Raw genomic sequence first — 72,089 nt, 5'->3', positions numbered from 1 at the left:
TAATTCAATATGAACAATATAGTTTGAATTAAGAAATATTTTCAAAATTAATAATTGATAGTCATATTTATTATGAAAATAAAAAAATATATAGTCAATTATAATTTAATTTAATTTTTATTTATATTTTTACCTGAGTTAACCTGTAAAATAAATGCGCGCAAATGTAATCACAAGCTGCGCGCAAACGTAAAACATTTTAATCCCCAAATGCGCGCAATCGTAGTGCGCCCCCAATGGGAATCAACGCAGCTCCCGTACCTGGAGGCGTGCTTCAGCTGTTACACATTTCAGTGTTATTTTTTTTATCTAAAAATGTAAGTCTCAAAATATTGGCTTCTGTCCTTTCCATTATTGTTGTAATTTCTGTTATCCTTTAAACTTGTAAGGGAGGAAACAATGCAAAATAGGGAAACATATTTTAAGGGTATCAAATTTTTACTTTAAATGCAAAAAGAGTATCGTGAAAATGGAACGATGGTGGTTCAAATTTGATGGCCATGTCCATCCCTCGCCCTGTGGTATTAATTTCCTGTGAGAACAATCAACCAGGGGACGTGTCAACGACGCTATCCTAGGACTAGGAAATATTTAGGATCGTCTTACTAAGTCAGGTTAACGGAAATCTCGTAAAATAAGATATATCCTAAATTTGGTTTAGGTCTTAAGTTAGGATATATACATGGCTTAGGATGGTTTAAGGATAGTCCTAAAAGTTACGATGTTCAAAGAAAACAAAAAGTCAATAATAAAAATACTAATACAATATTAAAGTATTAGACTGTTTTTATATAATAAAGATTCAATTGTGTTTCGTTACTTTAAATTATTTTTTTTGAAGACTTTGATCTATCAAATACTTCCAGATATTAACAAAGAGCGTTTCTAGTATTCAATTTGGTGTTTGGAATAATAAGCATATTACAAGAACTTTGTCTGGGTGTTCTAGAACGTACATGGTGTTACATATATAAATAGATTAAGATTATCCGGATTTATTTGATTTAAGAACTAAACTAGCTTTTCTTTATACAAAATCATTTACAGGCATCATTCGTAGCTCTCCAAAAAGTATGTTTGTCGATGTCATATTATTACGCTTATTTAGAATAATTCGTGCTGCCCTTTTGGAAGCATGATAATTTTATCATCATTAACAACCCTGTTTGCACCTCACCAAATTGTTCAATAAAAATTGAAATGTGGAAAACATTTAAATTTCGGTTTACAAAAAATTCGTACTTCTTTTTTTTTAATTTTTTTTTTAACTAAGGCTGATTTAATACATGTAGTTATATCGAACCGACTCTAGTTTACTTTGAATTTGGGTGGCGTCACTTTAACCGTTCTCGAATTATGCCCCTTTATAAATGGAAAAATTGCAGAATTGCTGAATTTTTCTCTTCCTTTCGATTACTTTCGTTTGCTCGATCAAATGGTATGAAATTTATACACAATGTTTGTGACCATAAAACACAGATCAAGTTCAAATTTTGATTGCATCACTTCTACATTTCTCTAGTGATGTCTTTTTATGGCGTCATATGCAAACGAGAGTTTCATTTGTGTCCCATGGACACATTCTCTATTTATTAAAAAAAATTATTTTAGGTTATGATTGAAATTATTCCAGTGCATTTTAGGACTATTCTTTCTCAGTAAGACACGATTTTTCATTATATACAATAAAGCTTAAATGAAAACTTTACTTAATAAAAAGATTCTCTAACTTACCAGAGGAGGCTTTAGTTTGTGGATTTAGGCTTTTCAACAAAGTGTATTATTGGAACCGAAAGAATTTATATGAATTCTACCAGGAAGTCCTGTTAAATTTCTAGGTTAAAGTATAATACATTATGAATTTAATATTTTCATTTATTTTATTTTTTTATGCGTCAGCAATTGTAATTATATAGGCGTATACTTTTTGATGGCTTTAGAAATGGAAAGACTTAATATAATTACATTTTAATGTAATATGTATGCATATGTACTAAAGCATGTTACGACCGATACAGTATAAGATGAATTTATTTAGAGATATATCGTGTTTATTTTGGTCTTCTCGGAAACATTTTTAAGGCTAAAGACACGTAGTACTTTTCGTGTAGTAATCTATAATTGCTAAGAGTATTGCTTCTCGAAAGTTAATGTAAAGAAATATATTTTACAATGTATGCGCATTTTGCATCAAGCATTTTTACAAAATCTGAAACTTGCAACAACTTTATAATTGAATAGATAATCTAACATCTACATGTACACATTGATAAATATACTCGCATGAATTCTAGATGGCATTCGAAATTGTTGTCATCCCAAATCTGTCCAGATTATCGCTTCTAACGCGTCAACGTCTGGATTCATTTGCATCGGGGTTATACTTGTATTTTCCTTTCGTTTCGTCTAAGTATAGCGGGAAAATGTTGTATTGACGGGTAAGGGTAGTATGAATACATAAAAGGTCACTTACAGTGACGAATGGGTGTACGTTCTAGGAATAAAGCAAAGGGTCACTTTCTAACTGATAGGCAACGAGTGAACACTAAACTTACATTTTAGATGTATTTAACGTTGATTTTATTATGATTGCAAATTGATTTGCCAAAACATACATCTGTAAGGTGTAGGTAAGAGCATTTGACCCTGGAGACGGGATTGTGCACTTGGTATCCACTGACACAGGTTTCTAGAGCTTTTTAATCTATCATATCGTTTTTATCTCTAGTTGTTCCTGGCCGGCCATGACAGTCTATGAAAAGGTGCATTTACTTAAAGTTAGTTTTGTTGTAATTAGGATAATATATTCATAGGAATTGTTTCATTATGAATTTTGTACGTATAGCGATAATAATAATATTAATAATATTTGTGAATATTCATAATACAATCTGGAGTTCATCGAGCATGGCGGGCTATTGGCAAACTAACGGGATGTTTACACGAATTCATTAAAAGTTAATGCGAAACATAATACTTTTTTTTATTGCAATTTGAAATTGACTTCGCTACATTCAAGTTATACAAAAAATCATGATGTATTTACAAGAAATATTTTATAAATTTAAAATATTTTCCGTGCGCTCATCACAAAATAAATATTATTAAAATGATAACTTGATACTAGTTATGAGTAGTTTTATTATAATGATAATTATATTACATAAATTACTTTTATATAATGATTGTACATTAAAAATATTATGAAACAACGTAATCAAATGACAAAATCGAATGATGAAACACATCAAACAAATGGACAACAACAAAGTAAAATAGCCATCAAGTTTTCTTTGAAAATTGAACATTTTAAGTGCAAATCTTTTTATTTGAGTATATTTATTATCGGTAAAGTAATGGCATTTGTTATAGTAATCAGCACTTCGGTGTTGACATAAATATCAATTATATGGTCATTTTAATAAATTTCCTCTTGACAAAACTTTAAATTTTTCGAAAAACTGAGGATTTTCTTATTCCAGGAATAGATTACCTTAGCCGCATTAGGCACAACTTTTTAGAATTTCGGGTCCTCAATGCTCTTCAACTTTGTACTCGTTTGCCTTTATAACTATTTTGATCTAAGCGTCAATGATGAGTCTTATGTAGACGAAACGCGCGTCTGGCGTATTAAATTATAATCCTTGTACCTTTGATAACTATTACGTGTAAATGTAATTCGAAGTATAGCACAACCTCAGTGATGACAGGGTTGTTCGACTACTAAACCAACATGGCAACTAAGGTCCCAACAAACATTTTAAGACAAAACGTAATCTTAAGAGTAACAAAAACATGTTCCTTATATTCACAGTTGATTGGAATTATATTTATACTAGATATCTCAGTTTAAAAATTTCAGATGAATTCACAACGCGTTATTTAAATAATAAAATGTGGAAATTCAATTAATCAAAATGTTTTGCTTTCCTTTTTCCACGCTTTTGTTTAATTATAACAGAATTGAGATGGAAATGGGAAATGTGTCAAAGAGACAACAACTCGACCAAAGAGCAGACAACAGCCAGAGGGCCACCAATGGGCGGTGCATTACGTTTGCGCCCATTACCATTACATTTGCGCGCAAAAATCATTACGTTTGCGCGCTGCTTTTGATTACAATAGCGTGCATTTTTTTGACAGGTAAACTCAGGTAAAATACAGGTAATAATACTTATTTATTTATAATTAGTTCAATTATTTACAAGTATAAGTACTCATTCCGTTAGTCTTGGCCCCCTACTCACCAACGATGGTTGGAAGTGGGATTTCGAGCAAGATAAGTCCATTTTATTATGCACTAGCACTAAATCCTAGAAATATGTAAAGATAAAATTGTTAAAATGCTAAAACATAGCTAATCATAAAGGTAAAAGTATTGATAATTTCATTACTTTACATGTAGGCACGTGTCGAAACTCCATGTGTGTGCCTTGGTTTAACTTTACAAACTAACTTAAATTATTTACTTATTTTGAAAACGATCACTATTCGTTTAAATCCTTTTCACTCTGAAATATTCGCAATGAAGTTACATATATTAAGCTATACTAAGGAGTTTATAATGATCACTTTATAATTGGTTTTATAATTCAATATGAACAATATAGTTTGAATTAAGAAATATTTTCAAAATTAATAATTGATAGTCATATTTATTATGAAAATAAAAAAAATATATAGTCAATTATAATTTAATTTAATTTTTATTTATATTTTTACCTGAGTTAACCTGTAAAATAAATGCGCGCAAATGTAATCACAAGCTGCGCGCAAACGTAAAACATTTTAATCCCTAAATGCGCGCAATCGTAGTGTGCCCCCAATGGGAATCAACGCAGCTCCCGTACCTGGAGGCGTGCTTCAGCTGTTACACATTTCAGTGTTATTTTTTTATCTAAAAATGTAAGTCTCAAAATATTGGCTTCTGTCCTTTCCATTATTGTTGTAATTTCTGTTATCCTTTAAACTTGTAAGGGAGGAAACAATGCAAAATAGGGAAACATAATTTAAGGGTATCAAATTTTTACTTTAAATGCAAAAAGAGTATCGTGAAAATGGAACGATGGTGGTTCAAATTTGATGGCCATGTCCATCCCTCGCCCTGTGGTATTAATTTCCTGTGAGAACAATCAACCAGGGGACGTGTCAACGACGCTATCCTAAGACTAGGAAATATTTAGGATCGTCTTACTAAGTCAGGTTAACGGAAATCTCGTAAAATAAGATATATCCTAAATTTGGTTTAGGTCTTAAGTTAGGATATATACATGGCTTAGGATGGTTTAAGGACAGTCCTAAAAGTTACGATGTTCAAAGTAAACAAAAAGTCAATAATAAAAATACTAATACAATATTAAAGTAGTAGACTGTTTTTATATAATAAAGATTCAATTGTGTTTCGATACTTTAAATTATTTTTTTTTGAAGACTTTGATCTATCAAATACTTCCAGATATCAACAAAGAGCGTTTCTAGTATTCAATTTGGTGTTTTGAATAATAAGCATATTACAAGAACTTTGTCTGGGTGTTCTAGAACGTACATGGTGTTACATATATAAATAGATTAAGATTATCCGGATTTATTTGATTTAAGAACTAAACTAGCTTTTCTTTATACAAAATCATTTACAGGCATCATTCGTAGCTCTCCAAAAAGTATGTTTGTCGATGTCATATTATTACGCTTATTTAGAATAATTCGTGCTGCCCTTTTGGAAGCATGATAATTTTATCATCATTAACAACCCTGTTTGCACCTCACCAAATTGTGCAATAAAATTTGAAATGTGGAAAACATTTAAATTTCGGTTTACAAAAAATTCGTACGTCCTTTTTGTTTTTTTTTTTTTTAACTAAGGCTGATTCAATACATGTAGTTATATCGAACCGACTCTAGTTTACTTTGAATTTGGGTGGCGTCACTTTAACCGTTCTCGAATTATGCCCCTTTATAAATGGAAAAATTGCTGAATTGCTGAATTTGTCTCTTCCTTTCGATTACTTTCGTTTGCTCGATCAAACGGTATGAAATTTATACACAATGTTTGTTACCATAAAACACAGATCAAGTTCAAATTTTGATTGCATCACTTCTACATTTCTCTAGTGATGTCTTTTTATGGCATCATATGCAAACGAGAGTTTCATTTGTGTCCCATGGACACATTCTCTATTTATTAAAAAAAATTATTTTAGGTTATGATTGAAATTATTCCAGTGCATTTTAGGACTATTCTTTCTCAGTAAGACACGATTTTTCATTATATACAATAAAGCTTAAATGAAAACTTTACTTAATAAAAAGATTCTCTAACTTACCAGAGGAGGCTTTAGTTTGTGGATTTAGGCTTTTCAACAAAGTGTATTATTGGAACCGAAAGAATTTATATGAATTCTACCAGGAAGTCCTGTTAAATTTCTAGGTTAAAGTATAATACATTATGAATTTAATATTTTCATTTTAAATTTTTTTTTATGCGTCAGCAATTATAATTATATAGGCGTTTCTTTTTGATGGTTTTAGAAATGGAAAGACTTAGTATAATTACATTTTAATGTAATATGTATGCATATGTACTAAAGCATGTTAACAGGATTGTACGTAATAAAAAAATGATCAAAAGAACAGCTCGACCATTTTCTTGCAAGTAATAACAAAATATAACGGAGAGAGACGAAAAAGCGAAAAACCAGCAAATTCACGGTGATTTAGAGATTAAGAAGAGCAATACAAGCGGTTTTTTATTTGCTTTTTGTGTGTTTTTGGCTGTTAATGTACTTATTTAGTGTCATGGATTGATATCCTATATCCTTTGCTTTTCTATTACACCAGTAAACGTACTGAGATTTCAGATAATAACTCTAACTGGAACCAAAGTCATAGTTATTATGTAGGGATCTGTTGGGTGTATCCACGCAACTGAAACTTTTGGCTACATTTTGGTATACTCATAAAACAAATAATATCAGAGTTCGTGAAAAGTGCTGGTCCTAAGGATTTTACTATCAAAATTTTACATAGGACTGACACAATTTAAGCATTTTTGAATCGAATTAAAAGTAAAGACCAGTTTATTTTCTTCAAAGACCACCAGGGAAAAAAGATTTCGCGAACTCTGCCAATAATCGAATAAAGTTTTGTGAACAAATACATGACATTCTCTTTATTCATTCGATATTATTTAGATTCCTAAAAAGTAACCATTTGTTATCTTCATAATAAAAAGTATGGATAATAAGGCAGCAATCCAACCGAAAAAAGGACATATATAAAGGGGTACCATACGGTAAGAGTATGTCGATTCTAAAAATTGCACTTAAAAAAAGCCCAGTATTTTAGAAATGTTTCGATTCTAAAAATCGCACTTATAAAAAACTCAGTATTTTGTAATGCTTGACAAACAGGCAAAAACATCCAGTTGAACATCAATGCATACATGCCCAATCTGAATCTTTCTAACGATTTTCAGTAAATAATTAAAAAAAAAAGATAATTATTAAAGATACCAGGTTACAGTACGCAAGATGCGCGTTTCATCAACATCAACCCCTAAGCAAAACAGTTAGAAAACCAAATATAAGAAAGAAGATGTGGTATGGTTGCCAATGAGACAACTCTCCACAAGAAACCAAAATGACACAGAAATTAACAACTATAGGTCATCGTACGGCATTCAACAATGAGCAAAGCCCATACTGCTTCGTCAACTATAAAGGCCCCGAAATGGCAATGTAAAACAATTCAAACGAAAAAACTAACGGCCTCATTTAATGAAAAAAAAATGAATGTTTAGCATAGACGAACGGAATTGTATACCAAAGGTTATAAAACTTTATAACCTTGTGTTTAAACAGCTAAGCACAAGAACAAACGTACTTAATCATTTGTGTTGAAATCACTATTCCACACAGGTGCGAGTCTTTATTTAAAGCTATTATTTTAAAAATTATTGTTCAACTACCTATAGTTGAATTTATTGAAAAATAATTATAGTGATGAGGACATCCTGATACAGTTAATTGAAAATCACTTAAGGTAGAGAAATTAAAACGTATTATCATTATCACTAATGTGATGTTGTGTTAAAATTTATATTATATCCTGTTTGAAGATCTAAGTTAAGACGATTTGAGGTAAATAGCTAAATATTTAGTAATGTATACGTTACATTGAGATATATATGGTAGTTCATCCAGTTATACATTTTTAACTCGTTTCCAATTTATTGATGTTCCGGACCATATGAGTATTTGGACCATACGCGATACCATATGAGTATATTCATATGGTAATAAACGGTATGGACTAATAAGTATTTACACCAAATAGGTATTTTCCAATAAATAATTCTAACTGCTTTCACAGGAACACATGGTTTGACCTATGAACTCAAAACCGATACAATTACTAAATTTTAATTGAAACCCTTTCTATTTGTCATATTTTATATATGATGTCTTGCGTTAGCTAGAGTCAATTTAAGGCTTCTGTACGCTGTATTTGTTCTTGGCGTTTATAGATTAGTTGTTAGTTTATTTCTTCTGATTTGCACTTTACCAATGTGTTCATGTTCTTATTTATACAATTTATTTTCAACATAAGAATATATTCAATTAGCTGTTACTGTAAAATTGTATAATTGAAATAGAAGCATACACGGAATATTTAATTGAACTAAAAATTAAGTTATATTTAAGAAATTTTAATTTGCGAAAAGTAAATTGAAATACAAAAATTAATAAATTATATAAAAAAAACCGGTTCAATGACATAACTGCATATGTATGAGTAAGTTCATTAAAAACTTTGTCAAGTTATTTTAGGTGTCGACATTTGTGTTTCGTCCGGAAAAAAAATCAATCATGACAATAGAAAAATGCTTTTGGTAAAATTTTAACTTTTGAGTAAAATATCTAAACTATTTAATCAATCATGTAACAATGATTATCCAATGATAATATAATTGTGTTTTCCCACGTTTCGTTTAAGTATAGCGGGAAAATATTATATTGACGAGTACGGGTCGTATGAATATACAATAGAGTCACACATAGCTACCAATTGGTATACTTTATGGTAATAACGCATAGGGTTTCTTTTTAGTAGTCATGCAACGAGTGAACACTCAACATTCATTTTTGATGTACATGTATATACGTTGATATTTTTATTGCATTTAATATGCCAATACACGCATTTTTAAGGTGTCGGTCAGATCATCTGCCCCTGGAGACGGGATTGCGCACTTGGCATCCACTGACACAGGTTTCTAGAGCTTTTTGATCGATTATATCGTTTTTATCTGTAGTTGTTCCTGGCCAACCCTGACCGTCTATGAAGGGGTGCATTTAGTCGGAAGTTTGGTTTTGGTGTATTTAGGATAAATGTACATTGTATGATGTTGAATTGTATATGCATTGTAATTGTAATAATGATGAGAATGATATTTGTGAATATTTATTATACAATCTGGCGTCCATCGAACATGACGGGCTGTCGGCAATCTAGGTTTATGTTTGCATTGTTTATATTTGCCACGAGTATGTAGTTAATACGTCAAATTTCACATTTAAAGCTCTTTATATATGGCACTACGAAGAGGCAATTAACAGTAAAGGTAACTGATCAACGTGTATCATATCATTTACCCGAACCATACGCGGATGGTTAATCCATATGAGTGTTAGTATATAATTATATAATAGTTATTGAACAACTCGTCATTATCGTGATATATGGGCTGCCCATAGGACAGTGGTATTGACTAAGATAGTGATAATGAATGAGCCGGAGGCGATGTCACTATCGCTGTCGCAGTTAATACCACTGTCTTACGGGCAATCCATGTATCACGATAATGACCAGTTGTCCAAGAACTATTATGTTTATTTCATTGAGAAACCATGTTTTGGTAAATTCTCATAAATTCAAAATGCCTAAAGCAAACTCGAGTAGTTATACGATTTCTATGGCAAGAGTGAATACCAGTCGTAGTAATACTGCCATTCTTTTAGTGCTATTTTTCAGTATATAAATACTTAATCAAGTTCTCTATAATTTTATAATTAACGAAAACATATAGTAAACAATCTAACAACTTAAATATAATATTGAAAACAGGAAAATGTTATAAAAAGGGACATCTCCTTAAACAGAGACGCAACGCCCCACCGGTCATTAACAGAGAAACCACGCCCCACCTGTCATTATCATGTCAAAAGTTCGTTAACGATCGGTTTTCTGGCCCTTATTTTTCTCTTAATGACCGATTGAATGTATTACTGTAGAATAATGAATGTCATGTGGCCTCTTTTTATCCAATAGTAGAAGCTTACTCTTAACCGAAATGAAATAACATAATAATGACCATACGCGTATGTTTCAAATACTCACATAGTCCGGAACATCCACATGCTTTCAGTAAACTTTTATTTTTTTCAAATTTTTCTAGACAAGAGCATTTAAATAAAGGCAACAGTAATACACAGCTGTTCAAAAATCATAAAACGATTAAGAGAAAACAAATCCAGGTTACAAACTCAAACCGAGGAAACACATCAACTATAAGAGGAAAACAACGGAACAGCCAAAAAATACTGAACTAAAACAAAAACAAAGGCCAACATACATGGAAATGGACTAATTGATAACAAAAGTCATACAATCAACAATTGAAATGTACGAAGAGGTATACTGCTACCCATGTATACAGAGACAACAATAACAACAGCTGAAAAACATACCAACTTGTATCTTAATAAATGTAAACACCAATGAGACATCATCTAAACAGCAAAAACAACCATAATTCATCTAAAGGAACACATTTTTCTACAACAATTAGAGGCCTCTATGCAATATATGGAGCTCTAAATCGTTCAGAGTCTACAGCAGTTTTACATACAGAAACTATAAAGTATACAACATCAACTACCAATTCTCCAAAAGACAACAAATATTCAGATATAATAAGCTTCCTGACATTGGATAGGCATTTTACTATGTGGTGAGGATTAAGTAGTTGGTTGTCGTCTTTGGTTGTTTTTTCTGCTCTTTGGTCGGGTTTTTGTCTCTGTGACTATATTGCTAATATGATATATTTCCTAATTAGCAAACTACAAAGATCGCCCAAGAGACTAAAAACTGTTATATTAGCTGTTTCCATACTGCACGATATATGTACAAAGTTGTTTCAATTCGACGATGTCTTTTTTTTTGTCAAAATTAATTTACCATGTTCAGGTCGAATTTGCGTTTCCATTAGTGACAATTCCTTGATATCAGCGACAAGGCTATAATGGTGACTTATAACGTGTGTGTTTGATGAGATGTCAATGCGTCAGTCAACTTTTTGATATCCGTAAACATTAATATTTAGAACAGCTTATTAAAAGTTTATATGAATCTAGTACAATGACACTGAATAGAAATGGAAGGCTTAATTTTATTACCAGAACAATGTTTGGAAAAAACTATGGAACGCTCAATTAATATGTATATGTATATTTTTGGGACAATTGGAGTCAAATTGTTAGCTCGATTGTGCAATGTATGTATTTACAGAATACGCATATGGTTAATATGATTGGAAGTAATGTTTTGTATTTGACTTTTTTAGTAGAATTGAAAGACTAAGTGTTTGTATTTTGCTTGTTTGTAGGTTGAAACGAATAGAAATAAACAGTTGCAACCTGACAATTGACATACAAGTTGTACAAAAGTTTAGTCCCGAACATTAAATTTTGTCTATGTTGTGTGCATTATAATATTTCTTTGTGTAGTTATTGTTTTAAAGAATGTGAAATTGCATCAACCATGTTAATTCAACCTAATGCTGTTAATAATTATTTAACAATATAAAGTTCCCGGGACATAATCATAATTTATAAATCTTGTGAATTACCTTCTAAGTTAAAAAAAAAAAAAAAAAAAAAAAAAAAAAATAGGCATAATTATATTTATTTAAACCATAACAAATTTAATATTTTTTTACATTTGCGTCAGTTCTAATCAATATAACATGGTCATTTATATCCTGAATCTATATATATTCTTGTGTGAGTGTATGTGTACAATCTGTGTGACGGCGTCGAATGTTAATTTTAAGAATTATAACAGTCGGAAAGCTGACCCCAGTTTGACCCATTTCTTAAAGCAACAATGGACAAAAAAAAGTGGAGCCGTTTTTTGGAATAGATAGTTTTTTGCATGAATTAAAAACTAATTTCCTTTTAAGTGGACATTCTTGAGTATACAAGGAATATATTACTCAACTCAATTATGGGTTAAGCTCATTTTTTTCTCTCAAAATGTGTCTTCAAAGTCAAGGTGTTGACGAAAATTTTCTTTCTGAACTTATCGGGAAGCTATGCTGAATTTAAATTATGTTATGTAACATAAAAGAGGGACGAAAGATACCAAAGGGACAGTCAAACTCATAAATCTAAAATAAACTGACAATGCCATGGCTAAAAATGAAAAAAGACAAACAAACAACAGCACACTTCACAACATAGAAAACTAAAGAATAAACAACACGAACCCCACATAACTTGGACTATAATATGTCAAATTTGTTCCACTTGATACGCTAAGATACGCAAATGTGCCACTCGATGAGTCGATATTTCTGACGAAGCGGGCCGACGGTAATTCACGAATTACGTCCCTTTGCTTGACACTATCATGAACAAACTATTGTTATATCAAGCACCATATGCGGTTATTTACATATTGATATTATTTTAATAACCTTATTAAATATATTTTGATACTGTAAACGTGTGCAAAAAAATTACAGAAACACATTTTATCACTTTTCAGAACTGAGTCACAGTGAAATAGGCCCTACAGTATGTGTTCCTTTTGTGCCATAATAAGGATAATAATTTAATATTAATTTCATATTCCAAGAGTTAATTTGATATTTATGTTTTGGTAAGTATTTCTACTGCTGTAACCAAATTATTTTAACACAGAAATAAACTTCTACTCAATTAATACAAGGGGTAGTCAAAATATTCATGAATAATGATGGATCAAGACAGGATTAAAATGATAAAAAAAACAGGAATTCCTTGTCATTACTGATACCTGGTCCTACCTTTTTCATTTAAACTTAAAAGAGATTATAATGAAAGTATTCTGAATGTAAAATCTTCATTATTTTAAATAAAAGAAAATAATTATGCAATCCTTGTATGAACAAACTAAATATAACAATAAGTGTTGTCTCCTTGATTTCATGAAAGTTAGTTCTAATGAATGGACTCAAATTATAAAGGAACCCATACTAAACCAATAAATAAATGGTGCTAATCATGAACTTGAAAATAAATAAGGACAAAAAAGACTCAGTTATATTTTTCTTCTTCTATTTGAAAAAAAACTATGCATTTTTATATTCATATAAAAGTATTTCAGAGCACAAGTCAAAATTAAGTCACACTTCATGTCAGTATGATCATGCTCTGAATAAGATTGATTAAAATGCTACTCTGAAAGAGAATGTTTTAAGGCAGCAACCATTTAATTTTCGGTGAGGGGGAGTGGTGTGGTAGTGGGGGGGGGGGGCTATGGATTTTTTTCCAGACCAACTTTTTTTTCGCCTTTGGCGAAAAACAATCAATGTTTTGGCGACAACTCGAAAACAATTCTTCTCTTTCAATTTTAGCATTTCATTTAATGGCAGCTGAGGGTAAAACAAACATTTTTTTCTCAGGGTCAAAAACAAATTATTTTTTTATTCAAAAATTGGAAACAAACTTTCCAAAACAATCAATAGGTAAGTCAAACATTTCACCGACTTAAAGAGAATTGTTAATCCAGTCAAATGTTCACAGCTGCACTCACCATTGGTTTTTTTTCAAACAAACACACTAAATGTGTGTACATTGTGTTCAGATGTCAGTTGACATCGATGTGTAAGATTAAAAAACTACAATGTCAAAAAATGTCTTTCGTTTGGAATTTAGTTCCAGTGGGGGATTCCTAAGGGGTGATAGAACTTTAGACTTGTTTTTTTTTAACTTTGAGATACGTATTATTTATCTTTTATATAGGATAGATCTGTATAAGCTTTGTTTATCTGTGAAAAAAGAAGAAAAATAACACTATTAACAGACAATTTCGCATAATTTATAAACGTCGATCAACGGCGTTACGTAATTGTTAAAACACGGCCAATTTAACATGTTTAAGTATTATTTTCGTTAATAAGAAGACCCATGATCAACCATGCTTTAAAAGATCAAATGAAATATATTTCTGACCTTAATGGCAATTTAAAAACAGACAAAAGAAAAAATTCCAAATTGGCGCCAAATTATTTTTTCCATGAAATTAACGCAATTTCAGAATGGCGGGTTTTAATATCAGTCCCATTGTTGTCTTAAGAAAGTAGCAACAACGGTCGTTTCTAAGGGCTTTCTTTTCGACTGATAATAGTTTGTGATTTACACTATTTTATTCGTTCTTCAAGGTTTTTGTTTTTGTTTGTTTAGTTATTCTATTAATGTGATTAAAGGGATGCATTAAAAACCAACATTTTTTTCTTCAATTTTACCAAGTCAGGAATATGGCAGTTTTTATCAAATACCCCGTTTCTATGTATGTTGGCGTTTGTTTTTGTCGCAGTTCAATGTTTCTGTTATAACTTAATTTTCCTCTTATAGTTGATGTGTTTCCATGGTCTTGGTTTTTGACCCGAATTTGTTTTCGCTGAATTGATATATTTTTTATGACTATTGAAACTGCTGATGCCTTTATTTTTTTCTGCACTACTACATTGTGTGCATTATCGGCATAGTTATTAGAATATATCAAACTAAATGTAATACATTTTCTTTGTCAAAATTCCCGTCTTAAATCTAAATAAGGTCATGTTATTCTCTGTTTGTCCGTAGTTTTTATCATTGGAAGATCATTGATCGGATAATGAATGATACCCATTTATGAAGGATATCATCACTAATACACGAACGTAATAACATTATATTATACAAAGTCTTCTATCTTCTATTGATTTCAAACGTTTGATTTTGGTCGTACCTTATGACGAAATTCCCGAACACTATCATTAACGTTTCAATTGTATCTATATTTCCCTCTGATCCATGTGCACAAGACACGTGTAGTGGTTATTGATAAAAAATTACTACGGACACCATTTTAGAAGATAACATGGACCTTATTGACCCAAACTAATAAAATCATCTATTGTGAACTGAAACGTTCATTTTGATGTGAACATGTCTTATAAGACAGGATATTAAGATTATTGAGCTAGGTCAGTCTTTTAGTTGATATTCAGGCGTTTCCCCTTCTGTAGATTTAGCACTGTTTAGAATCTTCGCTTTCAGTCAATTCAAATGTTTTCAGCCGATTGTCAGATTAGTCAGTAGTTTCCATGGCCTGTAAAACATTAACAAAACCTCTTGAACTGTCATGGATTTACAACAGGCAAAATATTTTAACAGAACTTAGTTTCCAGTAAAAAATTATCTGAAAAAAATATTAACTCTTTAAAGGTCTTAACGTTTTTTTGTGATAATATATTTCAGAGTTCGTCGTTGTAAACCTTCAAATCACGGTCAAGACGAAGGACATTATTCATTGGGAAGAAAAGTTTTTCGAAAGTTTTTTGAAAACTACCGATAAAAAATTATGACAATATCAATAATATTTCATTTCAACACAGAAGTGAGGATTACTAGGCTCCATTAGTAGTGGCATCGAACAAGTGCTTTTAAGAGAACTCATAATATATACCACGAATTGTTGTATTTGATACACATATGCTGCGTTGAATCGCTTCTAAAGAATCGTTTATTATATGAAATTGGATCTTTTCTAATATACATCAACACTATATCCTATTTTCCTGCCTAAAAAAAAAATCAATATTTCTTACATAAAACTTCATTTGATGTATTTTATTATTTTATTTATTTGTGTGCATTTCAATCGATTTAAAAAACAAAAACTTCTGTTCCAAAAAACCCTTGTCTACGATACTGGTAACTGTTACTGTTTTAGTTCGAGCTTGTCTTATTTATCCTCTGGGGGATGGGTTATTTTGAAAGAACGAGAAAAAAGATTGAGCAGTCAATAATATGTCTTTCGACGCATACCCCCTACGACGTGTCAGTGTCATAGAGATCGACTTTTCTATATTATGACGCAAGAAATTCTATTATGTATTGGTTAACCATTCTGTTTTACTGGGTCACTTTGGTATTTATGTACATTGCAATTTCCTGTTTGATTGATTATTATTCAATACATTCTAAAATATGGCATATACTCAGAAGAATATTCATGGATAATACATTAATCGACTATCCAATTAAATAGTCAACTTTCAAACCAGGAACGTAGTTCATTTAACAATTGTTTGTTTCCATTTACGTCTAAATTGATTTAAAATTGATTTAGTTCAAAAGCTGCTAATTAATTTTTGTATATTCAAACCGGTCATCTATTGTCACCCTTAAAACTATTTAGCTTTCAATAGATGCTTTTGAAAGGGATAGCATTTCTGTCACTCTTTTCTTTATTAGCAGAACTATGTGCATATAGTTGCCTTTTTTGAGACCTATTACAGTCTTTTTTTTTTGCTTTCTTTTAAAGTCATTTGGAAATCTCAGACAACGAATAATTACAAATTAAAACAAGTATTGTTTTTCGCAAATGTATTAAAACATGTTTAAAACAAAGTTTGTCCTGTTGACGGAAATAGCATGTGTAAATCTATGTTTGTTCAATTAAAACTCGCAACAATATATGGTCAGATCGGTAATGTGCCTTACTACGGAATTTTAATAAGTCCCTGGCCCATTAATTACATTCACCGTAATGCTCATAACAAGTAAATTTCTGGTGACCTTTAGCATTCAATACTGTTGTAAACGATATTGGAGAATGGAATTGTAACTTCAACAAATAGTAATCTATGTGTAGTTATATTGGAAAAATTATTTTTTCTTCTGCTTTAAGACGACATAAACCCAAACGTTACAAACCAGTATCTTGTAAGCAAGAACCATGTTTCAGTGAACTCGTTATAAAACACTATCCATGCATTTGCGTATAAATTGAAGGATATTATAACTATGATACCGGGTTTCTTCACGTGAGATTTTTGTGCATGAATATATGTTTTTCAATATCTATATGTCTGCACAAATTCCCAGTCGTTATATTGTTTTTGAACTATTAAGTGAAAGGAAAATAAAAAGAAATCAATTGATAAACTATTACAATTAAACTCACCGTAGATACCAGGACTAAACTTTGTATATACGCCAGACGCGCGTCTCGTCTACAAAGGCTCATTAGTGACGCTCGAATCAAAAAAAGTTAAAAAGACCAAATGCAACCACACACACTATTGAAAGTAGTTTAATAGACTGTCTATATGTGATCCCAAAGATGAGGACAAAAAGATTTTGTTTGCAGAGCTAGGGACTCGTTTTATAGTGTAAAACATTTTAAGATTTAAAATGCATTCATTTTCTCCATATCGAATACTTCTTTCAAAAAGTAAAGTTTACGGCTATGTTGTAAAAGGAAAAAATTATTGATCATGTTTTTTATGACACCTTCAATATAGATGCAGTGACAAAAGAAATTCAAAAGAACAGTATATGGAAATAATCGATTAGTTCAATTTATGATGATATTATTCAAATGTTTATTTTAGATAAAAACAATCAATATTGAATTGATTAGTTTAAACTATGTATCTATATTGGATTTGTAAACGAGTTATTGCAACTAATATTAATCACATTCCACTTTGCGGGTGCGAGTGCTGCCTTGTTCTGGTATTAGCCTGCTCTTTTTCGAAATTATCAAGGGTGTCTGTTTTACGTGCAAGATATGGCTCTCTCTTAACACGGGCCAGCCATTTATCGTCCCCCTTCTGACGGCCTATCATGATTTCTCAGGACCATACTGGCAAATGTCGTCAAGAGAGAGTCGAAAATTGAGTCCCTGAAATTTTCTCCCCGGAGTAGATTGAATTGATATCAACGCATTTGTCGATGTCAGGTGATTGGAAACCTTCTGATAAGTAAAATAAATCTGTATTGATTCACATTTTTTAATGTCATGGAAATTCCAATACGTACAAATCTATAACTCTTAACAAGGACAACAGCGGCGCTGACAGAAAACAAGATATAAACGACACCTTTGAAATAATTGCAGGATTTCAGTATTATAAATATTATTTTCAATTTCTTTTAGTTCTATTATGTGTACCACCTTCTACTAAATACCAGTATACTTTCTATTATTTAGTGCGACGAATAAGGAATCAATGTTTTGTTTAGAAAGGAAAAACATTTAAAACGTTTACATTATCTAAATTTTATTTTTATTTACATTGGTGAAGAATTTATAGTCGTTAATGGAACAGCAAACCAAAGACACACATGCTAATATAAACATCTAAAAAAGTTAGCGTACTGTTTGTCACAATAAATTTGTTTACATATTATTCCTTAATGTCAAGCCTAAAAAAAAGCAAAAAACAGGTCTGTCGCGCAAAGAAAATCCCCCTCTCTCCCATAAATAAAAGAAAAAATACTAATATAAAATACATTAGAATAAATGTGGATACAAACTAGGAATTTTAAACAATTGTAACAACACACCGTTTAGTTGTGTAAAATAACATTTTAAATTGCAACCTGCACAGAATAATAACACGGTCAATATTTTTATTTGTTTTTCTTCTGAGTTGTATGTTTTACTTAGGTATTTACTTTTTCGGTCTTTCTGTTTATAACGTCTGATAACGTTTCAGACAGTAGACCCTCTCCTGAAAAATTAAGCTATATTGCACCACTTAATCCCATTTTCTTTTCTTCGATTCGTTTATCCAAAATGTTTTTATATTGACAATCTACAAGTTACCCCCCTTTCAAGCTTAGTTAGACAAGGTTAATCATTTTCTGTGAATTAACTGTTTATAAAATGTTGCATTACTCGAAATACTAAAGTTAAACATGAATTGGCTTGACATTATTTTGCACAACATTTAGTAAACGTTTGTTTTTTTATGATTTTCAAGTATTTTATGTGTTCGATTAATTTTGTTGATTCGAGGGTTACTGGTTATTGCTATGCAGATGAAACGCGCGTTTGGTGCAAACTAAATTATAAGCATGGGACTTGCATCTTCGATGAATTTGTATTGTTCGATATTTGAAATGAACAAAATATTTTTATTACACTAGACTGTCAATATTTAGCATGGCAACATGTAGAACGTCTTGTTCATTTTGTCTATAATTTATCAGACCTTAAATTTGGTATATAAATACCTGACTTTTTTTGGGACAGAACTATTTCTTTGAAACCAAACGAAAAATTCGATTTTATTGAGCAGTGTATCAAACTACGAATTTCATCTGATATAAAGAAGAATTAAAGATTTACTTATGGCGCCGTATTTGTAAAAAAGGTTAAAACGAAAATAAAAGAAGAACGTGTCTGGGAGATAAATGCTCCATATCAATATTGCTAAAAAATCATGAAAATACTTTTAGGACGAACGGAAGGACAGACAGTCAAGGCTAACTCTAAATGTCCCCTTCGGTTATATGAATACTGCATCCAAAGTTTTCTCTGAATTTACCATCATCTGGAACGCCTTAAACCAAAACCAATATTAGCCAAAGATGATAGAGAACATTACAATTTTATCTAACTAAGTAGTAATGAATGTGACAATCGAACTCCTAGTATTATTTATATGGTATTACATTTGTCATTTTTTCTTCAGAGGCATCGCATCGTTTGCTTGTCACTATGATCGTTGGTGACTGAAACGTTTCACTTGCAAATTACATAACCTAATGAATTTTCAGTTGTCATTTGTACTACATGGGTATCATTTTTCTTGTCTTTGTAATAGCAATCGTCTCACTTGTTTTGCCTGTACTAAAGCAGGAATATGATATTTGTTTTTCATTCGTTTGATGTGTTTGGGCCTTTCATATTGCCAGATTAGGGACTTTATATTTTGAATTTTCCTCGGAGTTCAGTATTTTTGTGATTTTACTTTTTTGTAAATAACATAATATAATGAAGCAAGTTATATACGAAAGTAAAACATTTACCCCAAAATACTGAAGCCTCTGTTCGTGATCTTTTAATGCTCAACAAATTCTCTTTTCAAATCATTAACAGATAACTGATAAGACTCATCAGTGAACCTTTGATTAAAAAAACACCAACGAAATTAAAGAGTATTAACGAGCATTAACAAAATAAGATAACGAAGCGTTATCTGATATACCGTTAAAACAATCTATACATGGAGTAGATCAAACTTTAGTTTTTAATTGCATTAACAATTATACTCTGATATCTTACATGAGTTGTTTAACATATTCCAAAGCGAGGTGTCAGGGTTACTGTAAAAAGTAAAATTACAAAAATACTGAACTCCGAGGAAAATTTAATCGTAAAGTCCCTAATCAAATGGCAAAATCATATGACAAAACAAATCAAACGAATTGACAAAAAATGTCATATTCCTGACTTGGTACATGCATTCAAATGTAGAAAATGGTGGATTGAACCTGGTTTTATAGCGCTAAACCTCTCACTTATAATATGACAGTCGCATCAAATTCCGTTGAATTTACAACGATGCCTGAACAAAACAGACATTATAAACAAAAGTCAAAATATGGCTACAGCAGTCATCACTGTTTTAAACTACCTACTCGTCGGATGCGACGTGAATACTAATAAATTATCAAAATCTGTTAGAGTATATACCATCAAGGATCCCCTCTCCTAGCTATAGTAATATATACACGTAAGATAAATTTTTATAGTTACAAATACGAAAAATTTACTCAACAGAGACCGTAATAGTTATTAAAGGTACCAGGCTTATCTCTTAATACGTCAGACGCGCGTTTCGTTTTCATAAGACTCATCAGTGATATTCAGATAAAAAAAAGAAATTGGAAAGCATTGAGAACCCAAAATTCCAAAACGTTGGGCCAAATACGGCTAAGGTAATCTATGCCTTGGATAAAAATCCTCAGTATTTCAAATAATTCATACTTTAGCGAAAAGTTAATTTATCAAAATGACTATATAATTAATATTAATGTCAACACAGAAGTGCTGACTACTGGTCTGGTGATACCCTCGGAAAAAAAACGTTTACTAGCATTTCCATCGACCCAGTGGTGTAAATAGTTATCAAAGGTATCGGACTTATAATTTGATACACAATACGCGCGTGTTGTCTACATACGACTCATCAGTGATGCTCAGATCAAAATAGTTAGAAAGCCAAACAAGTATAAGGAAGTAAATAAATACACCTGATCGTACTGTTTAAAAATGCCACGAAAGGACAAAATGTGAAAAATATCAATGGCAAAAACCATCTGCTTAATTGTCGAGTAAAAGCACTGGATCACAAGCTTCTGATTTTGGACAGGCACACGAAGAATGCTAAGGGATGATGTTTTTTGTGTGAATCCCGTCGAAAGTAACGGACGTAATCGTGATTTAGGTTTCGTTGTGAAATATCGATGGCGTAGATGGCTTTTTGGCTTAGCGTAATGTTGTAATGGTGCAATATCTCTGGATTGAATATTGAATGCAGATGATAGCTGAGCATGCCTTTATAGTCTTGTCCATATCATTCATTTTGTTGACCGTATGTGCAATATTGAAGACAAAAACGAATATTTGATAATTTTAATCACATCCTCCTTATTAACAATAATTATATATAAAATGTGTATGAGATATACCTTGTGACTATGAAAGTATAAAAACAATAATAATCAAACAATATGTGACATGTACATTATGAACAAGAAAGAAGACATAATGGTTAAATATGTAAAATATAATGACTCATCATAATGCATATCAGGGACGACAATTCAAAAATAAACATATTTTAATCCAACTGCCATGTATATTTGCTCGTGTGACAAAGTGCAAATTACTCTTCCATAACAAGCGAATCCCATTATAATCATTTCGAAAATCGTAACATCTATTTTGCTATAGATCATTATTCAATCTTTATAAAAAGAAAAAAAAAACCAAATAATATTGATCAATGGAGCATTTGTGTACATGTTAACGTTAAATGAAAAATGCATTTTGACTTTATTTCTACTAACATTTTGGCCTCGTTTAAACAAATTTGCAATATGTTTTTTATAGAACTGCATATTATGGTAGACAGTGTAAACAATATTCAACAGTTAATTTTTTTGTCAGCAGAATAAAACGAATAAACAAGGATGCATATGCTTTATACTACGAATAGCTATGGAAGTATTTGTCACACGTTATTGCATTGATTCCTGGGCATATTTTGAAGGAATATGTATGTTTTGTGGCAGTCAAAAGATTAAAATATCTGAAAAAATAAGCGTATGCTTTATAGTAACCCATTACCAACACCATACCATATATTCTTACTTATATAAATAATATAGATTACTGGCTTTATAACAAGGCTTTGGCTGGAATATGGTACTAGTATCATATTTATTCTCGTTGGTAGATGGTGTCAAATTTTGTTAGTTATTACTGTTGTCTTTTTTTATGTATTATGTATGGCCACAGATTGGCAACTTCGCAATAAAATAGATGACAAACGTGATGATTTCACGTTTCCAGTTGTAAACTTTCTATTTGTCAGCAGCAAAATACCCTCTGCCTGAGCGTATGTCATTTGCATGATAATTAACACAAAAACAACCGAAGGAGACATTGAGTAAGTTTTACGGTCATCGTCCCGAATTGGTTGACTGAGTAAATGTATCAGTGTATCAACTAACTACAATGATGCAAAGTTATTCGAAATACATGTAGAACGTCTGCTAAAAATAAAAAATGTGTTAATTTTATTCAGTTAATCATATATATTTGAACATGTATCGTTTTAAAGACAGACACACTGACGAATAAGTGATGTTTTTTATCACTCAAATATAATGCTTAACCCCTTTGAGTAATTATTGCCATTATTCACTTACAAGGGTGCGTTGAGAAAAGTATGATTTGGCACTTGCATTAGGACATGATTTTATTTGCAAATGAATTGAACGTGTATAGAATATTAATTTTGGTAGAAAGCTCATAATAATTAATAAATCTCCACAACATATGAATATGAGTTTATACTACGTTAGATTTACTAACATGAACAAAAGTATGATCTTTGTCTGAATATATTTTTTGCTATCTGTGATTCTTTTTATCGTTTCATTGTAATAATACTTGCACTATAAGCAACCTTTCTTAAATTACTTTTCAAAGAATTTTTGAGACTGTGCAATTAACTTATGTATTTATTGTAAAATTGAAATGAAAAGGATTTTACATCATTAGCCCGGCTAAAAGTTCCTCAGAATTTTCATCTTATTACATATTTACTATTTGCTTCGTATTCTCTCATAACAACGTATCACACAAAACCAGGACAACATCATGTTCCAGCCAATGCACGGTTATACATATTCGTTGTATGTGAAGAAATTTCGCCCAATCAATAACATATGTATACTATAAATAAACATATCACGGAATGCGTTTAGAAAATAGATATGCTCGTCTTTAGTTTAAGCCTGTATCTTTGGTTAGTTATTTCAAAACACTAGTTTTTTTTTTTCAAAAGTTACGATATTTCAAGACTTAGCAAGAATTCATTTTCTTGAAAATGACAGCAAAACACAGACAAACCAATAAGATTGCTTTAAAATGAAACATTGCAAAATACGCAGCTATTTTAGCTATTCACCTCAACGATAAAAAAGACCAATGATTTAGGGATGTTTTGTTTTACAAAATGTTCTTTAAAAAGCAATTGTTCATACACGTTAACCGGCTGAGTAACATGCAATATTTGGTAACCAGTACACTAATCATTCAACTATTATCAAGTTTGGTTCCTGCTAAACAAAGCGTTCGAATGAAGTTTGACCCAGTTCATTTTACCTATACATGTATAAATGGTCCTGCCTCATAATATTTTAATCCGTTCATGTAAAAATATGAATTGTTTCTTTCTACCCCGATTTCTCTATCTGGACAATCTTTTTTGTAGGCTTGTGTCAATGGAATATTCATCTTGAACATCATGCTTAGAAGCAACAATTGTAATGTGTCTGCTTGAAAAGTTAGTTTTTAACTACAGATTCCTAAATATAACATTATATTAGTAGTTATAACAGCGGAATGTTAATTTATATTAGCTTTTTAGTAAGTTCTTCCTTTGATCAATGTCTTTGTTGTGAAGATGGAGTTCCACTCTCTTCACTTGAACCATCTTTGACGTTGTCAAGAGGACTGAAGAAAAAGTAAAGAATAAAACACAGGGAGATATTTAGCATTTTAGAACATAGTACTAGTGTGATGAATGATTTGATTCAACACTGATTGCTTACAAATGTGATATCTTTTGAGTTTGTTCTGTTTATAGTATCAAACTTGTCTGCTCTATGGTCGGGTTGTTGTCTCTTTGACACATTCCCACTTTCCATTCTCAATTTTATTTCATTTTATGTTTATATTGAAAGTTCAATTAAATTATCCGCGTAACCGATAAAGTTTCCATCATTTCATAAGGGATGACATGAAAAGTTCAATGTAGGTTAAAAAACTTAAATCATATAGGTTTTAACTGACCCACCTCTTAACTTAATTTGATAAAAATTGATTGACCAATAAGGATATATATAAAATCGATGTCAATTAAACAAAGCTTGCAGCAATTTTGACCCCCCATCCCCAAACTATGAATTAAGTTTTATTTAGTCTTCATTGAATTTTTGATGTCGTCCCTAAATAAGTTTGTTCGAGATTATTTATCCTTCAATATTTAGATAGCATGTGAACTTTAAAAATTATTGAACACTGAACACATGATAAATAACGCCAATAACTGGAGTGAAGATGCAATATTTAACATTATCAACATATAGAGCAGATTGAAAACCCATTTTCTTCTCCATTGTTTGAATTATTAAGCAGCCCGATAATTATAAAAATATTTATAGAAGATTGTAATTGATCTGTCGATAACGTTATGCTTTATAACAATATTTGCCGGAAGGTTTGTGCCAAATACATTGATAATCAGCGTTTTCGACATTGTATGGTTGTCAGACTTTGATAACCATATAGAATTAAAAATATAAGACATGAATCAATCTTTATAGGTAATTTGATAATTTATTTAGTACATTTACAACTTACTGGCTTTTAAAATCGTTTAATCAATATAGGAAAACAATGAAATAACAGTAAGTTTGTATAAGATCTCAAAACTATACGATTCTATGTAAAATGACATTTCTTAAGAAACGAAAAGTAACACATTACAATAAATAAGCTCACTAAAGATAAAATTTCATTCAACAAATCAGTCTTTTTCGATGTCTATCTATTTATTTATTATATATCTCAATTTTGCTCGGACTTCATACAATTAGTCTTATCCAGGTATTCCCGGGGACTTGTGTAGTAATGATGTTATTACTTATTTGAACTTGCAATTTCATGAAAAGATAATGTTTCTGTCGCAAACAAAAAAATACGCTTCTTTCAGAGCTCTATCAAATTTAAATTTGTCTTTTCAGAATCTAAAGGACTATGGGTAATCTAGTTTTTCGTACACCAAAATGAAAATAAGTAACGTCATTAGTTGAATTTTTATTGTTGATATTGTTTAAAACGTTTTAAACCAATCGCAACGTTTAGGTGTACACTTTTGAAAATATTACCCAGAATGAATTAGATTCTGAAACAGGAAATTGGCGTTTAGTAAAGATTGAATCAGGGATATTTACTATCTAAATATGCACGTGGAAGAACATTATACTTACACGCATTCCATTCTGCTAACACTAAACAATCGCAAGAGATATGACCGTTGTTGGTTACTTTGTTGAGTAGTTGGTACAAGGAGGTATTGTCCAGGGTCAAGGAAGAATCGACCAGAGGTCTCTCTGTATTCAGCATAGGTTTCTTCATTCTCAGGCATAAGTGGATCATTATGATCAAAAAATGTTTTGTTAAGTGCTACAGTTGGTCTGTTAAAAAGCTGAAATATGGATAATACAGTTTACTTGGTTTATCAGAATTATGAAAACATGTTTCATGATAAGTAGCCTTATTTACGAGACTATGTTTGTCTGGTAAGAAATGTACATTTAGAAAACGGATTCACTACCAATGTTTCTATATATATTTGTGTGTGAGTTTTGAATTTCAGGGAAAAGATATTCGAAATCCCCGTATATTATCTTAGTCCTCAAAATTCAATATAGACAAAACGTTAATATAACCACCTACATACCTGAAAAATTTCAAATCCAATGGCGAACATTTCCCCGCCATCCAATTTATGCTGCCTTTGGAAGACTTGTAATAATGATACAACAACCGGAAGACGACCATTAAATCGTCGCTGAACGCTAACTGAAAAATGTATAAAAATGTTAAGTTTTAGATATAATGTTGCATACACATTTCTTTAAACAAATGAACGAACATACACTTTTTTCTTTTTCCTCAAACGATATCGTAATTGTTTGGGTTGTTTTTCAACTGTACACAAATTTCAAGGAATATTTCTATAGTGAAATCATTAGAAACTGAAATAAGATATATACCGTCAAATTGTGTTATTGTTACTAAAATGATATTCTTACTGTCTGTATGGAGGGTAAGTATGTATTGTGGATTTGTATGAAAGCTTTCACACTCCAGCCATCCACCAGCATTTATCCCACGTGCCCATCTGCCATAAAGATTCAACTGATACTCTGTAATTTAAACATATAAAAAATGAAGATGTGGTATGATTGCCAAAGAGACAACTCTCCACAAGAGACCAAATTAACACAGAAATTAACAACTATAGGTCACCGTACGGCCTTCAACAATGACCAAAGCCCATACCGTATTGTCAGCTATAAAAGTCCCCGAAATGACAATGTAAAACAATTCAAACGAGAAAACTAACGGCATAGTTTATGTAAATAAAGCATGTCCGTTTAAAGTATTTGAAAGAATTGGTTGACGAACTTTTAGTTTTGTTTTAGTAGTTTTCTATTATCGACCATTGTTTTATCGACCAAAGTTTTTCAAATGCTCATTTTGTACCTGGTTTTTAGATTTTTTCAAAATAATTGTTTGTCTTAATTTATTTGGCATTCTGCTTGTAGATAATTTATGCGGTAAAATTACTTTTCAGGGTCAGCTTGAAATCATATAGCAGAATTAAATAACATAGAAAAATTACTATCTATATAAACTCATCATCAAGAGCAACATCATATAAGCAGATATTTGATTTCCCTTGTTATTCATTAATTTAAAAAACCCACTCATGTACGATAAAAAAAGATGAAAAACGTAATATCAATATAATATCTTTGTTTTAGCTTTTTGTTATTATTTTTTTTATCAGAGCCTTGTCAGCAATAACATCAATAATTACCATTTTAGAAATAAATTAAAGGTTACTTAAATAACTATCTAATATACCAAAGCGCAATGTCATTTAAACTTTTTTTCAATAATCAACTTCTGAATTGTGTCAGCCTTTGAACGAGATGCGTGACGTCAATCAATTTAAAAAAAGCTAGATTTTCCAGCAATATAAAATAACTTCCGTGAAATCAAAAAGCCTCAAGTATTTATTTTATGTAACATTCGTGTCTTCTATGATGAACATATATGATCAGATTTTATATTTGATTGTTCTTTGTTGGTATTTTAGGAATTTAAATGGATAGAGATAAAATGAAAATGAGACTAAAAAAAGAACGTAGTTTAGCAATAGACTTTTGAAGATATTGTTAAATGGCAGTCAAAGAAATAAACGTGGCATTAATCAATTTTAAATATCACGACAAAAGAAAGTTTGAATCGTTATGGAGCTTTAAAAAAGATATTTTTCACAAAAATCACAAAATGTGTTTAACACAAAACAAATATCAAGTTTGAAATAGTGCATAGATATTAAGTACATACTTAAAGATCTAGATTGAATATTCATCGGTGTTAACATTAGCCAACAAAACAAATTGGACAAACATATCCCAAATCAGGAGCCTGTAGGTTTATAGTGATTGTAGTTGGTTTATGTCTTTCATCTGTGTTTTTCGTTAATTATTTTGTAATAAATAAGGTCATTATATTTCTCAAAAAAATTGTTTCAAATTTTTCATGTCGGAGCATTTTATAGCCGAATATATGGTATGGGATTTTTTCCTTGTTGAATGAATAACAGTTGCTTAAAATTGCTTGCATCCACTTCATTTCACTTTGGTGTATAATAGTTTCATTGGCAATTATTCAACATCACTTATTTCTATTAAGAACCAAACAAACGGCAATTTAAATTTACATTTTACACAGAATTCCAAACAATCTATTGTTTTTTTATACGATAACCTGGTATTATAGTTTTTGAATGTCCTGTTGATAGTACTCAAAATTGACATAATTCAGTGTGTTATTGTTCTATGGTAAAATGTTTATATTCTTGTCTTTCATTTCTGCTTATGTGCTTTGTTTTAATGCGGTTTTGTGTTTCTTTGATATATATGACGTGGCTCTGTCCTTGTCTATATGCACATTTGTGTTTGTATGTTACATATGACGTGGTTTTGTACTTATACACCCCGTCATTGCGTAACTGTGTTTTGGTAAATGTTTGTATTCTTGTGTTGTTTTTTTTTGTGCTGATTTGTGATGTCCAAATTCTTTTGCTTGTTTGTTAATATTTTGTTTGTTTGTATATTTATTAATATGTCCCTTACGTCGTAACAACAATCCCCTTCCTTATCATGAATGTGACCTACCGAATTAGACTATTTACCGGATGTGTTATAAAATATGCAACACGACGGGTGTCACATGTGGAGCAGGATCTGCTTACCCTTCCAGAGCACCTGAGATCACCCCTAGTTTTTAGTGGGGTTCGTGTTGTTTATTCTGCAGATTTCTATGTTGTGTCATGTGTACTATTGTTCGTCTGTTTGTCCTTTTCATTTTTAGCCATGGCGTTGTCATTTTATTTTCGATTTATGAGTTTGACTGTCCCTCTGGTATCTTTCGTCGCTCTTTTATTAAGACATTTGCACAATTACACAATAAACTGCTGTATCCCTATTTTCGAAAATCGTTGTCAATATAATGTAATTTTATGCGACTGTTATTCAAGTGAGAGGTTTAGCTAGCTATGAAATCAGGTTTTATCCACCAGTTTCTACATAAAAAAAATGCCTGTACAAAGTAAGGACCAGTGTTTAAGAAGTACAAATGAAAACAAAAACAATGAACCAGATTATCTAAAGTAAAAATAATAGTCGTAACACTTGATTTAAACCAACAATCGCCAGGTTTTAGTTATATTTAATTTTATGCAGTCATTTTCATTCAGTTATGCCATAGGGACTTCGAGTAAAATAAATTAACGACAACATCAACATAGACTGAATAAAACGTCCAACGTGTTTATTTCGATAATTTTACACTTACCATTTTCTCCTTTTATCGCTCTGACTCGATAATACGCATAATGTCGGATTAAAGCAGGTTATATTTACCCATGAGGGGATAACAGCAAACTTATATCACTACTGGTGTGTGTATAACACAAAGTTTTAAGGATAATGATTATAAACATCAAATCGTTTTTTTGCATAATTTGTCCCTTATTGTCTCTGGCCTACACATATAAAGTGTTATTCTTTATCAAAGTACTTTCATTTCATAAAAAAAGTTGAAGTATGCTTTTCTAACTAATGTCAGATTTATATAACCAATTATCAATATATATATATTAATATATAATAAATGTCAATTTATTAGTAGCTGCATAATATACACCTATTCAAAAAGTAAAATCATAAAAATACTGAACTTCGAGGAAAATTCAAAACGGAAAGTCCCTAATCAAATGGCAAAATCAAATGATTAAACACATCAAACGAATGGACCACAACTGCTTATGCTCATAATTTTTTTTTCAGGTTTGAGACTCATGACTACATTTAAGTCGTTTAAAAGCATACATCTAGAGTGCAATCAATTGCAATCAAATTATTTACAGCCATAGAGTGGCAATGTGTCTTTGTTTGATTTAAGCGTCACTGAATATGGAATGAATGAAATGCCTTCAGTATGTTATTTCTTTAAAGGGCTTTGGCCACTGTTTAATCAGGATGTTTGGTCTAATTTTCTTTCTTTTTTTATATTAGGAATAATGTTCTAAAATAATATTGATTTTGTCTGTTGTATGTTTATTTTACTTTAAATTCGTACATAGGACTTTCTGCTTTTTAGTTGCCTTCCGGGTATTGATATTTTATTTTCCTTCGAATGACGTTTTTCCTTTATCTTTTACCTTTTATTGATTTAACTACACGCAAATTTTCGACAAAATGCCATTTCCTCGCAACTAATTATTTGTCCTTTCAAAACAATCATAAATGATTTTTCTCAAGTTTCCGATTGAGATCCGTTGCTAGCTATAAGGCAAGTAAGTTTAAGCATGGTGCAAAATCACTACACGAACTTTACAAAATCATTTCTTAAAATTAATTATCCGACTGTTTATAATACATTTGTATTAACAAACTTTTAACTATATCTGGCAGAGACGATATTTATCAAATACTTGATAAATTGGCCGGACTTCATCATCACAGAATAATATTTACATTGTTTTCAGGCATTGGGCACCAAGATTGATAATTTAACAGGATAATAACATCTAACACCTCTCGGTAAGACCAGGACGACCTCTAGTGTACTATTTGGTGGTGCCTCTCTGAAATTAATATGGAATTTATTCTATGTATGAACATACCTGCTTTGTCACTTATTCCATCATGATCAAAATCGGGAGACAAGTTGCACACAATCATATTGCAGTATTCTTTCCTGAAGTCTCTATAATTCATCCAGAATTCCCCATCATCTTGTGTCTTTAATTCTAATTCTAATTGCACAGATTCAGGTACGTGACACCACTCGTCACTCCTTAAGAATAAGACTTTTATATGTATATTTATTTACAAAATTCCGTTCATCGCATAATTGACTACTTCAAGAAGGAAAGCATTATATTGGGTCAATTTTGTAAGGAAAAATGAAGCAATATCCATTTTTAGTGCCATAGTTTATTATTGTAATATAAATATTATCTAATTTGATAATTAATGAAATAATAAAATGGCTTCATAACTTTATTTTATTGATATAGCTGCAAAATTTAAGATCATATTTGTCATAATATCCATGGATTATCATTCAGTAACATTTAAACATTGAAAAATAAAGTCATCATAGATACCAGGATTGAAATTTTATATGTACACCAGAAGACTCATCAGTGAAGCTCGTATAAAAAAAAATGTTAAAAAGGCCAAATAAGGTGAATACACATATGTGCCTGTTTATACTTACCCGTCACACCAAGAACCGTTCCACTCGGTATCCCCCCAAGGATTTCTCATTCGGATAAGTTTAGCAGTATTTTGTAAGTAAGGTATCTCTTCCACTCCAGTAATGACATAACTGTGATTAGACACCATTCCTTTCTTTTCTCTTTCATCACGATCGCCTTTATCCTGGATAGAAAAAACGTCAACATTCCTGAAGGTTTCTTACATTTTTCGTTGAAAGCAATTTGAGAAAATAAAATATTTAAATAATACTTCTTGAAAAAAAACTGTATTTTACTTATGTTCAAAACTCATAAATCTGTAATGAATGAACAAACAAAGAAAATAAAAATGAGGGAATAGGATGAACTCAAAACAAAGTGAAAACGAGTAGACACTGAAGATAGATTGACACGTATGATCAGTCATATGTCATTTTTTACAGGGAGTTTGAAATTCTACCCTCTAACGTATTCAATTTAAATATTTCATTTAAAATCAATAAATCAATTTTCATCTAGTCAATTATTCCTGCATTGTCGTTTTTCACCTTCTATTATTTGTCACAATCTTGATGTCGAATATTACTGGTGCCAATTAATAACACATTTAAAGTAAACTAGCCATTGTAAACACATAATTTGCATATCTCTGATAGATGCCATATTTTATGCGTCTAATGAAAAATGTTTGGTACAAATATCCACATGCACGATACGTCTCCGTGCAATGATTTTCCACAGGTATATGAGGTCCAATGATTGTATGAGAATTTGTTGTATTTTTTTTTTTTTTTTATTTTTTTTTACATTTTAAAAAGTTTTAATGGTTTATTCATAGAAGCGACTATATAGAACAACAGCTGTTTTTTTTCAAATAGAAGGGACTGATTTCATTGATAATCAAGATTAAACTGAATTATTTGTGTTATTCTAAATAAGATAAAGATGAAATTGAACTACTATGAGATGTTTAATATGAAGAGTGCAGCCTTGTTCTAATAGGTCCAAAAATAACACAGTTAACTTGACAATGGTGGTAAACATACGAAAAAAAATAATTGCCATAACTAAATGTGCTGCAATACAACAAGATGCAAAGCAAATATATTAGTCATTTAAATCTCTTGTTTAATTTTTATTTGCAATTTGAACAATTTAAATAATGATATTCGTCATTGGAATAACGGTAATTGTCAATAAACAATATTATGAGTAAAAATTCAATCAAAACATGATTCTACACTTATGTAAACATATATGTTAAGGCAAGGTCGTACTGTTCTTTTTCCGGGAAAACACGAGGAAATCTCTCGTATATATAATTTATACATATATTTTGTTTAAAATTGATTTGAAAAATGATGAAAATACAAATAATAAAAATGAATATATATGCACTTGCAAATTGAAATTATAATTGCAGAAAGTAGCTAAAAACACATTCCGTTAAAAGGAAACAAAAGGTTTGTGAAAATCAAAAGCTTTCTCCACGATCTGTAAATTTGAATCAAAGTTTCAGGGTGATTACTAGCTACATGCATTAGTGAAGCGATTATTCTAATACATGCAATTATTAGATAAAGCAATGGTTGCTAAAGGTTGTAGTTTTCTCCTTTTTACAGATATGCTGACAGATTGACGTAATCTAACTACTAGTTACGTCATTTTCACTTCATTGTTTCTATTAATAAATTATTCTTGTGACGTTACCCTTTGTTTGCTTCAGGTTATTCTTTCCCTCCGTTATTTAAATTTTCATTGTGACATTAATGTGAAATTTGCCTGGTAGTATTTGGTCACTATTTATCTTCAAATTGACAGTTTCACTAATAATGAAATTTTAACTAAAAAACCATGAAAGTGGTCATTTGGTTAAAAAAAATCTATGTAAATGCAAACTTGAAAAACTCGGATACGCAAAAAGGATGTATATGAGATATTCTAAAAGGGTACGCATGAAGACGCCCCAGGTGTAAACTGTTCTGAACTCGATTATTTATAGTATCTGTTTATGATTCCAACCGACAAAACAAACATTTCAAAAATTGCATTACATTTTAGTAGTTTTTAGTGACGTGAGGTGTTAGAGGAACAGTAACTTCGTAATGCTGAACATAATATCTAAATGTAACACTAACAGTACTTTATGAATTTTTGTTTGGAAATAAATTTACGTGACAATGCAATTGTGCAAAAAATTGGTTGTGAAATGAGTAAAACAAGACAAAAGGATACATGCAAATAACAACTCAGAAATGTTACAATTATCATTGTACATATGAGGTATTGTTTTGTTTTTAACTATTATTTTCAGTCAAATTACAACCAAATTAATACGCAAATATTATAAAGCCTGTATTTTCTACCTGATACAGAATTTTAAAAACCTACTGTATATATCTGTACAGATAATGACTTAAAATAGTACAAACTTTAATTAACAGAAGCTAAATGAAAACTTATATTTATGATTTTACACACATTGAGTGTGACAGCGTACGAATTAATCTGTGAATTCCATTGATATGGCAATATTAACATTCTTGTTCATGCTAGAATATGATGAATACGTGACAGGTTTATGTATATAAATTCATGGGGTTCATTTTATGATCAAATAACGATTTTAACAGCAATATCAAATGAAAAGAGGCCGAATAACATCCTTAATGCATGACTTCTCTTTTCCTTTTGTCTACTTGCCACTTTTGTGCCACATTATATCAAATTCACAGACACTTTGCATTCTTTATTCCTCTTTATCATTTTCCAATTGAAAATAGAGAGCAGAAACCATGATTGCACTTAGAGTAGTGGTCTTATCATGCACATATACATCAACTGTATATTATATTAGCGCTAAAGTGAAAGTTTATAAACAAATGCTATATAACGTTTATATGTAAAATTATTGTGATAAGTACAAAGTTAATAGCAAATGACAATCATTTATTGATGCCAAAACAGTTTTGTCTTACCTCAACTCTGATTCTTATTCGACATCCCTGAAAGAAACACAGAGGATAAAAGCGAGACAGAAAGAGTATATAAATGCCAACAATTGGTTCATTTGAAATAATATCGTGAAAAGGCACATGACTTTGTCTGTTCCTGATACTAACCAGCATACAAACATTTTGTAGGTGATATGGAAAACTTTTTCTTGACAAGTCCTAGGCAAATGCAACTAAACAATACACAAGCAAAAACTCAAAAATGTTATTACGACTAAGACTAAAAAATAATGATATTGCATATACTATATAGAAACATAAAAGCTAATCAAGAAATACTAGATAGACCTTTTCCTTAACATAATTCACTTTAGATGGACGATGATAACCTGTATTGTAGTAAATTGTAGAACAATGTACACCGTCAAAGGATCATAGAACCATAAGATTGGCCAACCGAGTGCGCCAAGGACGTGTGAATTCGAAACTGTACTAATGTAGTATTTCCTTTTTGTCCAAATCATCATATATCATTATAATGATGTTTTACATCCCAGGTAATCCCTCCAAAATCTTATACAAAAATTAATCAAATCAAGTTTGCTAGTTAGCGATTTCAGATTTAAATTGCTCCTGATATTTTCTGTCTTCACTAAAGATTGAACATAATTTTATCGTGACAACTTATGTCGCTAGAAATTATTAAAAATAAAAGGAAACCTATTACAGATTTAAAGAATGATAAGAACTATTCGACGTCAGGTCTGATATTTCTAGAACGCATTATATATCTAATTCAATTTGAAGCTGAATATCGACTAATATTTGATAGATTAAGTGTGTGCGTCCGAAACGCGTTTCTTGATTATAAAAAAATATGTTGTATGAATGCAAATGAGACAACTCTCCACGAGAGACCACATGACAGACATTAACAACTATTGGTACCCGTACCACCTTCAACAATGAGCGAAGCCAATACAGTCAGCTATTAAAGGCCCCGAAATGACAATATCAAACAATTCAAAAGAGAAAACTAACAGCCGAACCTATGTAAAACAAATATGTAACACATAAACAAACGACAACCACTGAATTACAGTCTTCTGACTTGGGACAGGCACATACACACAGAATGTGTTAGCGGGATCACTAACCCTCCCCTGACCTTGGACAGTGGTATAACCGTACAACATAAGAACTTACTATAAAAATCAGTTGAAAAAGGCTTAACTCATCAGATGGATACAAATACATTAGATTGATTAGCCTTCAGGAGGAACACCAAAATTTAAACACTTGCAATTGAAAGCCATTCGTGAATAAATACGAAGACATTTTCGGAGTTTCAAGCTGATTGCCAAAAAAACCATAGCAAAATGAATCCATGGTAAGCCTTTCTGGAGTATATTTGAACTCTTTCTATTAGGAAGGATACGGAAAGAGTCAAACAAAGAAGCGGATGATACCAGCAAGTCTATCAGAATGTATAATGATGACAACAAAAATTGACGAACACAAACAGTAGTATCTACAAAGACAATAAATGGAAACAAGCTGACTTCAAACTATAATGATGTAAAAAAAAAACGACTACAGAAGCGAATTCCAAATATGCATGATACCAGTCACACCCACAAAGAATGTATACTCAAATTGAAAAAAAAACAACGCTTTTGTTATGGGTATCTCTAAGTTGTGTATTTTTGAATTATTTTTTTTGATGGAGATTGATTCAAATGGGAATAACGTATAAAATGTCGAACTGCACAGTTAATTAAAAAAGTGGAAGTCTATCAAAAATGACAAATTAAACGTTATCAAACAACAGACCAAAGGAAAGAAGCATCTGTCATATTCCTGACTAGATTCGGGCATTCCCCTCAGAAAAAAAACTGTTTAATGGCCACAAAGGGTAGCATTCCACAATAAGAAAATCGTATTCTATTCCAGGCTTTACAATACATTAAGTCAACTGTTTGTGTCAGACATGTGCATGTATGTAATCAGCATACTCCATAGATTTGATTTTCAAAAGTTAGAATGGTGAAATATGTTTCATTTGTTGTGTATTCATGTCAATATTCTGCATTTGTTCACCATAATATGTTGCAAAAAGAGGGATGAAATGGCTCATATTCCCCCGAAATTTGGTTGAAACTAAACTTTTAGTAATATATTTTCTGAGACTATTGGCATTAACTATCTAGCTTAAAAATTTATTACAAAATTCGAGGGATAAAAATCGGAAATAACAACACAACAATTTAACGGCCAATGTGTTAAACAGTAATAAAAATACGGACTGTCATACAGAAAAACAGCGCATAATACATACATTACAAAATCTCGATGTTCCCATAAACACACTATGAACTTGGCTATATCAAACTTCAGCTATCCAATGATATAGGGTTATTGCATGAATATAGGGGAATTTTGTCCCCGAGTAGAATTTAATATTGCATGCGCTTGCGAGTACAATATATGTTCTACGAGTGGCCATCGATATTTTGAATATAAAAATTGGTTTAAACTAAGATTTTCTGAATTTTGAAGATTTATTGCACTAGTGCAATATTGGAATTTCTTGCATGCTAACTTGTGTTTACTTTCTGTGGGAAATATTATATTGCTTTGGAATAATAATTTTTATTGCACACTAGCTATTATATGAGAAAAGTCTCCAGAGGCCAGAATACGAATTACACACAGGTGAAGGTGCTAAAAACACATCCCCTTTGTACGACAGTACGAAAGATCAGAGTTAAATTTCAGCTTATCAAACAAAACACATAATCAAACACAATATTGGAAACATTTCATTATTATTCATTAAAAGTAATCTAATTTTCATTGCTTGTGCACCTACCGTATATGTACGAAGTCGTGCATTTCATATTTTAATGACATACATGCCATCAACAATGTCAACAAACTTTTAATTGCTCTCTAAATTATGGTATTTGTGCTGTTTATCTTTATTTTTGCAAGAACGATCAGACATAACAAAGTAATTTTACAAATTGTAATATATAAAAAAATGAGTAGAAATTAATGACCATTTTTTAATTGTTTTTATCATTCAACTGATAATGTCCTTGCGTTTGATCAAAGACATCTGAAGGTCGCAATTTATGAAGTAAAACCTTGGTATTATCGATGTGCCTGTCAATTATTATTTTGTTTTTCTTGATTTATGAAAAAAAGTGGACTGTTCAAATGACGAATTGTTTGAAATGTGATTCTGAAAATCAATGTATATGGTTTCGATTCTAATCAACATTTATATGCCCACTTCCTGGTTGCAAAAGTAAAAACATTTCCGTATACTTGTTTAAAGTTAAAAAGAGAGAAATATAATTATGTCTTTTGGTAACAGAGAATAAAAATTTCAAATAGTCAATAAAGATAATAAAGGCAACAGTAGGTTACCGATGTTTGAATCTTACAAATCGATTAAGAAAATAAATCAAGAAACAAACAAACTTCCGATTAAGAACATAATCAAGAAACAAACAAACATTTCGATTAAGAAGATTAATCAAGATAACACGCCAAAGCCGAGGAAAGCACATGAACTCCAATAGAGACGCAATCAGGTGAGTCCACATAGTAACGAACATTTGCTATAGTGCATCAACCACCATGCAAATCCACCCTCAGTCAAAACGTACAATCAGGAATCGTACACAATCGATAAAAATACTAATAAGACGTTTGTTTTAGTTTTTAAGACTATGAAACATATCGCTAATGAGTTGAAGAAACCCTTATCTTGCTTCGGTCAACAAAGTCGTGACAGTAATGCATTGTTGATTTCAATTTTTCTATGAGTAAAATGGAGAGTTCACTTTAACAAAGTTGAAATCACAACGTTTACGGTATAGTTTAGTTTTAAGTCGTCAATCTGTGTCAATATCAAGATCTGAGTCAAGATAAAAATCAGACTTTGATTATATCTTTAATTTTGAATTTGCTAAGATATTTTAGTTGCAAGCACTAACTGAAAAATTGAGTGACTGGTATTTATCGCCACTGTAAGTACTATTGTGTTTTCGTGTCTGTCAGTTTTTTCCAGTAGATAAAGCTGAAGTAGCCATCGAGGTTTTCAGCACTCACTTTAATTGGGTGAGTCAGACAATGTAAATTTCAAGGAATTATCGATATAGTTCATAACAATCAAATATAGAAATTCAAAAAGACGCATAAAGACAGACAAACATATGCACCAATATCACGAATCATTACGCAAAACGATTGAGCAATAGCATATCTAACTCATTGTTTTCATATATAAGTTGTTATAAGTGTTAGAATAGGATTTTTATACTGGCAAAATTGTTTTAGAATGCTCACAGGTCCTGAGAGCTAATTCAAAGTCAATAACAACTAAAACAGAAATAGTGTGTTTAAAACCACACTATTTAGTGTAAAGATGTAATGAACAGTTTGGGAATATCATTATTTTGTGCAATGTCAAAGGATAAATATCGACAAAATATAACACTGTGAATATGGCTGTATAGAAATTATCAAAGGTTGTCTTTTAAAATTCAGTTTAGATCATTACATTAGATTCCGAACTAAATATAATTTAGTTGCGGATTTGCAAGGACTAAACAATTAACATGAATAAAACGAGAAGCTGTACATACGATAAAGAGACATAATCATAAAGACAGACTATTAGAAGTCGAAATATAGTCCTCAATAACAGACACACTGCTTTCTGATAATTTAATACATTGATAGGTGTATTTGTGTTTTTGCTTTGTTTCATTAGTTTTGATAAGTGTTTTGATACGAAAAATCTTTAATATTTCACTTTACCCTGTACATTTTTATACCGCAAGTATATAGTGAATACTCAATTAAGAAAAAGGGACGAACGATACCAGAGGGAGAGTATAACTCATAAATAGAAAATAAACTGACAACCCCTGGCTTAAAATGAAAAAAAAAATCAAGCAGACAAACATTAATACACATGACACAACGTAGAAAAATAAAGAATAAGCGACACTAGCTCCAAGTCGCTTATTACCTACTTAATATAATATACATGAAGGATTGAAGCACATTACCAAAACTAAAATCAAACGTTTAAAAGAGCAACAATGTATATATAAACTTATGGAATCAATAATTCATAAATTCAGGCATACACAAAAATATGCACTGGAGTTAAGGGAGACTTAAACAAAGCCCAATAGACATTTTAAGTGTCTACATTATGGATTGGTTTCCTCTAAAGACTAGAAATACCATCCAATTACACTTTACGTTTTTCAGCCAAATGAGGTTTACCTAGATACTATGTCATCGGATGCTAAAAGAAATGTACTACTGAGATAGGTTTACGTTAATATACATAAATAGGCACTTCAGTAAATGGGAACAAGAAGGATATATGGAATAGAAAGCATAAACATAGCAACAGTGCTAGCTAGAGAGCAACTACACAGACGAAATTACCTTGAGTTTCTGATATTAGAAATGAATGATATCTGTGCGTGTTTCATAACTCTTGAACACAAAGATCGCCCTATACAAACGTAAAACACTACTAATTTTGAAACTTACAACACTCAAGCATCCAATCACAGCTCCGCACTGGAATGCTGCTCTTATGAGGTAGAAATCTTCTTCTTTTAAATCAGCAGGATTGTACCACTCGGCAAGTCCCCCAGTCAAATCAGTGAAAGCATCAGCTTCGAAACCATACTCCAATGCTTCGTAGGATCTGTTAAGTCTAAAAATAAATTAATCAAGACATGTATATATTATATTTATAATTGCTATTGGCGAAAAATCCATATCGGCGATTTTACCTGAGATCAACCCCAGTTTTTGGTGGGGGTTTGTGTTGCTTAGTCTTTGATTTCAATGTTGTGTCTTCTGTACTATTATTTGTCTGGTTTTTTTTTGTAATTTCTAGCCATGGCGTTGTCAGTTTATTTTCTATCTAAAAGTTTGACTCTCCCTCTGGTATCTTTCGTCCCTCTTTTACTTTAGAATCTTTTTTCAAAGAGTGACAATTTTAAAGGACGGAAAATTTGATAGTCATCGATAAACTCACTTTCCACATACGCAAAGTTTCAGATTAGGAATAGCTTCTTCTACCTTGGTTATGAACAAACCAACACATTTTTTCTTAATTAAAGAAGTTGTTATCAATAAATAAGAGAATTGCAAACAAATGAAAAAAAAGAGTTTTAAATTATTTGATCTTGAGCGTCACTGGTAGAACCCTTTGATTTAAAATTGATCTTATTTTTGATAAATTAATACAACACTAAATGTGTATTGGTATCAAATTATAACCCTACATGGTCGTCTAACATCCCGTCGTTTCATTTATTTTGACCTTGAAACAACTACCTACAACTTTATACTAAATCTTTTAGAGGTTTTCTGATTGACATTTAAGTCTTGGTTATTTATTTATTAGATCTAAAATTTCAAGGACTGTGATAATTTTATCGTGCTGTCAAAAAACTGGCAAAGATTATGGGTAGGTTGAAAGCTTCCAAACATATGTAACGCCATTGTATTTGGTATTAGCCTGACGTAGTCAATAATTGCCTCTAATCCAGGTGGCTGTTGCTGATTAATAATTGCCTCTTATCTTGGTTGATGTTGCTGATTGCTATTTACATGATAATCGAATATTGTGTTCTTATATAAATTTTGCTTTCAGTTTTCTCTATTCTAGTACAAAGCACTCGGTACTGTAAAATGTTAAAGTCTTACACCGTTGATACATGGACGTTGACAAGTGATAGTACAAAAGTAAAACAACACTGAATGAATTTTGTGCGTCAAATGTGTTTTTATCGATTACCTTTAATTAGGAACGCGCAGACCCAAAAGTTCAAACGCCAAGGATGTTTATTGTTTCAGTAGTTGAATACTTTGAACATATAAAAAAAATCATGAAGGAAAATAGCCAAATTCATCTAACTTCAAGTCAATCTCAATAAAAAAGATTTTTTTTGATAGCTGTTTTATACAGAAGTTTTGTATCAATTCTTGAATGGATAAAAATAAAGGTGAACATCAATATATGCATATACTTACTTTGCATAGGCTTTTTCAACTAATGACACCCAGAATTCCGTAGGATCTGATGAATGAGCAAAGAGTATATCTCCATTCACAGTTGGTAATAAATCGTCTATATATACATCAACCCACTTTCCAAACTGCCAAAACCGACAGTGGAATTTCCCATTGTATGATGGAGTTCCGAATGTATTGTCTACTGGTATGATCTAAATAAAAAAAAACGGGTATTTAGTCAACAACAAAAGAGGTGAATTTTACTACATGTATTTGTTGTACACAAGTTGTAATGTTGTACAAAAGTTGTAATGTTGTACACATTATAATTTGTACAGAATTTTTTATACAAGTTGTCAGTGTTTTTTGAACCGTTTAACATAAATGGATGATGCATGAACATAGTCTTTTGTTTTGCATATTCTGTCATATTTCCATAACGACATGATACATTCCAGTGCTGAGCAGTGACATAAACACATTATAAGAACACAAAAAGACTTTTAATGGATATGAATTTGGTATAAGGAGAACAAATAGGCCAAGATCTATCCAAAAAATATCATGATATCTACAGTATACCAATCAGAACCAGGACTTTTACTATATGTCATAAATATTAAAGAATCAGCACATTCTTTAAAAGTTAAATTTACTTCACAAAGATCACTTTGATTTTCTGTAAGCTTAATGTTATGATTAAAAATGATGTATCATTGCAATCTATTTTTTTTGCTTCAGTACACATTTTTTTACTTTATCTTTTTAGTTCAGCATTTGTTATTCCTTATGTATAACCATTAATCTTTGTATATTTTTTTTATGGAAAACTTGATATGAATCGCAAAGTTCTCTTTTCCGTAAAGTAATTGATTATTTTCTTTCTATCAATTATCAAACGTTTTGCCAATGAAACTTATGTCTGCAATTAATGGTGATGATGTCCTTATGTAAATACTTTTAATTGACAATTTCAGCATATGACATAATTTTTATCAAGTACCTTTTCCATTAACTGTGGCTTTTCCGCAATCGCAGACAGAGTTGACAGGAACCAACAGTCATTTAACTCTCCTTGCTTCATATCATGTCGACTGGTTCCGTCTGATACTAAGACGGGATTAAAAATAATTTCCTGTTGAAATAAAATGTTTGCAACATTTTCACTTTATACATATCACTTTTCCTCTAATTTTAATTTTCTATGAAGAAAATATGAAAAAAATTGTTTTAAATTATTGATGAAAATTATCCCATAGCAGAGAATCGAGACAGCTATGGTATCAATTTTGCATAGTTTTTTTCAGTCATTAATAATTTGTCTACTTTACAGATAGGTCTAAACCGAATGTGAGTTTTCTAACACATCCTATCATATAACTGTGCTAGAAACAAAACAATATGTGTACAGTATAATTGATATATTATTGAAATAAATATTGTGTTAAGTTATGTTAAGCGTCAGTAATATGGTCAATATATTGCGCAGGGCTTGTAGCAGCACCGTAGACAGTTAGGCATAAAATAAGAATATTATGTTCTTCTGTGCTTGTTTCGGAGCAGTAAACAAGAAGTATAGACTTCTTTCTCTGTATTGGTTTCGCAGAAAGGGTCAGAGTTGGAAAATTTATGAAATTTGAGTGTAACATAATCTAAAACTATTTAATTAATGTTCTAACGCTTGTGCAAATGAAATTCATAAACTGAAATGTTAGTTATAGTCTTACACTATGCCTTTGATGTTGTTCAAAATTGGAATTTTGCATGTTGTATGCTCATCTTGAAATTGGCACTCTCACCACATCTTCCTATATCTATGAACCGTAATATGTCTTTGACAGAAAGTGCATTAGTTATTTTTTTGGACTTTGGGGGTTAAAATTTTAGGTGTTTTTTTCAATTCATTTTAGATAAATACTGAATTTTCTTTCATCTGTGATTAAGAATTCAATGTTTCCAGAAATAAACGAGGAAGATAATATGATATTCTCATAACATTAACGTACACACATCTACTAGCTGCAACATTATGACTTAGTTACGTTTAAAAAAAAAAAATACTGAGAATTCACTTATTGCGGTCATTAGTTTAGTTTAAACATATTTATTTATAGTGGATTGGGAAACAAGTTGTGCAACTTATAATAATCCCTTTCCACTTTGCGATCATTACAAACCTGTCTACTTAAACAGAGAACCAGCAAGAAGTGTAGATAGTTCGTTCATGATCTTTTTTTATCTGGCCTTTGAACCAGTTTATCTAACAAACCATTGTTTTCCTGTCTATCACCGGAAGATTATATTACTAACAATGGACTTAATAAAAGCTAACGTGATCATAACTGTCTTGAAGTGAATGATTTATTTGATTTTTAATAATAAAAAAAACGAACGCCTAACTACCTCAATTTGTTGAAATGATACGGATCAAGCTAAGAGTATTTTAAGAGATACATAAACTATCATCGTATTTTTTCCTGACATTGTTTTCAAATTGATTTAAATGAATAATTTACTCTGTTTTGTAGATTTTCCCCACGGGGTTTATTATACGATTATTCTGTGGGTATACATAATTGATGAAATTCTTTTTTGTTCACTCATAACTTCTTTTAACTAATGATAACTTTCTACACAGATCAGTGACACAAGTTGGTCACAATACAACTTTGGTAAAATGAATTAAATGTTTATTATATTATCACGTCCAAAACTGTCTCGGTCTATTTCTGAAATTTATTCTTATATACTTTTGATTTTTTAACCCTATATGCTAACATTGCCTATGTAAATTTTAAAATTGTTTGTATGCACGTTGAACGACAAATTTATGTGACGTATAAATTTTTCTGACGTCAGACACACAAATCAATGAATGTGTTTGTAGATAGATGTTAGTGTCCTCTGTTAAATTGTTCCTTTTCAAATTGTTATACGATGATTACTGATAGTGGAGTTAACTATTTGTGGATTCTTATAAATTCTATATATAACTTTTGACTATTTTCAATCTCGGTCTATTTCTTTATTACATACTTTTGATTTTTCAACCCTATGTAAATGTTAAAATTGTTTTTATGCACATTGAACGACTAATTTATGTGACGTATAAAATTTTCTGACGTCAGACACACAAATCAATGAATGTGTTTGTAGATGTTTTTTGTGTTTATTAAATTGTTCCTTTTAAAATTGTTATACGATGATGACTGATGTACCCATATTTTGACTATTTTATTTATTGTGTCTGTTTAGTTAACGCATCAATGTAAATATAACGGAATTTGATGAGACTGTCATCAAAGTGAGAGGGTTAGCGCTATAAAAGCAGGTTTAATCCACCATTTACATTTGAAAATGCTGTACCAAGTCAGGAATATGACAGTTCTTGTCCATTCGTTTTTGATGCGTTTTGTTATTTGATTTTGCCATGTGATTATAGACTTTCCAAATTGATTTTCCTCTAAGTTCAGTATTTTTGTGATTTTACTTTTTGTTAGCTTAGTAACTAATAATTTCATTGCAATACTTACATTTGGTCGTTTCCAGATTATCTTCTTTGCTGTCACCTTATGTTTAAAAATGGAAGACATATCAGCACGAAAGTCTGGATCAACAAACAGTTTACCATTTCTCCTTGCCTTCTGAAAGATTAATTTTTCGAATATCTTACTTTAAACTATTCATGTATTGCGTTTCAAGAATTCATGTTAGAATTGCAAACTATCTTCAAGACTTTCCCCTATTTCCAACCTTGGCTGTAAATGATTTCACCATAAGATATAGAAGTGGTCCTCCTGTTTCGTTTTTGTTAGTTTTTGTGTTTATGCAATAGCAAGAAACACTGACAAATATATACAAAGGCTATTATAGTTTTTCTTTTGATTTGTATATACTTTCGGAGGTTATTTACGCTCTTTGTCGTAGTTGTAATAGACAAGTGTTTTGATCTTAACGAAAAGGACAAATAACTCAAGTTACCCCCGTAATAGACTCTTCAACCCGCTAATGTAGCCTTCTCAGAGCAGCAAATATAAAAGACTGAAGAATCCGTGTAAAAAACAATAAACCATATATTGTCAAAATTCATGTAATGAATTATTAAAGTTACAACTCCCAAAAATAAAGATTATCTCAGACGGATTTAGCTGGGTTTTTTTGGGACGTCTTTTATTCTTATTTACTAATTTTGTTTTATATTTTTGGCTATCCAAAAACTTTAGGTCACAAACGCATCTGATGAAAGTAATTCAAGAAAAGCGTGTTGGCTGCATTGCTTTAAGACCATTTGTTTTTTTTTTTTTACTTTAAAAATGGCAACAAGTCAAAAGAAAGAGACCCTCTCTCAAAACAAAATGAATAAGAACAATAGCAATAAATTGTGAAAGAAGCTTGACTCTATAACAGGATATATTTTCGATTTTCAAACAGTTCTATCGACACCGTTGTACTTTAATAATTTACTTGGAACAAGGAAGGCTTGACATGTTTTCTGGATTCACATTTATTCAAGCGACCAAAATTTAGGATAATGGGGTAAATAAATTTAAAACTCTTAATTAATGATTATTATTTACGTTAATTGGTAAATACACCATACACATTCAGGACGACAGAGGTGTCATCATAAAAGCAAACACAAAATATCACTTTAAGTCAGGCATCATGTTTTGAAATAAACATGGACAATCAAGTACTAGTATATGATTCGCAAAGCTTTTATTTGGACACGTGTAGCTTTGGGCATATTTTGAATATTTGAATTAGACAACAAAATAATCATCGAATGGCAAATAGAGCAATAAAAATACACAGACACACCAATGTTAACATTTCGTTCTTTTTTGTAGGAACACACAAAAACACATGTTTTGTTGGACTAGTTTCGGTACACAATATTCTGTAATTTTCAAAAGCAATTAATTCTATTTCCGTTTGCAGATATTAAATGAACATATCTTCAACTGATAACTTATCATTAACCCCGTGTCCGACATATGACATAAGGGTTGTCAGTTAGTTTGGGAAATCGGAAAGGAAAACGGAAATTTCACAATTATCACTAGGTTGCATTGTATGAAAATTGAAGCACTTTCCATTATAATGCTTTATCTTCGATAAGAGTAAATTGTCATCTTTACTTTAATCTATTAAATTCATTTGACATTTGATATTCAGATGAATTAAGTACAATTTACGAAGGCTGAAGATCAATGTTTCATAATTTTCCTGCAAATATCTTTAATGGTTTTCTATTCTTATAACATATAACGTTAATAGTTCTGAATATTCCATTGCAATTAATTCATTGATTTGAAGGTCTAAAATAGGAACTACTCTTCACGTTTTGTGAAGCATATAATATTCAGATTAAGTAGAATGGATTGTAGCATTATAATAAAAAAAAACGTTTGACAAATTTCCACACTGTTGTTTTACATACTTTTTATATAAAAGCAGCTTCAAAGTTTGTTTTAAATCAAAAATGCCATGAAGACCTCTTTTTGTGATCTTGTCATTAATATTAAGATATGAGCCAAGGCCTTCAAAGTATGAATTTGATGTAAGATGATTCATTTATCAAAATAAGAAAAAAGAAAGTCAACTGATCAAAACTACTGACTAAAAACTAATTTTACGAAACATTATGTAAAATTTTCATTCTAGTATAAAGGCTTTAATCTAAACAAGTTTGAAACGCGATCACGACATTAAAACCGATACTTATAAACTACTGTGTACATTATGTCATCCAATTCATTAATGAATATACCTATCCTATTTTTACACGATTGATTTCGGAAATTTGGGTTATCGATGCTCCTCAACTTTATTAAACGAACTAGATTTTTATTTTTCTATGTTCAGTGGACCATGAAATTTGAGATCAAAACTCTAAAACGGCTTTACGGGTACAAAGAACTTATAAAAGGGAACATATGACTAAGCATCAAGCTGATTGGACTTCAACTTCATCAAAAACTACATTGACCAAAAAATTTAACTTGAAGCGGGACAGACAGACAGACGAACGAAAAAGTCAAATCACAAAAAAATGAACTCCGAGGAGAATTAAAAACGAAACGTCCTTAATCAAATGTCAAAATCAAAAGCTCAAACACACCAAATGAATGGATAACAACTGTCATATTCCTGACTTGGTACTGAGGTGCAAGGTAAATATATATTGAACAAAAACAATCATTTTGATACCTGTTATTAAGCCATCTTAATTGCCCAGCAGGGATTATCGGCGTATTATTTTACTTTTAAATCATTCTTTATTAATGTTATTTGATCTGACAGAGTTCAGATACTTTGCTTCAAGATAATATTTGTCTTTTATTCTATTTACAATTTGTACAGTATTTGTATAGGAACTGATATAGAGTATATGCATATGAGACAGCATCTCAACGATAAAACAGGTTTTAAAGGAAAAACACATACGGTACACCTTTGACAAAGTTTACATGTAATACACCAAGCTCAAAACAGAGTCTAGAATATTAAAAAATTAGTTTAAACAAGAACATATACGCATACTATCAACGCAACTTTGGCAAAAATCACATGATCTCTTTAACCGGACTTACACTTGTAGTTGTAGGACTATTTCTGAAGATACTAAACCTTCTACTGATGGTCTTAATCATGACATAATAAATATGTTCATAAAAGAGCATACAAGTAAGAATCTACAGGAAAAGTTTTAACGATTAAATAACGGTAAATATAATAGAATATATTTTTCGTTAAATGTCTAACTTCCTCATTGAATCGGTATATCTATTGAACAATTTATCATTAATTTATCCCACAGTTAATATCAGTAATTAGAAATCATTGTATTTATTATTTTTATTTGAAATGAAAATATTACGACTTTGAAATCTGAGACAAACTAAATTTAGCATCGAAGCAACTGGAAAAAAAATACAGCTAATAGATAATCCCAATATTATGGCTTCTTTTACAGTTGAATTCAAATTTTGTATATATATATATGTATGGTGATCCGATGGATAAATCTGTTGTAGAGTTGTCACTGACTCAGACGTACTTATTAATATAATTATTTTCTGTGACTGTATCTTGCATTAATTTGTAGGATCCTTTACTATAGATAATTGGGCTGATCTGTAACAATAACATCTCCATGCCTTATATATCATGTACTGTAGTACGCCGCTAGATTAAAACTGACGAGGAAAGATAACACACGGCCACCGAAAGCTTTATTATTGTGAAGCCCAGGTGGTCGTGTGGTCTAGCGGGACGGCTACAGTGCAGGCGATTTGGTGTCACGATATCTCAGTAGTATGGGTTCGAATCCCGGCGAGGGAAGAACAAAAAAAATTGCGAAAGCAAATTTACAGATGTAACATTATTGTTGGGTTGATGTTTAGACGAGCTGTATATATATATATATTATATATATATGTATAAAGAATACATCTAACAAATAACATAATTCAAACATTTATAAGACAGTAAGTGTGTTGGACATCAGTATGTATAGTGTTTCCACATATTGGCATTAGGGCTTCAATTTTTTTACATTTAGTTCAAAACAGCACAATCTACTATAAAAAGTAATTAGAATCATTACGTTTTGAGCAACAGTTTTACCCAAAAAGATATTTTGCTACAAAACGTGTTTTCCAAAGAAGAGTATGTGTGTAAGTATCGTTTTGTGGAAACCTGTTGCTCCCATATATTTTGACCAAAATAATGCCCGAAATGACCTTTTTGTGACAAGTACGGAAATTTCTACATCTCTAGTGACCTTTGTGTACGGAGGTGTCTATTTTATATCAAAATGTTTTTTTTATCAATAAGATGAAATTGGTTCTAAAGGTTTAAATAGAAAAAATACAAAAATACAGAACCCTTACAAAAATTCATAACAGAAAATCTCTTTATCAAATGGCAAAATCAAAAGCCCAAATACACCAAACGAATAGAAAACAATGGTCTTATTCCTGATTTTTTACAAGCATTTTGTTATGTAGAAAATGGTGGATAAAACCTATTTTTAACTAGCTAACCCTCTAACTTGTATGATATTCGCATTATATTCCATTATATTGAAAACAATGTGTGAAAAAAAACCCAAAAAGACGTAATACGTAAAAAGTAAAAAATATGAGTTCAGCAGTCAATATTGTGTTATAATCTGAATCTCTTTAAAAACATACAAATAAGTCAGTAACAGAAAAAAACCAAAATTGCACATTGACAGTCTATAGATTAAGCACACCAACAAAAACGAATCACAGGAATACGAAAACTAACCGTACCGTAATAACATATTAATTTTTTTTTTACATTTTTTTTGTAATTTCAATGTCCAAATGGTGGTTATTCTAATACCTTCTCCTTGAATATTTTTTTAACTCAAAATTTTTTTTTTTGTCAAAAAAGTTCTACTAAACTAAACTATTGTAAAATTTAAGTGATTTCTGTAATTTTGTTCATTTTTTAATTTGAAATTACCTCTATTTCTCCTATTAGTTCAACAGAAAAAAGGTACATGTACAAAAATGTATGCTACTTTCAAAGGCAGATTGTGAGCTAAATTGAACGGTTGCTCCATATTTTTTATTTTATTTTATTTTCTGTTTTAGTATCAGATAAAGTTCATTTATAGAAAAATATATCAAAATCATATGTTTAAAAATATATATATATATACCCGCTAACCGCTTAAGCTGAATAAACTGATTATAAAAAATACTAAGAAAGGTACATGAGGTTAAAACCAAGAGAATGCAATAGTATATGCAAACATTCAATGTAGTAGCAAATTAAAGCTTAACAATTAATCTATTTTTAGCCATTCAATTTGATATTTAAAATATTTTTGTCTATTGCAGGTGGTTATTAGGATCAGTTTCCTCTAGGGTGTCTAAAGTCAGCATATAGACTGTTCATTAATAGCAATTAGTGTTGTTACATTAATGAAAATGTATTAATATGTACTATATGAAAGGGACTTTAAAATAAAATCAATAAGAACACACACACACACAAAATAATCTTGGTAAACTATAATGACAATGAATAAGGTAGCATAGAATTAAACATCTCTTAACATTGTGTAGTTTCGTTTTATATATTAACAGAAGTTTTGTGTTAAACACCGTTTAAGTGGTTGATACATCTTTGAATCATTATGTCTGTCCATCAATGCATCCCGTAAACATTGTTGTCATATTTTCACAGAATCCACTGAATAGAATGACTTAATATTTGGTCAACAAATTGATATTGATGAGTTATAACGTATGAACACTTCACGGATCTTTTGGATACCTTCGTCATCTTTCCGATACTTTGATTTGTGTTCTGAACATACACTTTCGATTGCGAATGTGGTATGATAAGCTAAGCAACGCAAAAATTATAGTTCTAATAAACTTTAGAAACCCTCATTTGTTTTAAATAGTCGCTTTTTATGTATGTTGACGTTTATTTTTGTTGCAGTACATTGTTTCTGTTGTTCCGTTGTTTTCCTCATACAGTTGATGTATTTGCCATGGGTTGTATTTGAAACCAGGATTTGTTTACGCTTACGCGATTTATGTCTATTGAACAGCGGTACGCTACTGTCTTTCTTTATTCATCAAAGCTATATATTTTACAAAAGGTCAAACTAATAAACAGTTTTAATATGAAGAAAATTATTGATGAGTTGTAGTAATTTTCAAAGCGCTCATAACGACACATTAGATTTAACATTAATTGGTCAACACGACTTTTGAAAAGCAGAAAGCCTTGTGTTTCTCATCAATTAAACTGGCGATGCTCATGTTTATTCCAAAAGCACATGAGGAATCACAGAATTCGATTCAGATGGACAGCATGTATGAAATATATTTCAATTTCATGTTGGAAAATAAATATTTACCTTTTGCTATACGATATCGTTAAGCAATTAAACTTGTCGCAATTAATCTACTAGACGTATTTTTCCTGTATTACAAACGTTATAAAGCATCGAACTAAATTGAATACTATATCTGATATGTAATGACGTCAAAGTTGAACTATTGTTTGATCCTTAATGAAATACAAATATTAAAATTGATACTAGGCGTAATTCGTTTATCATATCAATATCAGACCGGTCTGCAGTCCTCTTAACAAAATCAAAGCAACACAAATATAAATGAATGTTAACCGTAAATTAAGGTAGCATTTTTCAAAGCCGTCCAATGACCTGTAATTGTGTACAACTTTATTTTTAGGACTCGATCAATTGTCATTTCATTGGCAATCATATCATTACCCTATCGCCTCATTTTTATATTCAGTATTATTATTTCAATTTTTTGTCTTATACATTTCTCAAGAACTTGAAACTTTTATTCTTCAATGCAAATCTGCCAAAAAGTCAAGAATGCATGTTTTTTAGAACTTGTCTTTAATATTAAAATCTGACAAGGTCTTAAAAAATGTACGTCTTGATGTAAAAAGATTCATATGTTCACGTAAAGATTTTGATGTTATCATATGGAACGCCACAGCTGTCTTATGTGTAACTCTGATATTACTTTATGTTGTTTTGTCTGTACTAAATATGGTTTTGACATTATGTAATGATGTGTTAATATAACTCAATATGGAATAGTTATTACACGTGTAGTCGATATTACACGATATGGTTTTGTATTGACTTGATATAGGTTTCTCATTACTCAATATGATTTTGTCATTACTCGATGTGGTTTCAACATTAATTAATATGGTTGTGTCATTTGTCAATGTGGTTTTAACATTACTTGATGTGTATGTGACTTAACGTACTGTAGTTGTTTCATTACATAATATGGTTTTTATTTCGTAACGGCGATTTGTAAATTTTTTATATGATTTTAACATTACACATTATGATGTTTCAAAATTTGACGACTTTACTACTTGATGTGTTTGTTTCATTTGATGTGGTCTTGAATTTCATTCTTTGATGTGGTCCTGTCATTCTGTGGTGTGGTTATCTCATTACTTAATGAGGTAAAACCACATGACCAATTCGGAAAAAATCTGTTCTATTTTTAGATAGATTTCCATGTTAAATGTACCTTGAATGCGAGCCCTTGAATGCGTGTAGACATCCATCTAATTAGTGTTCAAATTAAATTTGGGTTACTGTTTGAGTTAAACTTTGAGTTAGTTTTCGAATTCAAGTCATGCTAAAACCACATTGACTAATGACACAACTACATTACGTTAAGTCACATACACATCAAGTAATGTTAAAACCACATTGACTAATGACACAAACATATTAAATAATGGCGAAACAACATCGAGTAATGACAAAACATATTGAGTAATGACAATACTATATCAAGTCAAAACGAAACCATATCGTGTAATATCGAAATATCATTAAGTAATGACTATTCCATATTGAGTTATATTAAAACAATATTACGTAATGCCAAAACCATATTAAGTAAAGACAACATAAATTAATATAAGAGTTACACATAAAACAGCTGTGGCGTTCCATATTATCCGATATTAGCCCCTGACTAAAAACTTAATTTACAAAATATTTTATAATGTAAAATTGCAATTTATATAAATAAGTCAATTTTTACATGTCCATTTCGGCATCGTAATATTAAAACAATATTTATGAACTGATGTCCCATTCATTAAGGAATAGAAAGGGAAAACAGTACTATTTATTCTGCCATAGGCGACAGTATTAACATTTTCTAAATTTACCACTTTTAAAAATAAAAACCTCGATAAAACAGTTATATGTTGTGTTAGTACTTTATAATTCTATTTTAAAAATTAAAGCCAAATAGTATCATGACCGACTTCCAAAGGAGCTTGTTTATGTTATCCATGCCCACCGTCAATTTGCACCAAATTTATGAAAGTTTGCAAGTCTTTTCGAATAATTCTCTAGAAAATATTTCAATAGGTTTCAAAATTTATATTGTAAATATACACACTGCAGTTATTCATAGATAAATAAAAAATATACTGTACCCTTACATCCAATCACAGCGCTCCTAATTTGACTTCCTTCACCTGCCTTTGGTACACAAAAGGCCAACCTAATGCTGGGAAAATTAAATACTACCGTTTTCCCTAGAACTATTCCCATTTTTACGCTATTGAAAGCTTTCCGAAATTTTGGATCCTTAATGCTGTTCAAATTTCATACTTTCTAATTTATAATAATATAATAATGAATTGCAAAATGAAATCAACTTAATTACAATGCTTTAAAAGTAACCATTAGAGTAAATTAAATCATCATAATGATCCCACGTTACATTATGTGCTGTACACAAAGAAAAATTTCGCAGAATAGAAGACGCAACAAAAGAATAAGATGCTACCAAACTACTGTATGAGGTTAATCCAAAGCAGCTTGCGTGCTTGTGTACCTACACACATCTTCTATATGATTATGATAATGTATCATTGTACATGCACTTGTTACCACAATGACTATAACAAATAAAACGTCATCACCCAAAGCCGATATGCAATTCAAATGTAATTGTCATTCTGACTTTGATTTCATGTCAGAATGAACAGATTAGTTTCAGGAAACATGATTCCTCAACGTCACCATGATATTGTATACTATTTCAATTTCGAATTACTAGTAGTTTATAACTACAGAAACATTTTTTGATGCTATAGCTATTCTTTCTTATTCTTCTTATCTTATTATCGTAAATTATTTAGGTATAATGTTAACTATTCACTGTTAATATTCTTTTCTTGAAGCCATTTTTTGTCTGTCATCTTATTGTCTATTGGTAGAGTATTTAGATATGAAAATGTGTATATGTTATATGTAAATGTGACAGCAATTTTAAAACAACAGATCAAAGATTAAACAAAAGACACATTCTTAAACGTACGATACATCACTTGATAGTGTATATCATAGTAGGTCCGGGAAAACAGTTATAATGTTCGTATATAGTTCACAGTGTGGACAGTGTGTTACTTTTTATTTTTTTATACCCCGCCCAAATTTATTACTTCATGTTGTATGCCTCAAAAAGCAAGTAGGGACTTGGGATGAAATAACCTTGTAAAAGAATTTGGATAATGGACTTTAAAGTAAAATAGTGATTTTGTGCAGCTGAAAAAGGTTTTCAATTAGCATTTCGGAAACCTTGAAAAGATTTCAAGATCCCCTTAACATAAAACTGTCTATATTATGAGGTAGAGCTAATTTGATATCATTTGTCTCAACAAATTATAAAAATATTATTGAGAAAGAGCAGGTGGGATTTTTTTTAATTATCATTTATTGAAAATGCAGTTACGAAATAACTTTGTTCTCGTGCGTAAGAAATCAAGCTCTAAATCATAAAGAAGCTAGAAAAAAGGGGAATAATATCAAAACAGGTATAACAAACTTTATATACGCGTGCATTCCACGAAAAATTTGTCCACAGTTAAAAACAGTAACATGTTAAATGAGCTCGTCCAGAGTCGTGTGAATCTTATTGTGTGATACAATTTTGTCCACTTTTGATTAAAATGGAGATCACTATATGTGATATACATGTGCAATTGTCTATCTCCCTAAACAATTATATTACGAGTTATCTACACCCTACAAGTTTTTGTCAGAACTACACTGTACTATCTGCATACTGCCGTTGTCTTATTCATTTAGTTAGTTATTATAAACAAATATTGTATGGCGTTGAATCTTAGATTTAGAATTAGATAGTTTACACAGTAAAAAATCCATTATCTACAATAGTAAAATAAGGATACATTTCTAAAACAATATTGTTTGTAGTTAAGTGTTATCTCCAGAAAAGTGGATGCTTTATTTATCTGAGTTGCTTGTTTTAAAAAAAGTATAACTATCGAACAAAGGGTTACTCTTCATATACGTATATATATTCGATTTCTAAATATATACTTTTTTGTCTCAGTCAAATATCTATTATATTGTGCTTTTAAAAATTTATTCAATTTTATAAGACTATAACCAAATGGGAAATACATCATTATGAGAATCACAAGACGGCAGGGATATTGATTAAGATCTCTATTATTTTCCTTTGATCTTAATAGGAAGACTAACAACGTGTCCATAAAAGAACATAGAATAAAATTGAACAGGAAATACCTTTAACGATGAAATAAAGGTAAAATAAATATAAAATATACATAAACACAAAAAGTTAAGTTTATTCTATCCATAAAGAAAGGTATGAAAGATAATTCCGAAACGTGTAAGCTACATCACAGGCAAAAATTTAAAAAAAAAATGATATCGTCATGATTCATCTTTCAGTAAACACATTTGTCAAAAATGAAAATATCACGTCAATAAAATCAGAGACAGACACACGGATGCGAACAATTTGGAAAATTTGCATTCCATATAAGATCATATAGAACAAATCATGTACCATTCCATATAGGTTCATATAGAACAAATGATGGACCTTTCCATATAGGATCACATAGAACAAATCATGGACCATTCCATATAAGATCATATAGAACAAATCATGGACCATTCCATATAAGATCATATAGAACAAATGATGGACCATTCCATATATGATCATATAGAATAAAAGTTGAACCATTCCATATAGGATCATATAGAACAAATGATGAACCATTCCATATAGGATCATATAGAATAAATGATGGACCATTCCATACAGAATCATATAGAACAAACGATGGACCATTCCATATAATGATGAACCATTCCATATAGGATCATATAGAACAAATGATTGACCATTCCATGTAGAATCATATAGAATAAATGATGAACCATTCCATACATGATCATATAGAATAAATGATGAACCATTCCATATAGGATCATATAGAACAAATGATAAACCATTCCATATAATGATGAACCATTCCATATAGAATCATATAGAACAAATGATGGACCATCCCATATAGGATCATATAGAATAAATGATGAACCATTCCATATAGGATCATATAGAATAAATGATGAACCATTCCATATAAGATCATATAGAACAAATGATTGACCATTTATAAAAATGATGGGAAAATTAACAAGATGAAAAGAAAAGCATTTGGTTTATTAATGAGTATTATCTGAAATTTTGACAATAAATGGTGCATGCTTATACTTATGGTACATGGAAAATATAACATGTTCCATGTAAACTAGTATTCCTTAAAACATTTAGAGACAACTTCCAATTACTAGTTCTGACTTAATACTGAGTACAAATATAGTCAAACTTCTCTTCACGATTCATAACGAGTATTGTATTGCAGTCCTGTTATGTAATGTTGTCATTGTAATGTTATATTCAGTATTGCCATAAAAGTGGGAGGTTTGGCTAGCCACAAAACCAGTACAACTCACCATTTTTATTTAGAAAATGTCCTGTAACAGTTAAGAAAATGGTCATTGTTATATTATAGTTCGTTTCTGTGTGTGTTACATTCTAGTGTTGTGTTTCTGTCGTGTCGTAGTTCTCCTCTTATATTTGATGTGTTTCCCTCAGTTTTAGTTTGTAACTCGGATATCTTTTTTTCACAATCGATTTATTATTTTCGAACAGCCGTATACCACTTTTGCCTAGATATTTTAACTACATATTTTTTTGACACACTGCGTCTTTTATTTCTCTAAATATAAGCTTTCTGTACGCGTACGCGTGAATCTTAACAGTAGTATTATTTTCATTTGGTATTTTGATCTATTTTTATCCTCATAATTATATAATTATGTATTCAAGTCATTAAATCTAGCAGGTATCACAATTTTGGTTCTAAAAATATAAATTTCACAATAGTATGGTGAAAACAGGAATTTGAAATTTACATGTGACAGTAAATGAAACATTAGATCACAAACGATCCACAAAAGAATCAAGCAATACACCTTTTTTAAAAATAAAAAAATAAGAAAAAATTAAAGTTCTGATTAAAAATATTTCATTTGTTTCTTCTTCGTCACCCAAGCGACATTTAGAACAAGGTGCAAAAACCGGTCGACTCGGCAACACAAATGTTTCTGAGAAGGTATGCATATTATGTCTTCATTTAGATTGTTCCTTTGTGAGCTAGCACGTTGTAAATCAGACAACGCGTTTGTCTTGTAGAAAGTATATTTACATTAACATGTAATCTTTCTGAGTACACCTGGTACATATTTGCCAACTGAGGTATATAAGAAAGTATATTGCATTAATATGTTATCGTCCTGAGTACGCTTGACATATTTGCCACCGAACGTTCAGTAGACAGGATGACACAATAACATTTTATCGTCCTGAGAATGCATGCTATAGCTGTCACCGGACGATCTTAACATTTAAGTCTCTTTGTTTTCTTCACACATCATAGTCAATATAATATGATGCGACTGTCATATAAGTGAGAGGTTTAGCTAGCTATAAAACCAGGTTTAATCCACCATTTTCTGCATAAGAAAATCTCTGTACCAAGTCACGAATATGACAGTTGTTATACATTCGTTTGACTATTTGAGCTTTTAACTTTGTCTTTTGATAACGGACTTTCCGTTTTGAATTTTCCTCAGAGTTCAGTATTTTTGTTATTTTACTTTTTAGTAGAAAATATGAAATATTAACATGGTATCGTTCTCAGAACGCATGGTATAATTGCTACCAGACGTTCTAAAAATTATATGTTTTCTGTAGCATGCTGCAACCTTTATTACATTGAAACAATAGATTGAAAAATTAGATTATAAGGGTTCATAAATGAATACAGTGCATTTACCAATATCTAAAACGCCCACAGAAGTTTCGTCTTGATGCCTTCTCTTTAGGATGCCATGCATTGTCATCACAGACTTACGAAGCTACAGGCAAAGTAGATTGCAACACTGAGAATATTTATACTGTTGCTAACATAAATATTTGCTCTTTGCGTCATCTTTCAATTAAGGATGAAATGTAACAGTATTTGTTACTTTGCAATATTATAATTAGTTCATAAATAAGGAAATTAAAAAGCAAAATGGACATTATCAAACCATTGTTTGCATTATATTCTGTGTACAACGTAGGGATTTATGTAATTTGTTTGTTATTTGTATGGAAAGTATACATGAGTACCTTGTTTTGATTAGAATTGATTTTTACAAAAACAGCATATCTCTTTTTTTTTAATCCTTCTGAAGAAACGTATATTGTAAAAAATAAAACATTAATGTAGTTCCGTTATCATGACATAAAATGTGAATAAAAAGTTGTATGATAATATAATTTTTATAATGTTTTTAGTTCGTACAGATCAATAAAGACAGTATATTTTAACATACCTTTTAGCTTCCGATAAGAAATTAATCGATTTGTATTCTAAAAAAATTCTAAACTATAACTGGACTGTATCTAGCTTTTATGATTAATCTGAGTTTAAGAGTTGATTTATATCCATGTAGTAGATTAATGAATAGACAAATCAGTATACGTACATGATTAGAAATCAATTAGCAAGAGGGAGTCAGCTGAATACCGGACCAGCAACATGTTGAGTCATATTACAGCATATGTTCATCACAGTAAAGAATACATCATCTTCACGTTTTCAATTATAGTTATACTCATTCAAAATGTACATTTTGTGAAGCTTTCAGTATTTTTTTGTGGAGGAAAGTCCAGAAAAGCGCTTCGGACACACAAACCCATAAGCTTGTATTTCATTCAATAAAGCAAATTCGATGCAGCTGCTGGTGATTTGCTAGTACTAGTGATCAATAGTCAGTGCTTCAGAACTGTCATGATCAAAAGCAATAGAACACACCCGCGACATCGCGTGTCCGTGACGGAATTAAACTACCTACGCCTTATTTTAAAGCTGACATTTTAGTATTCCTATTGTCATTTGATAAAGTCATGCTGATTATAAGTATAAGGTAAACTTTGTCGCTGCTTTCAACATCTTTACTTAAATCCGACTTGGTTTTCTACTTACAACCAGAAACTACTTGTAGATATGTTTTTGGTCAATGATTGAATTTACTAGTGTCAATCCGATAAATGGAACCTTTTGGGTCTTATTTAACAGAAATTAATAGGACGAATTCATATATGATTATGACCAATGCAATTTGGGATTTACACCGTTTGGTTGTGCGACTGACAGGTGGAAGGTACATATTAGGTAACAGGTAACAGGTACTATTGGATTCGACACGGAAATAGCTAATTATTGGTAATATTAATTATGTTGATAACAAAAGGGCCAGGTATAAGTGTAATTTTTAATCAACACCATTGTCCAATATTTGCAATATATAAAGTCGAAAATTTTTGAATCGACGTTTTTACGTCACGCTGACTAACAATTGTACCTCGTTATTTTAGTTAGTTCTTACATTCAAACTTATAGATCATAAAGAAACTGTGATGCCGCCTACTTAGACGAAGTTGACCTCAGATGGATTTTGTTAATCTTCCCTGGTATGTTCCTTTAAGTCCTAAGTTCTTCATTAATTTACTAACTTATACTTATACAACCTTGGCTTTCGGTTTGGTTATTTTTAGTTTGAGCGTTGCTGAAAAAAGTAAATACAGAAAAGCTTCTAAAGCACATATAATTCATATTGTGTTTTTTTTCATTTTCATGCATGGTACAGCTTTAATAAGCGGTGAGAATTTCAATCAACAGAGACATGATGTAAAAGTTTGCCAAAGGAATGCTTGCTCGGCTTTGGTTATACTTTTTGTACATTTACGTTTATAAACTCTTAATTTTTTAGAATATTTTTTGTATTTTAAAATATCTAGGTACCGGGTTTCGCTAACGAGACATTTACTGTCCAAATCATAATCTAGTGCAGTAATATTTGTACCGTTACGGTACTCGCAAACCTTAACAAGCAATCTTAAAAAATTAAAAAAGGAGCACAGATAAAATTCGAATGCGAGAATTTGACTTCTTACAGTGAGATCGGTTATTTATATGTCTTTTGTCATTTCGTATCATGTGTTTCGTCGACTTATTGCTGTGCTTGTTCCTTAACTTCGTGACATGAGGATCTACACAAAAGAAATCTTCTATTAAAAAAAGCTCATGAAAGAAAAAAATAAAATAAAAAAAGTACTGAACCCCGAGGAAAATTCAAGATGGAAAGTCCCTAATCAAAGAAGACTAACAAGTTTAAAAGTTTAAATGACAACACCAAATAAGACAAAAAGTAAAAAATGAAGTGTTCAAAGCGGAAAATAACTGACAAGGAAATTAAAGTGTCATTTGTGTACTATATATCTTAAGTATACATATATATAAATTAATAATGCTGCTGCGGATAAACACAGATATATTGTTCGGGGCTAATACAATTCGTGGATGAACCACCACCTTAAGTGGAAATAATAAACAAAAACAAACAAACAAACAAACAAAAACAAAACAAAACAAAACAAAACAAAACAGACAGGACCAGTATACAAAAGGTTTAATTCATCCGAAACACTGATTATGAAAAACAAACATGTTTCAGTTTTATAAACTGGTAATTCGTAGATTCAAGTACTACACTTAAGCCAGAAGTTTCTGCGCTAGTCTAATGACAAAAGTTGCAATTGTACATATACTTTAAAACATCGACCAATTATTATTGTTATTTAAAACAACTTTAAAAGTACACAGTTTAGTCGCGTTTATTTTTACTCCAACTGATTGCATTCTTGTTTAGTTGTTACCAACGCAAATATGTAGTTGCAGTAACATATTTCGACTAATTTTAATTATTGTTTAACTGTTACCAACGCAAAAATTCAGTGTGTGTTCATCAACCGTTAATGTTCGATCTTGAAATAAACAATTAAAATGGAAATGAAAACAGTAATTTTCATCCTTTTAAATGATTATTTAACACAGTTAAAAAGGGTTTACCGATGGATGTCGAACTGCTATATTATTTTAAAGGAAAGTTTATTCAACCTTGTAATGAAAAAAATCCATTCAAGTATCAACAAGGATTTGTATAGTAATGTACAAACCCTTGGTATCAATAAATAATTGTTTGAAATATTATTTTTGGAATAGCACTAGTAACATTTTTTTAAGCCGGTTTAAGTCTGATATGGTTAGTTTTTTGGTTTTGATGTCTGAATCAGAATCATACACGACCTAAGATCTGAATTGTTCTCGATTAAATAGTTAATGATTAATCTTAATTGTCTTTCTTAATATTGCGGCATAGTATATTTCAAGTAAAAAACATTCTCTTTGTTTGTTTTTTTAACTTTTTTTTAAAAAGGGCAAATTAAATAAAGACTTGCATTTTTTATATTTATGACTTATACAAGAATAAAAAATAAATTGTTTATGATTTTTCTATTAAAATTATACATGCATTTACAGTCACATTAGCAAATAAAATGACCGTATTATCAACTATTTAAAGAAAGCAAAAATATTTATTCGGATTGGTCGACTTGGAATACTAAGTAAAGTCGAGTTCTGCCCGTTTCAGGGTTTTGCTGGTTTGTAGGTATTAACATTGAAATGTGACTTTGATTGGGGCAAATATACAGAACTAAGATATTATGTGATTGTCATGTACTCTTATACAATAATGGTAATTATCTATCAATTTCTTTCGTGTCCGATAACAGTTAATCATTTGTTTTCGTATTCAAATTAATATTTTCACACTAAATGGAAATGGATACAAACTATCATATGCTAGCTATAGAAAAGTATATAATGAGTATAACCAAATGACACTCGTAAAACAAGTCAAAATGGACATTTCGTATCCTTTTAATATGTTCAAAATTGTTAAATTCCGATGCATAATAATAGAGAAAATTGTTCTGAATGAAATGAAAAATTTCCGAATTAATGAATCATTGATATTGTTTCTATTAAAAGACAGGTTAAACATATATTTTATAATTTGTTTTATAAATTCATAAAATCATATCATTTTCTACTTAACAGTCTGAACAATCACCCTTATATGTCTCAAATGGTAAATACATTCATAAAACACGATCTACCTCTAAGGTCTTGTTTAGTTGTTGTATATACATATGTAACTATAAAATACAATTATTTTCATGGCAATTAATATTTGTGGTTTGTGAAACACTTGCATTTTCGTTGATATTCGATTTGTGGTTTTTCCAATATCTCCACATAACCTTGTAGAAAATATGGAACTCGTTGAACATTTAAATTCGTGGTTTATCTATACACACAAAATTCACTAAAATTGGTACTCAACGAATTATAATGTATTGTCCTACACATCATTATATTTTCTATGTTAACAGAGTTGTTAATAGTGTATACTTATAATATAATTATTATAAATTCAAGAGTATAAATTCACAACTTCTAAGTTTAAAAAAAAATAAACAGTTCACTGCTTGTGTACATGCTTTGAACAGTTACACTTTACACATGTATGTTTCCCGGCACAGAAAAAATGATCAGAGTACTAAACTATTGTGTTAAAACAAAATATTTTGTTTTATTATAACCAGTTTATCATACTACTGTCTGCAGATGTAGAAGACTTTACCATTTTTCATTCTTAGAAAACTTGCTTAATAAATTATAATTAAAATATTGAAATGTTCTAATTCTTTTCTTTCTTCAATATACAAAACCAAACGAAAACTGTTCTCAACTTCAAGTTCACTAGTGTATTTGAAAATTATAAAACTTAAAATGTACACACTGTAAAAATGGTAATGTACTTACTCCGGCCCCTCCTCCGATGCCCCCTGCCTTGACCACACTTGTCCAGTTCCGTGGTGTTAGTTTGTCCTTTCGGACTTCTGTTTGTTCAGATGAGTTGTCAGTTATTGTTGCTATTTTTGGTTTTATAACATCGTGGGTTTTTCTTGAACTAATGGTTATTGTGCATCCCATTTGAGGCATAAGTCATATTTCCCTAAGGCATAATTGTTTAATATGTATTCCAGGTAGTCATTTTAATCTAATTCCGCTTATTATGTCGATTTAATTTTCCAAATGATGAATTTACTCTCTTTTGTGGAATTCAACATTCTTTGTGTTTGTATTTACTACTTGAGAGTCCAATCCTATAACAGAATTAGAGTTTTACTATACTTCACTATCCGTTAGCCTGTATTGATAATACCCTGAACAAATACGCTTAATAAAAACAAACTACCTAAACTAAATGAAATCAACATCATCAACACCACGTGGTTACATTTCAGCAGGTATTGCAAGCGGACCAATCAATACTTCTTTTACCTGAGTTTAAAATGCTTTTAGTTGTCTCCCTTTAGAAAAAAAAGAAAATATATTGTAATTTAACCAAATATCTGATTGTTTCATCAATCGATATTAGGATCCTGTGTCTATGAAATTTTGCCTTTTATAGCATTGGATCGATACGCTATTGAATTTACAGAAGTAAAACGCATTGAAACTATTAAACGGTGATTGGTTTTCCATAACAGTATAAATAATAAATGAAATATCTGACGTTAGAATATTTAATGTGATTAATCTCCAATAGAACATGGTTGAACATGCAATACAGCCATATGAATAGTGCCCTCGAGGTTGCTTAATTTACGTTTTGTATTGACTATACAGATGATATACAAAGGTCAGAGCAAAGAACGAACATTATTTTTCCATTCTTGCATTAAAGGACTGATCAATACTTTCATTTTGATAAGTCTTGATTATTGATAAACATTGTTCGATTAAAAGTTTTTAAAGGAATAAGTGATATGAATGTACATTTGCATATAAAACAAATATTATTTTTATTTTTAATTACTTTTTTTAGGTAGAAATACTCTTAAACAATCGTCATTGACTGGTAACCTCCAGGTAGTATTTCTTAGATTCTGTCAAAACTGTGACGTACACTGCCAGATGACGTTACATTAAAACTAACGATTAGTTGGAAATTTTACAAATACTATAATTGATTATTGACAACAAGACCTTATCTTTCCATATCATTTATTTGTTGCTTATGCTGTAAATTGTAAAATAAAAAGAAACCAACAAAAAACACACAAATGAATGCAGAATACAATTTGCAATCTTGAACTCTGAACATGCTTAAACTATAGTTATCTCATTGTCAATGTGGTCCTTTTCAAACATTTGATTAAAACACATGTGACAGATTGAAGTCACACAAACCAAAAAAAAGAAAAACGCGAATTAACTAAATAATATAAAAAGGAATGAAAAGGTTGAAAAATCCAGACCGCTATGCAAAATTTATTCAAAAAAGGAAACAAACTTGAAGTCAAAGACAAGTTCTTTAGCAAACACTTTAATGTAGACTTTTAGCAAATATGCGATACCTGTAAAAAAAAACACACGAAAAGAAGAGCATATCTCGCTGAAAGTTGTTTACATTGGAAACATAATCGGTAACACATTTTTTATCTTTAAGCTTCAGGTTTCACTTGGATATAGCACACACTTACTAATAAGTAAGTATTAAAAATAACGATTCTGGACATTCGCTTTATTTTAAAGCCTCGAGTGCGGGTAGCCGTATGGTTAAATTCAGTCACCGGCCGGGTCCAAGCAAAGACAAGGAAATTGGTATCTGCTGCCTCAATCCTAAGCATGTGGATTTTGGATTAAGAGAAAAGACTGGTCGGCTAGAATTTAGAAATATGTATCCAGCAAGGGTAAAACTCTCTTCCTGTGAAATTTTATCTTGAGCACGTTACAAATCGGAGGCAGTGTGTTAGTCTAGTAAAAAGGAGGATGTTAACATATGAAATAAATATGACTGTTCTCGTCCTGATATACAATTAATACTTTCCACTGGACGTTAAAAGGCAATAAATCATCATCTAGGTTCATCTCTATCAAGAGACTTGGGATAGGCAAGTGATAAGACTTAATATTTTTTTAAACTTTAGCCGTGGAATATTATCAGATATATAAACCGAAAAGAAATACAAAGAAAAAGGTATAATAAAAAAACCCAACAACTAGCTCTATTAACAAACACATAAATTATAAGATTAGAAAAACAAAAAACAAGTATTTCAGTAATACACAATTCTTCTACATTCTAGTCCGTACGCTCCTCAGAGAGTCAGATTGTAAACATTGTATCACTACCACTACCCAGCTTGAAGCCTCATCCGAACATTTTAAAGTCCCCGACTATGTTTAAAGTCCCCGACTATGGACTGGTTACCAACATTACACATACAACCATGCATTTGAATTTTGTTTCAATTCCGCATCTAGTTAGTAGTCTACTACTAATCTATCTTCCTTACTACTACCAAAGAACTTGTTATCAAATTTTGTAACAAAGCTTATGACAAAATAGTATTATTTTGTTTTACGAGTTTTTCTTCTCTCTACACTACACTTCCACACAATCTTATCAAGAAAACGTCTTTCTATGTAAGTTCTTAGTAAATAGTCTTTTGAAAAATCTCATTGCAAGTGTATTTGCTGTAACTAGTTTAAAGCCTTTGTCTATACGGAAAAAGGTAAGTATGCTAGATACTCTTACTGGAAATGTGAACATGGACAACACATATATATATATAAGTTTCGGCGATAAAGTGTATCGACAGATGGTAGGTATTTCTAAAGGCACTAATTGTGCCCCTTTTACCAGAGTTATTCCTGTATTGCTATGAATCTCAGTTTATGACCAAACTAATCAAAGACACATTATTGTTACATTTGGTTGACACATTCAACAATACCTACCGTTATCTTGATGATATTTTTCGTTAAATAATCCACAGTTCACCAAATATACTACCGACATTTACCCAAATGAACTGACTTTGAATAAATCTAACAGCAACCGCAGTAGTTGATCGTTCTAGATTTAGATATTTCAATTCCTAAAGGGAAACTCCATACTAAAATTAACGACAAGAGAGACGATTTTTCATTCCCTATTTTTATTTTTTCCTTTTTTAGACGACGATGTTCCTTTGGCTTTATTATGCAGTGTTTACACAATCCCTACTCCTTCGTTTTGTCCGTGTTTGTAGTGATGCCATACATTTTAACGAACGTAATCAATGCATTGGCACAAATATCGAATTTGTCATCACAAAATTAAAACATTGCTAAATTTGTATTCTTTTCGTGTGTTTAGGATGTACACATCCACGCTTATTTTCTATATATAGTTTGCTTTAACTACCTATAACATTATACATATTTATTTTAAGGTTAAATCATAACTATGCTACTTTTATTTTGGCACTGCACAAGTCATGTCTTCTTTGACTGTCCATAGTGTTAAACACTAAATCACTGGAATGTGTTTTGATTGATAGTCCCTGTTGCATGATTTTCTATGATTATTTGTGTTTGATTATCTTTCAGTTACTGCGAGTACTCTCAAATCATACTTTCGTGTTGACTTGACCTGATGACACAATTTTTAATGCAGTTTTGATATTCAATGTTTGCTTGTTTGCTTTAACCGATGATCATTTCATATCGTCTTACACTGTACTAAATGTGGCATGAACAAGAAGACATGATCAGGTAATACATATATACAAATTTACGAAGGAAAATCAAAGAAAACGTTTTGTCTTGTTAAACAAATACAAAATTAGAGAATCATGTTAATAGAAAAAGAAGAAGCAGTATGTAATTAACTTTCTAAATTTCTTACACACAGTCCTCATGATTGCTTAACACCCTCTTGTGAAGAGTTGCCTCATTGGCAATCATACTATACCTTCTTATTTTTATGTGATAACGTTACTTCAAGAAACAAGTGGCATGCACAATAAAATCTATTATTATTATATTTTTATCTTTTGATCAGATAGTCAAAAGATATTACTTAAAGGCTGAGTTAATAATATTTTAATGACATTAAGACTAAGAACGACCGTATCTCACAATTTTTATTCTATGAAAATATTCGCAGTAATCAATATTATCATGTCTGTATATTTTCAAATATAGATAAACTGCCCACAGGCACAAGTTTGTGATTTTTTTTACCTTAATATAAATTCGCATTTTAAAAAATGTATTTGTACTGAATTTCTTCATTTGATGGTGTCATTTTAGAAATATATTTAACATTGCAATTAAAGTGCGAGGTATGGCTTGCCACAAAAACAGGTTCAACCCACCATTTTGTTTTTCTTAAAATGTCATGTACCAAGTCAGGAAAAAGGCCATTGTTATATTATAGTTAACTTCTGTGTATGTTGCATTTTAGTTATGTGTTTCTGCTGTGTCGTTGTTCTCCTCTTATATTTGATGTGTTTCCCTCAGTTTAAGCTTGTAACCCGGATTTATTTTTTCCTAAATTGATTTATGAATTTCGAACAGTGGTAAACTGCTGTTGCCTTTATTTAGTTGTCTCTTCGAAGATTATCATGGCCAACATATTCATAAACTATAAAAACGTTGATGTGCAGACATTATGACATCATCGAAATGGATATTCAGAAGCATATCCGGCTGGTGAAAGAAAGAAGCAACAATCAAATACATAACTTGAATTATGTTCATCTAAATAAAAATGAATAATTCAGTTTATTTTTTTATATACCTTAGTAGCCCAGTAGAGCATTCTATACATGTCCACTTCTATCCATGGACTACATATGATATAAAATACCATATTATGGAAGGGAATATCCGCCATTATTATACATTTCCTAATTTGTTACATGCAATTTGTTAATTTGTAAAATATAATTTCTTAATTTGTGAAAATACAAATTGAGGAATAAATGCTTCACCAAAGTCTATGAGTTTTATGTTTTATGGCCGAGCTGGGCTTATCTATTATAGGATCTGAATAACTGTATTTGTAAAAACCTTTGGACTATTCTTAAATCCTGTACTGGTTTTATCGGTTCAAAAAGATAGACAGGGTCGTACTATATAAAGTAATATCTAGAAAAATATTCTTGAACACTTGTTCAACGCAAAAATCAGTATAAAATATCCTTCTCCATATTGTATGGTGCTATTATTACTGATTTTTGCGTTAAACATGTGTTTAAAACGATCTGCTAGTAAGTTTATATATGAAGGCATTTTAAATAATCCCTTTGAAGCAATAAAGGCAGCACAAGAATTATAAATAGTTCAAACACATAGATATAATGTTCTGGTAGGCTTAAATTATCTAAACCAGTTAACATCGTTTCAACAAAAAAATACAGATAAAGCATTACTAGCAAACTATCAAAGAAATTCGGCGACAGCATTTTTTTTCTTCAGCCAACAAATATTTAAGAAACAAATCTTATAAAAAATTTATCGTTGTTCAATTTTTATTTACCTTTTACAGTTCTATTACTGGTTGATTTATTTTTTAAAGATATAGGCCTGTTGCACCAACCACACTATCTGCCAGAAGTTGGTGGAGCATTTGCGTTCGATGGACGAGTGGTATCTTGAGAACGAGTATTTTCTTGAGAACCGAAGCTTCACATTGGCTGGCAGTGATAATAATTACACTGAAACATTCTCCCAAACGTGACTCAAACAAAGAAATTACATTTCACAAATTAAGAAATGTAGAGTTGCATATAACGAACGAGGAAAATACGTTAACAAGTTAAGAAATTGGATTTACACATTAAGAAGTTACATTTCACAAATCAAGAAATGTAGAAATTCATAAAACGGATGTAAATAATACATTTTACAAATTAAGAAATTGCATGTTAAAAATGGTCGATGGTACACTTCTTATGCAATCATACACATATGTTATGTTGTTCAAAATTATATTATAGTAATATTCTAATGCATAAATAAGGTTTATTATGATATAATGTATAAATAAGGTTATTGTATTAGAATGTATAAACATGGAAGTATTATATTGTCAATATAATACTTCCATGGTATAAATGAGGTTACTATATCACAATGTATAAATAAGGTTATTGTATTATAATGTATAAATAAGGTTACTATATTATAATGTATAAATGAGGTTACTATATTATAATGTATAAAGGGGGTTACTATACCATCACGAATAAATGAGATTACTATATTATAACGTATAAATGAGGTTATCATATTTTAATGAATGAATAAGGTTATTTATTCGGATGAACCCCAGAACAATTTAACATGGTAAGTAAAAGAAAATGTAGTACACTTAAAAGGTTTCACTGTATCTCAAGGATAAGATGCACCATGAATATTTCAGAGAATTGAATCTGTTTCTGAACTTTATAAAAAAGAAGATGTGGTATGATTTCCAATGAGACAACTATCCACAAAAGACCAAAATGACACAGCATAACAACTATAGGTCACCATACGGCCTTCAACAATGAGCAAAGCCCATTCCGCATAGTCAGCTTTAAAAGGCTCCGATAAGACAATGTAAAACAATTCAAACGAGAAAACTAACGGCCTTATTTATGTAAAAAAAAAATGAACGAAAAACAAATATGTAACACATAAACAAACGACAACCACTGAATTACAGGCTCCTGACTTGGGACAGGCACATACATAAATAATCCAAACCCTCCCTCTAACCTGGGACAGTGGTATAACAGTACAACATAAGAACGAACTATAAAAATCAGTTGAAAAAGGCTTAACTCATGATGGACAAAAATACAAGTGGACGTGGCCCGGTACTTATACATCCCGACACAAAAAGACACAATGAACAGATCTGAGAGTACTCGCAGTTATCTGACAGCTTGTACAAAGCCACTAAAAAAATCATGCATCTAAGACTGAACTATCAATCCGTACACATCCAACATCCAATGGATTTAGTGTAAAGACGTCATAAACAGCCTGAGAAAAACATGACCTTGTGCAATGCCAAGTTACAGGTATCGACAGATTGTAGATCCATGAATATATATATGCATATAACATACTAGTAATATTTAGTTAGCTTTTAATTTACTGATAACAAAATCAATATTTATACCAATAAAAACAATACTCAATGATCTTATTACAGTGTTGAATAGGTAACCTTTTAGAATAAGTTTATTTAAAGGAGCGACAAGTTTACATGGATCATTTCTAAATTTCCGGGCACGGTTAACAACATTTCCGTAAGAATGAGGATGCACTATCCCGTTTGAAATAAGTTTTCTACAGGTGCAACCAAACTTCAAAACCAAATCTTTATATCTATGGAAAAATTTAGTTATTGATCTAACTGTATTACATATCGATATACTCATTTGTTAAGTTTTAGCAAACATCTTTTTGTTATAGAAGTTCTTATGAAAATATGGTATCAAATCAGAAGTTTCCTGTGTATTTTTGAAAATGATGTTTTTGTTTTAATAAACAGATCGAAGAAAACCACGAAGGTTGACAGTTGTACATTAAAACATAAACCTTGTTGTCTTTGCAGTGTGGTTCTATAGTATTATTAATTAATGTGTGTTTTCATAATGACATTGCTAAGTTCTATAAGAGTGCCTTGTGGATATCTGTTATGGCCCAAGTCAACGCTAAGGAATATTTCAATTTCGAGGTCTTTGTTACAGCCAGAGTCTCCTTATTGAACCTGAATATGTACAGATTCACAATTAAGTTTTTTTACAAACGTGTTTAATATAAGACAAGACAACATGTACAAAACAAGACATAAAAAAGTAAACTTCATATCCATTTATCGGGATTTGTGATCCCTTCAGTACATAATCAAAGCCGCAAACAGTTTAGTCTATTACTGCTATCACCCATGATAATAATACTGATGCGAAATCACATTTCTAAATCCAAATATTTAACATGACATGTACTTATTTTGCTACTACAATTGGATATCGTAACAGACGAACGTGAAAACAATGTACTGGAATAAGGGAGATAATCAGCATTAGCTCCACCAGAAGATATTATTATGCCTAACTAGTTATTCAGCTTGATTTTGTCATTACTGTCCTTACTACACATGCGTATAAATGTTTTATGACTGTTCTCCTTTCTTACACATCTAAGCTATTGGTATCTTATATCAACAAAATCTAATGTCCTTTGTTCACAGTAATCCACAAATTTTGTAAAATTTACAAACACACATATTGCTGCAATCACCATCGTTGATGATAACTTTGATATAAGAAGAATAATAATGTTATATTTTAAGCGCTTAGTAGATAAATAGATTAATTAAGCCTATCTTTTCGAAGGTAAAACTAAAAAACTTTAAATCTTAAGCTCGATATAATGAAAATGTAATATGTAACACATTAGCATTGTAAAACATGCATTCTATAGTGATCTATAGTGAATTTATCACCATTAAAAAACTTTTCGGAAAGGAATTTGCTGCAATCAAGATAGAAACTTAGACATTTGAAATGGGAATGAAGTAGTAATTGTGTACATTTATTCTTTTAGAAATACATTATTGCCATTATAGATAAGATTTTGAATAGTGTAAAAGATCACATTTTGTAATGCTTTAGAAATTTGATACAAAAAGGAATTATATTATTATGATCTAAAATGCTAGTATTCTTGCATGAGTAGAACCTATTTTACAATTTGAATATGAAATTGACTATGTTTGTATTCAAATAGAATTCACATATAATAAAGAATATTGCATTTAAATGTCCTCTATAAAGAGTGCCAACGTAAATGGGAATACCTAC

General features: G+C 30.7%; 1 protein-coding gene across 2 annotated transcripts; it reads right to left on the bottom strand.

The window, feature by feature from the left end:
- Positions 1–21,730: 21,730 nt before the first annotated feature.
- Positions 21,731–63,673, bottom strand: LOC143072636 (calpain-9-like). Of its 2 annotated transcripts, XM_076247677.1 has the most exons (12): positions 63,211–63,673; positions 45,027–45,137; positions 42,497–42,628; positions 41,512–41,705; positions 40,015–40,183; positions 34,453–34,479; positions 31,495–31,658; positions 30,896–31,068; positions 26,724–26,837; positions 26,369–26,490; positions 25,896–26,113; positions 21,731–24,357 (listed from the first exon to the last, which is right to left on the bottom strand). In XM_076247677.1, the coding sequence occupies exons 1-12, from the start codon at positions 63,388–63,390 to the stop codon at positions 24,288–24,290; spliced, it is 1,674 nt and encodes a 557-aa protein (XP_076103792.1). In that variant the 5' UTR covers positions 63,391–63,673; the 3' UTR covers positions 21,731–24,287. The 2 variants fall into 2 exon arrangements, with proteins under 2 accessions (XP_076103792.1, XP_076103793.1); XM_076247678.1 differs by lacking the exon at positions 34,453–34,479.
- Positions 63,674–72,089: the final 8,416 nt, after the last annotated feature.

The sequence above is a fragment of the Mytilus galloprovincialis genome, chromosome 4, assembly GCF_965363235.1.
Source record: "Mytilus galloprovincialis chromosome 4, xbMytGall1.hap1.1, whole genome shotgun sequence".
NCBI classification, from domain to species: Eukaryota; Metazoa; Mollusca; class Bivalvia; order Mytilida; family Mytilidae; genus Mytilus; species Mytilus galloprovincialis.
The sequence above is the reverse complement of the archived record's forward strand: the minus strand, read 5'-3'. Positions and strand labels throughout refer to the sequence as shown.

Bases quoted from the DNA above. Each gene is read 5' to 3' on its own strand.
- LOC143072636 (XM_076247677.1), bottom strand. From the start codon at position 63,390: ATGCCTCAAATGGGATGCACAATAACCATTAGTTCAAGAAAAACCCAC. The intron at 26,838-30,895 runs GTATGTTCATAC...TTTAAATTACAG, and splicing joins TGGAATAAGTGACAAAGCAG to AGTATCAGTTGAATCTTTAT. The intron at 24,358-25,895 runs GTAAGTATAATG...CTTTTTCTTCAG, and splicing joins GTTAGCAGAATGGAATGCGT to TCCTCTTGACAACGTCAAAG.